Source organism: Gossypium arboreum, chromosome 8, assembly GCF_025698485.1.
Source record: "Gossypium arboreum isolate Shixiya-1 chromosome 8, ASM2569848v2, whole genome shotgun sequence".
Lineage (NCBI taxonomy): Eukaryota > Viridiplantae > Streptophyta > Magnoliopsida > Malvales > Malvaceae > Gossypium > Gossypium arboreum.
In genome coordinates, this window is record NC_069077.1 from 130,983,862 (window position 1) to 131,055,950 (window position 72,089).

The 72,089-nt window shown below is 36.2% G+C and overlaps 3 protein-coding genes and 1 long non-coding RNA gene across 9 annotated transcripts; 3 read left to right on the forward strand and 1 right to left on the reverse strand.

Moving 5' to 3' along the window:
* The first annotated feature begins 14,582 nt into the window (after positions 1-14,582).
* LOC108468641 (protein MAINTENANCE OF MERISTEMS-like) lies at positions 14,583-17,231 on the forward strand. Its single transcript, XM_017769516.1, has 5 exons — positions 14,583-14,709; positions 15,932-15,993; positions 16,097-16,516; positions 16,631-16,780; positions 17,151-17,231. Exons 1-5 carry the CDS (start codon positions 14,583-14,585, stop codon positions 17,229-17,231), a joined length of 840 nt encoding a protein of 279 aa, XP_017625005.1.
* A 1,323-nt stretch (positions 17,232-18,554) lies between these two features.
* LOC108467640 (uncharacterized) lies at positions 18,555-22,147 on the forward strand. Of its 3 annotated transcripts, XR_008287190.1 has the most exons (5): positions 18,555-19,047; positions 20,558-20,651; positions 20,735-20,787; positions 20,873-20,952; positions 21,905-22,147. XR_008287190.1 is itself a non-coding variant. In XM_017768350.2 (4 exons), the coding sequence occupies exons 1-4, from the start codon at positions 18,922-18,924 to the stop codon at positions 20,906-20,908; spliced, it is 309 nt and encodes a 102-aa protein (XP_017623839.1). In that variant the 5' UTR covers positions 18,561-18,921; the 3' UTR covers positions 20,909-22,147. The 3 variants fall into 3 exon arrangements, 2 of the variants coding, with proteins under 2 accessions (XP_017623839.1, XP_052887888.1); XM_017768350.2 differs by having other exon boundaries at positions 18,561-19,047; positions 20,873-22,147; XM_053031928.1 differs by lacking the exon at positions 21,905-22,147 and having other exon boundaries at positions 18,561-19,047; positions 20,558-20,647; positions 20,873-21,095.
* A 4,022-nt stretch (positions 22,148-26,169) lies between these two features.
* LOC108467970 (uncharacterized) lies at positions 26,170-30,522 on the reverse strand. Of its 4 annotated transcripts, none has more exons than XR_008287193.1 (4): positions 30,374-30,522; positions 30,137-30,301; positions 29,926-30,062; positions 26,170-26,604 (listed from the first exon to the last, which is right to left on the reverse strand). It is a non-coding gene; the product is annotated as an uncharacterized LOC108467970 (long non-coding RNA). The 4 variants fall into 4 exon arrangements; XR_008287192.1 differs by lacking the exon at positions 26,170-26,604 and adding an exon at positions 27,914-28,301; XR_008287194.1 differs by lacking the exon at positions 26,170-26,604 and adding an exon at positions 28,413-29,097.
* On the forward strand, positions 26,367-28,526 carry LOC108467969 (phospholipase A1-Igamma2, chloroplastic-like). Its single transcript, XM_017768807.2, has 2 exons — positions 26,367-27,658; positions 28,069-28,526. Exons 1-2 carry the CDS (start codon positions 26,367-26,369, stop codon positions 28,316-28,318), a joined length of 1,542 nt encoding a protein of 513 aa, XP_017624296.1. The 3' UTR covers positions 28,319-28,526.
* Positions 30,523-72,089: the final 41,567 nt, after the last annotated feature.

Sequence of the window (72,089 nt, forward strand, 5' to 3'; positions counted from 1 at the left end):
TAATTACATAATTTATTCAGCTTCTAATTCATCTCCCACAATTTATGGTGATTTTCCAAAGTCACGTTACTGCTGCTGCCCCAAGCAGATTTATTACCAAATCACTCTTTCACACATAACTTGCATGCATGTTATTTAAACATGTATATCACCAATCAATCATCACATATCTATGATTTTACTTAAGTATAATCTCCATTTCATCATTTTAAAGCACAACATGTTAGCCGATTTTTCCTTTAGCATCTAAGGCACATGCATGTTCATTTGTTTGGCTCAACTTCACCTATCTTCCATTTTTCATCAAAAGAACATGAAACAACAACCATTTCCTTCATTTTAATTCATGACCAAATGCTCACAATACAACCAAAACCAAATTAAGGTAGAATCAAGAAGAACTCATGAACATCAAGATAGAAGCAAACTACCATGAACTTACCTTCAATTTTCTTCCCAAGTGACCGAACATTCAAGAGCTTTCTCCTCTCCTTTCTCTTCCCTAACTTTAGGCTATGATGAACAAAGATGGACAAAACTTTGTTCTTTTCACCCCTTTTTCTTTTAATAAAATTTCATATTTCATCCATTTAATTCTTTAATACAAAAGACATGAAATTCTCATCATGGAACATTTACCTAAACCATTATCATGGAACATTTACCTAACCCATTATCATGGAATATTTACCTAATCCATTATCATGGAACATTTACCTAACCCATTATCAATTTGTATCAATTTGTACCATAAATTATGGATATCAAGTGCTCATATTGTCTACAACAACATGATGGCTAGCCACTTCATGTAAAATGGGAGGTTTGTCATGCAAATCCTCCTATTTTGCACTCCTATTTATTTGGCCACTTCAATTTAGCCTATAGCATTTTCAAACATTTTCACATAGGTTCTATTTCATAATTTCACTCACAAATGACAAAATCAAAGCATGAAATTTTGCCAACATTCACAGAATTCTCGAAAATTGGGGCGTTACAACTCTACCTCCTTAAAGAAATTTCGTCCTCGAAATTTACGATCCAACTAGTTGAGGTATTGTTGACGATAGTCTCTTCGATTCCCAAGTAGCTTCTTCCTTCCATGATTACGCCAAAGTACTTTCACTAACGGGACTGATTTCCTTCTGAGAACCGTAACATCTCGAGCCAATATTTGCACAGGCTCCTCCTCAAAGGTCAAATCATCGAACTTCAATTTACTGAATGGCGGGATATGAGCGAGGTCGACGATAATGCCTTAACATGGAGACGTGAAAAACATCGTGAATCCTGTCTAACTCTGGAGGCAATTCCAACTGATAAGCCACTGGGCCTACTTGCTTCAAAACCCGATAAGGCCCAATGAACCGCGGACTCAACTTGCCCTTCTTACCAAACCTTAATATCTTCTTCCAAGGAGAAACCTTTAAGAAGACCATATCACCTACTGAGTACTCAATCTCCTTACGCTTCAAATTTGCATACGACTTTTGCCTATCAGATGCTTCTTTTAACTAGTCCCTAATTATTCTGACCTTATCCTCAGTATCAGCTGCCAACTCTGATCCAAGAATTTGTCGCTCTCCTTGTTCAGTCCAACAACTAGGTGTACGACACCTTCGTTCATACAGTGCTTCATACGGTGCCATTCGAATACTTGCCTTGTAACTGTTATTGTACGCAAATTCTGCCAACGGCAAGTAATCCTCCCAACTAACTCGAAAGTCAATCACGCATCCCCTCAACATGTTCTCCAGAATCTGAATAACCCTCTTTGACTGACCATCAGTTTGGGGATGGAAAGCCATACTAAAGTTCAATTGCGTCCCCAACACCTCATGCAACTTTTTCCAAAACCGAGATGTGAATCTGGGATCCTAGACAGAGACAATCGAAACTGGGACTCCATGAAGTCGTACAATCTCCGTCACATACAGCTTGGCTAACTTTTGAAGCGAAAAGTCAGTACGTACAAGTATGAAATGGGCTGATTTGGTCAACCTATCAACAATCACCCACACCGAGTCTTTCTTCGATGGTGTTAAGGGCAGCCCACTCAGAAAGTCCATGGTTACCCTCTCCCACTTCCAAAGTGGTATCTTCACTGGTTGCAACAGTCCAGAAGGTAATTGATGCTCAACTTTCACTTGCTGGCATGTCAGACATTTCCCTACAAACTCCGTTACTTCTCGTTTAAGTCCAGGCCACCAGTACAATTCTCGCAAGTCGTGATACAACTTGTTCCCTCTAGGATGCATGGCACAAAGTCCTCCATAAGCTTCCTTCAATATTGTCTGCCTCAAATTAGAGTCCTTCAGAACACAAATTCTTCCACGGAAACACAGAACTCCTTCACCATTTAACCCAAACTTAGAAGTTTCCCCTTCCTTAACTTGTTGGAAACGAGCGACCAAAGACTCATCGTTCAACTGCTTTTCCTTAATCTGATCCACCCAGGTTGGCCTCACTTGCAACTCAGCCAACAGACTTCCATCATCATACAGACTCAGACGAGCAAACATTGCTTTCAGATCAAATACAGCTCTACGACTTATAGCATCGGCTACCACATTAGCCTTGCTTGGGTGATACTCGATCGAACAGTCATAATCCTTAAGCAACTCAATCCATCTCCTTTGCCTAAGGTTCAGCTCCTTCTGAGTCAACAAATACTTAAGACTCTTATGGTCAGTGTATATAATACACCTTTCTCCGTACAAGTAATGTCTCCAAATCTTAAGTGCAAATATCACTACTGCCAACTCTAAATCATGAGTCGAATAGTTTCCCTCATGAGGCTTAAGCTATCGTGATGCATATGCAACCACCTTACCCTCTTGCATTAACACGCAGTCCAAACCCACGTATGATGCGTCACTGTACACAGTAAAATCCTTCCCAGACTCCGGCTGAATTAACACAAGTGCCTCAGTCAGAACTTTCTTCAACTTCTCAAAAGCTTCCTGCTGCTTCTCAGTCCATACAAATGGTACTCCTTTCCTTATGAGTTTTGTCAGAGGTGTTGCCATCACAGAAAAACCTTCCACAAACCTTCTGTAGTATCCTGTCACCCTAGGAAACTCCGTATTTCGACCTTGACCTAGGCGGCTTCCACTCCAAAATCGCTTCAATTTTTCGAGAGTCCACCTTAATCCCTCGGCAGAGACCACATGTCCTAAGAAGGTTACCTCCTCAACCAAAATTCACACTTCTTGAACTTCGCAAAGAGTTCATTCTCCTTAATACTTACAAACACTATACGGAGATGCTCATCATGTTTCGTTTCAGTTTTAGAATATACCGGGATATCGTCAATAAAGACGACTACGAATGATCTAAAATGGTTAGAACACACGATTCATCAGATCCATAAACGCTGCAGAGCGTTAAATCCCAAATGGCATAACCGAAACTAGTAATAACCATACCGAGTCCCGAATCTTTGTCTTATGGATATCGCCTCCTTGACCCTTAATCGATGATATCCGGATCGAAGGTCGATCTTGGAAAATACAGAAGCTCCTCTAAGCTGGTCGAACAGATCATCAATCCTTGGCAGTAGATACTTATTCTTAATCGTCAGTTTGTTCAACTAGTGATAATCAATGCACATCCGCATTGTACCATCCTTCTTTTTCACGAATAGCACCGGTGCTCTCCATGGAGACACGCTTGGCCTAATAAAGCCCCTATCCGACAACTCTTGAATTTGAGCATTTAACTCTACTAAATCCTTCGGTGCCATCCTATATGGTGCGATAGACACAGGCGCCATTCCAGGCAACAAGTCTATTCCAAACTCAACTTCTCGATTCGGAGGCAATCTTGGAAGCTCCTCCGGAAAAACATCTTGGAACTCCTTTACGGTCCTAACCTTATCCACTGTCAGTCCCTCCTCTTCCGACTGACTTACAAATACTAATTAGGCCTCACAACCTTTCCGAATCCACTTTTCGGCTCTTAATGCCGACACCACATTGGACAAATAATCCCTTCTCTCACCTATCACCATAACCTCCTCATCCTTTGTAGTTCTTAACACCATTCGTTTAGCAGCACAATCCAGAGTCACCTTATGCTTAACAAGTCAATCCATTCCTAGAATAAGGTCAAACTCTCCGAACGGTAACTCCATCAGATCTCCAGGAAAAACCTTGCCTTGAGTTTCTAAGGGTACATTCCTATACAATTTGTCTACCCTAATCGAGTGACCCAAGGGACTTAGTACAGATACCCCACTCACAATCTCCTCAGAGCAGTCCAAGTCGTCGATAATTCGTTCTGTGGCCACTAACCAATATTCTGCTACATTCGGGGCTATACCAGACACGCCCTTAAAGATCTCCGTTCCGTTAGTCCCGAAGTCATTTAGAAATATATCCCTAAATTTCGTTGCCCGAACTTGCTCCTGCAACCCTTTCCAGAACACGAAGCATTGCCTGTTACAGGGCATCATCCTTGGCGGCTCTATCATATGGCCCATTCTCATCCGTCGGTGGTGGTCGTACTACTCCAGTGGGTATGTGTTCAGAAGACGAAGATCCAGCTTGAGTACTACCTCGGCCTCGACCACGGCCTCTTCCCTAAGTAGCTCTCGTACTCATATAGATTTATCTTGATTACGAATTTTTATGCATCAATTCAATATTCCAGTGTTTATTACAGATGTTTTATGAATCAGACAGTAATTCAAAGTTTGTTTTCGCAGAATCGAAGTCTAGCTACAGTTTCAGTCTCTTATCAGATTTTCCTATGGTTTCAGTATCACCCTATCTAGAGTATCCTAGCAGGATTTTAGTACAGACAGATAATTCAAAAAAATATTCAGAAGAGTTCAGAGTAATACTTACAGACTTGAGCTGGAGATTCGGAATGCCACCTTCTAAAGATCTAAATTTTGAAAATCAAGTTTTTCGCATTCTTTATAAAATTTTCGCTTTCAAAAATCTTTGTTTTTGTAAACCCATTCCACAGGCCCGAGTTGTGTAATCTAGGGCTCGATACCACTAAATGTAGCACCCCAAACCCGCCCGAAGTTATGGTAGGATCCGCATGCCACATCAAAAACGTTAAAAAAAAATTCCATTCTAAGTCTAGAAAATCGTACTTGATGTTCAAAAGATTAATTCATTAAGGGTTAAAGTGAATGGAAGTCGTGCACCGGTAGGAAACCGAAAAGAGGTGGTGAGTCCATCGGATCGCTAATACCAAGCTCCTTCGGATCCAATCCTGACATACATACCGCCATTGCCACACCTTAACGTCATGGATATTTCTAGGAAACCGATTTGATTAAGTCATTTTAGGAAAAGTGATTAATTTTGGAAAATACTTTCATTGCGGAAGCTTTGCTTGTTGTCGTGTTATTTTGAAATCAACTGTTGTTTTTGAAAACGCTACTAAAGCTATCCAATTTCAATAGTTAAAATAAGTATTACCTATCTTAGTAATACATATTAAAACCATCAAAAATAATTAAGCGGCCTTATTACATTTAAAACCCAAAACTTCAAACGTAAATAAAAGGATGTCCAGTTCACGGAAGAAAAATCAAACTTTCGAGCGGGTGGCCACTCGAATTCCCTCACGACTCCAAGCCCACTATGGTTGGGGATTTCTGCGTGGATGAAAATAAAAGGGTGAGTTTGGGGAAACTCATGTGTAAGGAAAACCCATTCAAAGCCTAAGTCACTCAAGCCTATTGGGCCTAAGCCCATTCAGATAACATGGTCTTGGGCGAGCCCTTTTGATTACAATAAACTGGGCCTTAGCCCTTATTCAGATAATAATGAAGATGGCCCATAGGCCCATTTCAAAATACATGCAACATCAATAACATATGCAAGCCCATTTGGGGAGACTACTCAACCCACCAACCACTACACTCCACCGCACCAGCCATACACTCCATGTGGGGAATAGCTCAACCCACCCAAATTTAACACTCCACATTCTTGACCTTCTTTGCTCGATTATCGATAAATTGAGGCAAAGCCTCCAAGACGTGGACAAGCCACTTTCAATACTTCCTCCGTCAATATCCCGGTCCATGCATCGATAAATAAGAACATGGCATGCATAAATAACAACAATCAAACATGCATTTAGGTCAATTTAACCCTAGGGGTATTTCGGTAATTTATCTACTAGGGGTAAAACTGTAAATTTTTCACTTTTAAAGGTATTTCAATAATTTATCTATTTTAGAGTTTTTCATGCATATTCCTACCTTTCACGTACTAACAGAATCATGTACCGAGGGTTCTTACCGAATTGGGCCCGTTGGCCCATCATTCCAATTTTGGCCCATTAAGCCCAAAAATATCGAAGGCACAGAAATCATGCACTTTGCAATCCAAACATTGCAGCTTACCAAAAACATTAATCGATTTACCTCACGAGCATTCGCACACTCGCAAATCTACAAAATACCGGTTTTCGGCATTTCGGCTTTTGCCGATCTAGACTAAGAAAGAGGGTGTTAGTTACACACCTGTTTGCGACGATATGCTGACGAGATCCACACACGAACTGCCTACAATTAGATTACTAACACATGAATCTAACTATTCAAATATGAACTACGTATTAACCCCTTACAATATTCGGCCAACCACACCTACAGATCATAGTAAGCTTATAAGAAATCAATAAGCAACTCATTAACAATTTTTTGTCAATGTTTACCACATAATCACAATTTCACTGCAAGCTGTCTTCCTGAGCAACAGTCACTAAATCATTTATAACTGGAGCTACGAAACTCCAAATCAAGTTCCGTTAATTTTCCCTGAAAATAGACTCATATATCTTCTATTCATAAAATTTTCAGAATTTTTGGTTTAGCCAATCAATACCAGATTTTTCTCAAAGTTTCCCATGTTTCACTGTTTGACTAATCTGACCACTCTTCATTACGAATCAAATTTCTCATTGTACAGAATTCAAAATATGTTCTTGTTTATTTCATTAGAAACTAGACTCAATAAGATTTAATTACATAATTTATTCAGCTTCTAATTCATCTCCCACAATTTATGGTGATTTTCCAAAGTCACGTTACTGCTGCTGCCCCAAGCAGATTTATTACCAAATCACTCTTTCACACATAACTTGCATGCATGTTATTTAAACATGTATATCACCAATCAATCATCACATATCTATGATTTTACTTAAGTATAATCTCCATTTCATCATTTTAAAGCACAACATGTTAGCCGATTTTTCCTTTAGCATCTAAGGCACATGCATGTTCATTTGTTTGGCTCAACTTCACCTATCTTCCATTTTTCATCAAAAGAACATGAAACAACAACCATTTCCTTCATTTTAATTCATGACCAAATGCTCACAATACAACCAAAAACCAAATTAAGGTAGAATCAAGAAGAACTCATGAACATCAAGATAGAAGCAAACTACCATGAACTTACCTTCAATTTTCTTCCCCAAGTGACCGAACATTCAAGAGCTTTCTCCTCTCCTTTCTCTTCCCTAACTTTAGGCTATGATGAATAAAGATGGACAAAACTTTGTTCTTTTCACCCCTTTTTCTTTTAATAAAATTTCATATTTCATCCATTTAATTCTTTAATACAAAAGACATGAAATTCTCATCATGGAACATTTACCTAAACCATTATCATGGAACATTTACCTAACCCATTATCATGGAATATTTACCTAATCCATTATCATGGAACATTTACCTAACACATTATCAATTTGTATCAATTTGTACCATAAATTATGGATATCAAGTGCTCATATTGTCTACAACAACATGATGGCTAGCCACTTCATGTAAAATGGGAGGTTTGTCATGCAAATCCTCCTATTTTGCACTCCTATTTATTTGGCCACTTCAATTTAGCCTATAGCATTTTCAAACATTTTCACATAGGTCCTATTTCATAATTTCACTCACAAATGACAAAATCAAAGCATGAAATTTTGCCAACATTTCACTCACAAATGACAAAATCAAAGCATGAAATTTTGCCAACATTCACAGAATTTCCGAAAATTGGGGCGTTACATAAATTTATATTCACTATATAATTATATATATTATTTTGTCTATATATATAAAGAATTAATTAAAAATAAAATAAAAACTTAAAAACATGTTCGTTAATTAAAAATTTGAAAATAACATATTTATTTAAAAAAAAAGCTTGAATCATTCATTAGAAAAAGAAAACAAATAAATATGAGATGGGATTTAAACCTAGAACCAAGGGTAAAATATGTAAGCATTTAACCAAAAGAAAAAAAAAATCTTTTCTAATATACACTTTTCACATATAGCGTTTATCATCCGCTTTTAATCTCTAAAATCAATTTGTTTCTCTAAATAACATAAAAACAATTTAAATTGCTAAATTATTTTGAAAGCGATATTTTCATTACTTTTCAATTAATTAAAGATAGTTGCATAAATTTTAAATTAATGAACAAGAAAAGCAAATATTGACTTAATGCTCACCATACTTAACATAACACCCCATTAACAACCCCACTATTAATATTTCATAGAAAAGAAAACTCAACCATCAAAATCCAACAAATTCTACTATTAGTCTCTATACTATGTGTAAATTATGGTTTTAGTCCTTATACTTTTATTTGATCAAATTTAGTTCATATATTTTTCAAATTAGTCAATTTTAGCTCCTGTACTTTTTTAATTTTAAAATTTTAATCCTAACTAAAATAGTAACAATTAAATTCATTTGTTAAATTCTACTATTAGTATTGTACTATGCTTAAAGTTATTGATTTAGCTTATATTCTCCATTTTGATCATTTTAATCCCTATACTTTTCAAGTTTTAGGATTTCAATCTTGTGAAATTGACATTAGTTAAATCCATTGAATGGATTTTTCGTGAGTAATATGTAAAAATAGCAAATTGACTGTCATTACACATGTAATAATATGTTTGCTATATAAAAATTTGAAAATAGCACAACTTAATAAATTTAACAACTATCATTTGGTCAATACTTGAATTTCAAAATTCAAAAAAGAATAGGAGCTAAATCCACAATTTATACATAGTATAGCAAAATTTGACCAAAAACAAGTCATAAAATTATCATACATATTTTAAATTCATCTTTAAACTTTAAAACACGTAGAATCTAGTACTTATATTTAAGCACTTTACTGAGTGTATGTCACCTTTTAGATTTGTAACACCCCAAACCCGTATTCTTAGCTAGAATAAGGTTACGAGGCATTATCGATCAATCACAACATAATTCATACATATACACATTCATAATCAGAATACATTCATATCAAACACATTGTTCCTTATAAGGCTTTACGAGGCCTTAAAACATGCTTAGAAGTGGTTCGAGACTAAACCGATAACATTTGCAAACTTTAGGAAAGTTAGAAAATTTTCAAACTTTTCAGGGTCACACGCTCGTGTGAACAGGCCATGTGTCTCACATGGCCACCAGACACGCCTGTGTCACAAGCCATGTGAAAACAGGGCATACATACTGACTTGCACCACACTACCGAGGACACACCTATGTGCCAAGCCGTGTGAAATCTAAGGGGGGTTACTGACTTGGGCCACACGGCCGACCACATACCCATGTGTCAGCCCATGTACCACACACGACCAATAGACACACCCGTGTGTCTAGGCCATGTCAAAACTACAGGGTATACTGACTTTAAATTGAAGTGTACCCTAGGGGAGACACGGCAGTGTAACATGACCGTGTGTCGCACACGGTTGAGACACACGCTCGTGTCTCTGCTTGTGTGGAGAAAAATAGGTCATTTGCAAAGCCAATTTGCCACCCTTTTTCCCATGCTCACCTAGCCATTAAAATGGTATCATTTCATCACAAAAATGGACATCCAAAACATGTCAATTCACAACATTTCATATCATTTCATAGTCAATCATTTCACTACTTAAATTCTCAACCAAATTCATAACAAAACAATATACCAAAATCATTAATCTTGCATAACCTCTAAATATATTTCATCATCACCTTATCACATATTTCATGCCAGAAAACTTACCGTTTCAATATCACATAAGCAAGCCACAACATGCCATCATTCCAATCTTACTACAATTTATATCTAACCATAATATCAACCACATACCAAATAAAAACAAGTCAACACATAAGACATTATATACAACTCATGTATCACATATTAAACCTATAACTCAAACCAACTTAAATGGCATTATTTATCAACATTTACAAGCCAAATCTCATGGCTAATATCATAACTTAAAACGTACCAACATGACACTAGTCTATACAAGCCATATACCATATTTTCAAAGCTTCAAAAGTACCAACTAGTTGATAGATAGTGTGATGATGCTACCTGACGATCCCCGAGTCCGAGCTAGCTTCGATAATCTATAAAATATAGAAAGAACACACAAAGTAAGCTTTAAAAGCTTAGTAAGCCATATACAAATAAATCTATTCCATAATCAACATCATTCTCACCAACTAAGCATATTATAACTAAACACATTTAGTTACACAAATCTTTCTCAAAGTACATCTATTCCAATTCACACATAATTTCATCAAATACTTCCTTTTCTCAGTTCTCGTATGAATCTCGTACATACCTAAATCACTTATTCAATCTCATATTCAATCTTGACTTGACTTTGCCTGTTGAACCCTTCAGAATCACTAGGGATACTCGGATATCTCGTAAAGCTCATACAATACCATATCCCAGATATGGTCTTACATGTTTTCATATACCGATGCCAACGTCTCAGACGTGGTCTTACACAAAATCATATAACGATGCTAATGTCCCAGACACGGTCTTACACGTAATCACAATATAATACCAATGTCCCAGACATGGTCTTATATATAATCTCATCTCGATAAACCTAATGTCATGACATTTGCATCCTAAGCATTCCTATGGTTCCTACGGGACTTCCGGATGTCGTAACTCTGTCGTTTCTTGCTCGCAGTTGCTCATTCATACTCATTGAAATTCAATGAAAAATAATGCATATCTAATTCAATTTAAAAGTATGTATTTGCATATGAACTTACCTCGTAGTAGGAATAGACGGACAGAATCGACTATTCGATAACTTTTGTTTTCCCCTGGTCTAAATCCGATTTGTTTTGTTCTTGATTTATATAAATTCAAAATTAAACCTTTTATTCATCAACACATTCAATTTCATCCATAAACACATATTTTGGCATTTTTGCACTTTAGCCCCAAAGTTACACATTTATTCAATTTAGTCCCTATTTCATAAATGCACAAAATTTCACAATTTCTTTCTAATTTCATGCTAGCAAAATTTCATATAGCTTCATATCAACCCATATTTTCATTTATTTCACAAATTTAAACACACATTTTACACTTTTCACAAATTAGTCCTTTTTATGAAATTTCACTAAAAATCACTTTACAAAACATGATAATCTATCAACAAATACTCATTGTCCATCATCAAACATTCAAGAACACATGAATTCATCAATGTCAACTTCCAAAATCATCAACACTTTCAAAAATTGAGGCATGGGCTAGCTAGATTACTAAGCAATGATCACAAAAAAATAAAAATCATCAAAAACCGAACAAATTTCATATCTCAAGCAAGATGAGCAATGGTCGAATGGTTAAAAGCTCAAAACCCTATTTCTTTTGCTGATTTTTGGTTGAATATGGTGATAATGAAGCCAAATTTTAGTTTTCTTTTATTAATAATAACTTTAATAACTAAATTACCAATTTAACCTTAGTTAAAACCAATTTAAAACATCAAATATAAGACCATTTATGTCCATTCCCACTATCAATGGTCTATTTACAACATAAGGACTTCACATTTAATAAGCCATATCAAATAGACACCTTTATAAAATAGAATGAAACTTTTACATTTTATACGATTAAGTCCTTTTCTCAATTTAACCACTTAAACGATAAAATTAAGACACGAAACTTTCACACATATCTAATCTCATGCCGTAAACACTTAAAATAATATTAAAATAATTTTTTGACCTCGAATTTTGTGATCTCGAAACCACTGTTCCGATTTAGCTAAAAACTGGCTTGTTACAAGATTGAACATGTGTACATTAGTATTAAAATACAAGTTCATTATCGCTCCATATTGTGAGTGTGACAAAATCTAGTATATATAAATTTAATTGTAAATATGTATATAGTTCTTGAATGGATAATTTAAATTTGATGTGTTTAAAAAATAGCACTCGTAAATTTTATTGATGCTCTTTATTTTTAACACTTTAAATTTAAATTGTTTATGTGATAAGTACACATGTATTTACAATTTGATTTAAGTACTTTAAAGATGTTTCTTGATTAATGACGGAATGTGGCATTAAATTTTGAAGTGCTTAATAAACAAATTTTAAGTAATAAACAATATTAATATTTTAAGTAAATATTAAAATTATAAACATTAAAATCTGAGGATGTTTGGAGATTATTAACCGTAGCAGTAAAGTTTATTAATAAGGTGGATAATAGAAGGCTTTTGATTAACTTTTCAAGCGTTCTCAATCAAGGCGGCTTCTTTGTTTTAAATATATATCATATTATTATTATTATTATTATTATTATTATTATTATTATTATTAAATGCATTATCTTACCTAACAAATTTATTTAGTTTTCGTTATTTTAAATTCTCATTAACTATAATAATGTTTCTATTTTTATTTTGTTATAATTAAAAGGAAAACTATTAAAAACCATGAGGTTTGATTAAAACAATTCACTTAATTCTCCTATGCTTTGATAAATACTTATTTATCCTTACAAAAATCCACTAACACTAAAGGTTTATTTATTAAATAAATTTTAAATAAAATTACAACTTTATTCTTCATTAGTTAATTATTATTTTATTTAATTTTATCTTCAATAATTTTAATTAAATTGATAAAAATATAATTAGTTATAAAAAAATTAATGATTATCAAATTAAATGGTTAATGTCTATTTTGCCGAACTTGACTACTTGTTCATTGTTGGTAACCAAATTTTTCTACCTCACTGGTATCTAAACTTGGAATTTGTTATGCACTTTGGTACCTTTCTTGCATTGCTAATATAATGTGATAACGTGGTATTGACAACCAATAAACAATGCCAACTGGCAGCCTTAAATTATAACATGTGGCAATCACTAAAGGAAAAATAAAAATTATAAAAATCTTTTAAAATAAATAAAATTATGGGAAAAATTTTAAAAATTATTTTAGGTCTAATGGAACGATATGATTTTAACTAGTGTCGAAAAATGTGATTTGAAGTCAAATACCGTAAATAGAGATAGTAAATTTATGAATACAACATTTACTTATTTAGTATGAAAATATATTATTAGAGAATCAAGTAGTTGAATTGAAAAAGAGCGGTTAATTATAGTATAGAGACTAAATTATAAGAGTTAATTATAGCATTTACTTATTCATTTCTAAGTCTAAATTCACCTTATCAATATGCGTTCTTCTTCGTTTTTGCTTCAATAAATGTGGGATTTATTTGGAAAAATTTTGGTTTCAACATGTTAATGGTTTTTGTTGAAAAAATTTTGGTTTTAATCAACTTGATGGTCAAAGGTGTTCATCGTTCCAGGTGTGGCCTGCGTTCAAGTCGCGCTAGTCGCATTTGTTGTTCGACCTTTGCCTTGTTACTGTCATTCACCAAAAAAAAAAGTATTAAAAAAAGAAGAAGAGAGAGAATTAGTGAGAATTTCTCTCAGTTTTCAATTCCATGACTTGTTTTGAGAGAAATATTTAAAACATCTTTTTAGCTGCTATTGTTATTTTATGGTTTCTAAAATTTTTTTTGAGTTTCCTGAAGTATTCATCTATTAGTAATTGGTCCATTCAATCAAATTTTATATAAAAGAAAAAAGTTTAAAACTTTTTCCAACGTTATATGAAAATTTATATTTTTATAGTTTAATTTTTCATAAATTTATATTTTAAATATCTTTTATTTAATTCTTGTCACGTGTCAGAATTTGAAGATGACACATGACATTTTGTTATGAGTTATCAATGCCACATCATCACATTCTAATGGCATTAGAAGAAAAGTATCAAAATGTGAGGGTTCCCAATTTAGGTACCAATTAAGCCCAAAAAATAGATACCAAATATGTACAAGTGGTCAATACCAAATATGTACAAGTGGTCAAGTGTAGGGGCAAAAATATACATTACCTCTAAATTAAATTATATATTGCATTGTATTATAATATAATGATATGTTAAATATAATATATTTTCAATTAATATATATAAGATTTTTTTTTGGCTTTTTACCTATATAATATAAAATAAAATAAAAATTATTAAAATGGCATGTTTAAAAAATTATGTACCAAAATGGTACATTCAAACTGGTGGAGGGTGGTGCATAGGCAGTACCACCCTAGAATTCCGATAATTCTGACTGCAAATAAAAATAAAAATAAAAAAACTGGTGAAGGCAATATAATAGGTGGCACTTAAAGAAAAGATGGGATAGCACAAGAGGTCATGCCTACTAGAGAGACGGCACCCACTGGTCATGCCTTATGCAAAGGCGGCACTCTCGATCACGCCATCTCCACAGGCAGCACCGGTTGCGGTTGTCAGGCGATGGGACGGGTCATATCTGATGCTTGTGAGTTGTGTGTTTGGGGACCATTATAAGGTCCTCAATGCCCCATTTTTGGCCGGAAGAGTGAAGAAAGTTTTTGAAGAAGAGAATAAGAAGAAGGAGAAGGAGAGGGTGGGAAGGGAAGGGAAGGGAAAAAGAAAGAAAAAAAGAGAAGCAGAATAGAGAGAGGGAAAGAGAAAGACAAGGAAAAAAAATAAATAAAAAAAGGAAAGAAGAGTGAGTTTGTTGTTTAGGGAAGATTAGGTGTTTAAGAAAATGTAATTTCTTTTATTATAAATTAATTTTAATTTGTTTTTGTTGTTATTATTGTTGATTTAATTTGGATTTAATTTTTAATTTTATTTTTGTAAGGTATTATTTGGTTAAAAGAGCTATTAAGGTATGTTTGTATTTATTTTATATTTTCATTCATTCATAATCTTTTTAATGTTTATTGAAGTAAAAAGTCTATTTATGTTATGTACAAAGAATATTTTTTTATGTAATTTATTTGTTATGTGTGTTTTATGTTGATTAAATTTATTTTTATGTAATTTATTTGGCATGTTATTTTGATTATTTTAATATAATTTTTTTTTATGTAGGTAAAAGATGAGACCATTGATATGGAATTTGTGAATGGGACCATTGAGTTGGAATTAATGAGATAACTTAGGAATAATAGTTTATATGTTCTAATTTTTAAGATTTTATAATTGACAATAAGAGTTTATGTTTTTAAAATTTATTTTATGTTTTTTATAAATATTATAAATGAAATTTATTTTGAATCCTTCTATGCAATAAAATTATATTTTTGACAATAATTAAGTTGGCATGTTATTATATATAATATATTTTTAAACCAATACATTTTACTTATTATCATTTTTAAATAATAATAAAAATATTCATATTTATTATGTTGAGATAGTTTATGTTATGTTTTTGTTATATTTTTTATTGGCATGTTATTTTTATTATTTTAATATAAATTTTTGTTTTATATAGGTAAAAGATTAAACCATTGAGATGGAATGGGACCATTGAGTTGGAGTTTGAGTTGAAATTTATAAGATATATTTATTTTGTTAACGTAGTATAGCAAGAAATATGATGTGGACAAAGCTGTTTGATATTTTTTTTTTGTAATTAAAAGCATTAAATAAAATTTAGGTATTTTGATAAATATTTAAAATGCATCAAAGTCTGAAATTAATTGCCGATATTTGTTTTGAAATTGTAGGTATCGCAATGGGTTCATTGATTAAGAACGATGATCACATATCAAACACAATTAATAATATGGTAATATATTATTATTTGTTAATCACGAGTTCCCTTAAAAAAAGTTGTACATCATTTACGGAAATAAATTATGTTATTATAACTATTTTCTGTAATTTAATAGTGTCAGGGCTCGTACCGCGCATTGAGGAGTCAGGTGAATGGTTTAGGATATTCCCCGGATGAACGACTGATGCTATACTTGGAGTTAGCTGGATTCAGGTCAGCAGCATTGATCTGGAAGTTTGATTTGCGGTACAATTTAATATCCACATTGGTCGAGCGTTGGCGCCCAGAGACCCACACTTTTCATTTGCCGTGTGGGGAGTGCACTGTCACTCTAGAGGATGTTGTATTGCAACTTGGGGCTCCCAATCGACAGGATGCCGTAATGGGCGTAAGTATGATAGTTGAGCCAACTGCCCTTTGTTATAGCCTACTAGGAGCCTCATCCAACGATGCTGAGTCCAAATTTACGGGTTTGAAATTTTCATGGCTGAAAGCCAATTTTGAACATTTATCAATTAATGCCACCGAGCAGGAGGTGATGTGCACAGTTTGAGCTTACATTATACATATTATAGGGGGAGTACTAATGTCGGATGCGAACAACAATAGGGTTCATTTGATGTATTTACCTCTGTTAGCTGATTTGCAGGATGTTCGCTCATATAGTTGGGGTTCCGCAGTTCTGGCTATGTTGTATTATGAGCTTTGTCGGACGACAAAGTTTGATGCTGTAGACATAGGCGGATGCCTTATATTGCTGCAGTTATGGACTCTTTATCGGATGTCATTTTTGGCATCGGTTAGGCACCAAGCATACGTATTTCCACTAGTGAACAGGTGATAAAATTTAACTTGTTATTGCGATTAATTGACATTTTTTTTTCTAATGATACTATTTTAACGATACTATTCTAACATGTAATTTGTTTTCATAGATAGAATTTTTATCCGAGTATTGGGAGATCATACACTGCCCCTATATATAGTCTGATGATTGAACAACATGCTAAGGAAGGGGTAAGCTATTCCAATATTCGTGACATGTAATTACTTTGTATATCTTACTCGAACTGTGTTAAATTTTAACCATGTTATTAATCGTGTAGTATTTCTACCCACATTCATTCTCACATGTTTATCAATTTTCATACAGTTGAGTGGTATTACAGGGATCTAGTACTCCGACAGTTTGGTTGCATCCAGTATATCCCCGTTCTACCAATGCAATTGGGGAGGATTCACAGGATTAATAAGAGAGGAAAACATGGAAATAATTGGGGGGTTGTGCACTAGAAATATATTGCAGTGTGGGATAATCGGATGGCGCGGAGACCTCAGATGGATATTTCTTCCAATTTGCAACCATCGTTAAAGTACATACAATGGTACTCTAGTATGGAAAAACCATATTTATTTGATGGACAGTCGACTATAGTCCCCCCCGCACATGCATTAACTTGGGGCATACGAGCCAGTGCCCGATATAGAAGCTAAGCCAGAGCCAAAGCTAGAGCTCGAGCCTGAGCCCGAGCAGTTGCATACACATTTCGCTGATAGTTCTTATCATCCAAAGTTACGGGTCAATGACTATTTCCCGAGCTCGTCAGGACACGGATATCATTCTGGGTTTGATATCTTTAGTCCAGTACCACCTCAGTACAACACTCCTCCCGGCCTGTATCCACCGCATTACTCTACTCCTCTTGGGTTGTATCTACCGTAGTACAGCCTCCCGACTCAAGTTCATCGATGGTGTTAGGGGCATATGATTTTTCTTCTATATTTTGCACACCCCCACCTACAACTGAAGAGGATGTTGATCACCGCGATCACCCACAACGTGAACGTCGACCCCCACAAAAATATGCCCCTAGGACCACACCATCAAACCATCAATTTTAGGGGTTTCTTGCAATTTAAATATTACAAAGTTTGTACTTTTTTATTCTAAAAAAATATAAACACCATTGGCATAAAACATGCCCTAAATGATCACTTCGTAAACATGCCAACTCTTACCACTTTGGCCATAAAACTATGCATCAATTTGATCTTATAAACACCAATCTTTAAACATAAAAAAAAGTACACCAACCATCAAGGCATCAAATATCATAAGTTTCACAAATTCAAAGCAATATTACATGCCGACATCATTAACTAAACATTAGACATAAGTCCACCTATACATGTCATTATAACCACGATATCAATTAGAAGTTTATTTAATAAAATAATATGCATCACAATATTTTTAAGTATTATTAAAAAACATTATATTTATTAAAGAAATAAAAACACTATTTAAATCATATTGAGTATTAGTGGAGAAATAAATCAAATGGAAACTTCTCTTCTTATTAGTTTAAAATGCCTAAGAACCATTTCAAAATTTAGGCTTCTTTTTGTTAGTTACGACATTTAGCATTACTAATCTACTAGATTCTGACTATCTTTTTAACTCTTAATATATTTGATATAGTAAATAGTATTATTTTAAAAATAAATATATTTAGACATTAAGAATATTAAAAATGAGGGTATTAAATGAAATTTTGAAAGGTAAACAACTCAATTATCACTTTATTAAATGAGTGTATTAAATAAAAATAGTTACCATTGGCAGGAGAAGAACCCCTCTGCCCGTTTTCATCAGTCTTTTCAAATCCCATCCTCTCCTTAACTTTCCCATTTCTTCACCATCTCTTTCTCTTCAAATTTTTCCTCTCTCATCCGTTTTCATCTCTTCCTTCTCAATCATTTCTATTTTTTTTTTTTTGTGATATTGAAATCACTTGCTTCATCCATAGATTTTGGGTTTTCAGCTCTATGAAATATTGCTTCGGTTCGTCTTTTCAAATCTATGGATGTCGGTGTGGTTGTTCTTGTTGGATGCTTTGGGAAAGAAAGAAACTCTAGTTCTGCAAGATTTCACCAGCAATGGCCTGTCTTTTGCAGTCAACTACTTTATTATTCATATTCTCTATTACATTGATTCTTATCCCAAATAGACACGCTATTTCCTTCATTGTATTAGACACGCTATTTCCTTCATTGTATTACACGGTAATGTTCTTATCCCAATATCTTTTCTTTTCAATTTTAATGCTCTTATGCACTTTCCCATGGCTTAAATCCATTTTTTAATGCCCTAAAACTTAAGATAGATGGGGATTAGATGCTAGTTCAACCTGATACCCATATTTCTTTTATGGATATAATGTTTAAAGTTCAACTATGACCATATAACTTCATTTCTAGTGAAATTGTTTAAGCAATTGTGCCTTTGTATAAATTGTTAAAATTCTGTTAAATGTACGGGTTAAACAGGATTAGATGCCAGTTTAACCTGTTACCTATATTTCTTTTATGGATATAATTCTTAAAGTTCAACTAGACCACATAACTTCATTTTTAGTGAAATTGTTTAAGCAATTGTGCTTTTGTATAAATTGTTAAAATTCTGTTAAATGTACGGGCTAAACATGGTTCTGCTTATCAGGGAATTCATTTGACAATAGGGTTATGCTGATAACACTTTCTGCAGAATATTGTGACTAGTCTAGCAGCCTGTGGAATCAACCAAACTGAATAAAGTAAATTAAAAACAATCATCATGTGTTTCTTCACTTTTCATTTTTCTTGAAGTATCCGTGTTCAACACATTCCCGGACGTGGATATAGCATATGACCCTCCAAATACATGAAAAGGCTGTATTACTCGGACTTGGGTGTAAGTGTTGACATAGGCATCTGACTTGAGTATTTTCAGCTTTTTCTAGGATTGCATGTATTTGGAGGACTCTTGGAGGACCATATCTCGATGCCCATGTCCGAGCACATGTTGGAGATGAATTCAGACACAGTAGTTATTTAGGAAAAAATGAAGTGTTGGGTTAATATAGTGAAAAACTTACCAAAAAAAAAGTCAAACATACCCATATAAGATGGGTGCCTCTACTCACACCCACTTGAGTCCAAGTAACATGTACTGAGTGTTGGTGCACTCATATGGTCCTCTGATTGTTTTTTTTCTCTCCAAACTATCAAACTGGATGAATTCTAATGTTTGTTAGTCAGTTGTTTCAACTTAGTTTTGCCCTTTGATTTTTATTTGATCAATAGGGTCTATGCCTAACAAGAAATCTGGAGGAACCTTCACATATTGTATCCATGTTTGGCTACTTATGGTCTTAAACTATTGCTATAATATTGTGGCTATTGCATGTCTTAGCAACAAAGTTTGTCTACAAAAAAATCCACTCTGCTATTGGGATACAAAAGGTTTGATCTATTAGCTACATAAACTTGTTATTGAAAAATTTTCTTCCAGCTTCAGAGTGAACTCTATTATGAGCTAATAAAACCTGCATGAATTGTCTATGTTTCGCCGACTCTTTCATTTTTCTTTTCTTGAAGTACTTGGGTCTGACACTTTTGTTTGACATATCACTGGACATTGTTTGGGGATATTAGCTGAGCCTTCAAATATATAGAAAAGCATATGCAAAATTAAACATATCAGCGTTGCTTACATACCCTTATTTGACATTCACACCCGTGTCATATAATGTAGTGTATTGCAATTGAAAAAAAGAAACGTTACAAAGGAGAAAAAGAAGAGGAAATCATATTATTATTTTTCCTTTTATGTGCAAAGATCCTTGTAGGTATGTTCCTTTTATTTTTCTTTGTTCAGCATTTCTAGTATTTCTGTTCTGGGTTTTATTGATTATTTTCTATCATCTTCTAGACTGCCAAAAACAGAGTGGAAGTTTGCCAACGCATATTGAAAAGTTTTATGAGGTTAGATGCTAATATGTTTTTAGTTTTCAAATGAAAAGGGTACTAGTCAACTTATCTCTTATTTTATGATGGCTCGTACATGTAGGCAATTGGTCTGAAGTGCAGAATGGATATGGTTTAATAGAAACATCACCTTGCATTGCTGGTCGACAACCTTATTATAATGTAAGACAGTTGTAGGTATTTCTATTATAATATTCAACTGAAACTATTCTCTTTCTTCCATGCTACCCTTGATAGAACATGTGATTTCTCCTAAGCAATGTGAATAATTCTTAAAAAGAGAACTAATAGTTATATATCGGTAATCTCTGTTGCTCCTGCTCTTTTTTTTTCTTGTAGTACACGCGTCTGACGCTTAGACAAACTTGGATACAGGGATATGTCCCTACAAAAATATTCCAAATGCATGGAAAAGCTTTAAAAAATTGAACACGCATAAATTGGATACATATCTGTATATAGGGCTTGCACTTGACTCCAAGTAACTAGCTAGAAATCTACTTTTTTAAATACAGGATATTGGGGAAAAATATGTTTGAGATCATTTGAAAAATAAACATGTTATGCTGGTACTATCTTTTCTTGCTAAGTTCCTTAATAGGATCAAAGGAAAGGATATATGTATGTGCCTTGGTATTAAAGTGAGTTTAAGAGAATGGGGTTTTCGGTTTTCAGGTTTACAACTCACTGTTTCGCTCTGTGTTTGAAATCTATCGATATGGGTCTGTCTGTTTCTTTTTGGTTGCTTTTTCGGAGACTGATTTCAGGTATGAATCTTTACTTGGGTTTGCGTTTTCATTTCTTTGCCTTTGTCTTTATTTTTGTCTTTTGGCTTTTCATTTCTATTTTATGGTTTTTGGTTTTCATGTTTAGACATCACTGTTTCGTTCCGTGTTTCAAATCTATTGATCTCGTTCTGTTTGTTCTTTTTGTTCGTTTCCTGTGTACTTTCGCGAGATAGAAATCCTAAGTTTTTTCCTCCGTATCTGTTTTTTATGATTTATGCAATCCCCCTAAATTTTTTTAATGGGCACATCTCTGTTTTTTAGTTTTTGATACATGCTTTTCACTTGAATTTATTTGAGTTTTTTTCTCTTTGCCAAATCTTTGTAAGGTTATCAAGCTTGAGTTGAACTTGACAATGACTGGATTGATTTGAGTTTTACTTGTAGCTGAATCCAAGTGACTTATGGGCACATGTATCTAGTTTTTACCCCTAGTATTGATGTTCATTTTTTAGATACGAGAGTTACACATTTTAATTTCAGATAAATTCTAAATGGTTGAGCCATGCATGATTAGTTGATTAAAGACTTTACTTACTCTGATGAATAAAAATAACTTTCTTTTCTGATAAGTGTTCTCTCTCATTCTATATGTTGGATTGATCTTCATGTTTAAATTATCCAGATTAAATGCTAATTATACTGCTATGACAGATCTCTAGTTAAACTTATTGTGAAGGGCATATGATTGCATTTTGGTAATCAGTATCGAAACTTTAATAGTCGGCATGTCTTTCACCATTGGCATGATACATGTACAGATAGTTTTGGAATAAATTTTTTAATGATCTTCTGTCATATGTGTTGATGTGTATGTGTGAGGCCTAACAAATTTTCATATCTCCCACATTTGCGAATTTTGAATAAATGCAGCTCGTACTCGCCAATTATAACCTTCTGTCGACTTCCAACACTTCTTAATATATAATGTCGGTTTAGACACTGCGACTTTGTAGTCCACTAATATATTCATGCTGTACCGCTTAATAGCAAATACACACTCTTCCTTACTTTTGAATCTCTGGCCTACGAACAATTTCTCAAGATTTAAATCTATGGCCAATCGCTGAGTAGGTAGTATTTTAGGGTACTCCAAGAACTTGGCTACGTGCGCCACGTAGCAGCATATGTGTCCCAGGATTATTGTGTATCACAATACGTTGAATCTGGTTTCAAACTGAAGACGCGTTAATGTTTCCATCGTTATTCACGTCTTCATCATCAATATCATCGGGGATCTCGTCCACATCAGGATCACTATCACTATCGACCTCTTGATCATAGGGATCACTACTATCGTATCCATCATCACTAACCATATCAATATTGGTGCAACATTAAGATCAATATCAATCCCGCGTATAGTCGATTCACTATCAATGTACGATATTGGAGCCACCATACACAGTTCTTAAGCTCCATGTTCTTCACCAGATGCAGTGAGATCTTCAGTTGGCTCTACACCAGCTAATTCAACAAATAATTGAATCAGTGCATTTTAGTCACTCTAATTCCCACAATAAAGAGTGATCATTGTCTCCACGTCTTCATTGTCTACAAATTTCATTTCAGTGAATTTGATAGGATCTGTCGAAACTGGAAACTTGTAGAAAAGTTTCAAGATCCTTCTTCCATAACGTCTAACAATTTTTGCACTAATCTTTTTCTTCATATCATCGAATTAGACATTTCTATTAAATCTCATTGTTATTTGTTGCCGACATTCAAATATCCATCCAATGGTTGTTAAGATGATTCTATCGAAATAAACGCATATGAAAAATTGATTGTCCATCTTCAATACTCAATCTGTTAAAAATAAACAAAATTCTCAAAACAATTTCAAACAAAGATAAAAATACTTACATAAAAAATTAATGAATAAAAGAGATTATTTCTAACAATATCAAATTTATTGACATTTTAACAATATCTATGATGAAATATTTTCAGTATTTATTTATTTTTTTTCGTTGTTGTCACTAACTAACAATTACTTTATAATAGTTACTAAAATAAAAACTTTCAAATATATTAAAAATTAAAACATAATATTCACAATAAATGCATAATTAATCTAAACACAAAACTTACTAACAAATCACAATAAACAAAATAACTTTAAAACAACACATAAAAATAACACTAAATAAACTATATATTACTAACAAAATAATTTTTCTTATCATATTAATCTATTCTATTTGAAAATAACAATAAAAATAATAATACCTTTTCTTTCTTCTCTTCTCTTTTCTTTCTTTCTTCTCTTCTCCCTCTCTTGTTTTACTTTTTTTTTTTTAACTGATACTTTAAAATTGAGCCGGATGGGGGAGCCGGAGGGACCCTTGGACAAAAGTGGTACCACCTATGCACCACTCTCCACCAATTTGAATGTATCATTTTAGTACATAATTTTTAAACAATAAATTTTTTATTTTATATTATATAGGTAAAAATCCGGTTTTTTAGATTATAAGTACAGTCACAATTACAATTACAAATGATACATCCAAATAATTATAATCAAATTAATCATTATAAATTTTAATCGAAATGATAACCGAATATATCTATACCTAAACCATAATAAATTTATACAAGATCTACATGGGGCATAAATTAGAATAAATATAATTTGAAATCTCAATCATGGTTTACACAGAGTGATAATCATGGTTTGAAAACTTAGTATCCTTAAAATTACCATTAAACTAAGGCCTCATTGGTTGAAACTATTATAAATGATAATTATATTTTATTTTTATTTTGTCTTTTACTTTTTTCCTTTTTAATAATATTTTATACATATTAAATATTTAAATTTTAATTTAATTAATTAACTTTTAAATGATTCCATTTTCTATTTTCTATTTTTCTTTTTATATTTTAATCACTTTTTCATTAAAATCTACTAAATAATGGCAACTAATTAATTTTACATTAAAAAATTTAATAAATTCATCTCATGTTTTAATATATAACTAAATTAAATATAAATTTAAAATGCTTAATTTTAACTGAAGTGAAATATAATTTTTTATGAAAGAATCCAAACATATTTAAATTTCTAGCACTTCAATGTGTAATTAATTTTTATTATTTTAAAATTAAAAATTAAATGAATAAAATTAAATAAAAATACATAAATAAATAATAAAGTATAATTGTCTTTTTATTTAAAAATTTCTTAGTAAATAGATATCAAGCCCATTTATGGGATTTTTTCAAATCTAAACGTAGGGGTGAAATTGGTTTTGTTGGTTTTTATTTTTTTAACCGTCCCTCAAATTATTGGTATTGTTTAGTTCTTAATTTTTTCATATTATTTTTTATTCTTAGATTTATTTTGAAAAATTAATTTTATTTTTATGCCTTTTAAATATTATTTGATAAAATTTTTTATAAATATTTCTAAAAATAATTTTCAAATAAGTAAAAATAATCAATAATCTTTTATGATAATTAAAAAATTATTTAAAACTTTTAACTTATTTTTACTATTTTAAATATAAAATATTTATTTTTACATAATAAAAATAAAATTAATTACAAATTAAATAAAAAATATGTATAGTTTGTTTTTTATAGAGCTCATATGAATATATATTACCTCGAAAACAAGGATATAAAGTGTTGTTTTTAACCCCCAAAACAAAAAGATATAAAGTGCTGTATGTATAATTATAGCTGACATGCATATATATATATTATCAGCCACTGATCATATCTACCGGAGATCTACATTTGGATACGATACCAAAGTTCTTGAGCTATAACATTGCTACTTGCCTCATATAATTTGGTCAATCATGCCGCAAAAACGACATAAAAAAATCAATACTATATAATGTGTATAATCTCTACCCTATTCGTTATTTAAATAAATTAAGTATAAAATTATAGTTGGTGATTTGAGTTACAATACGTTTAAGTACTTCTAGTCTTGTAGGTATCGATATTCGTCAACTAAGGTGTCCTTTTTGTGAGCCATACACGGCTCTGCATAAAGACCGGAGGCAAAACCCGACACGGAATTAATACCTTTTATTGTTGACAGTTTGAGTTAGTTGTCCAGAAAATAACACTTTAAATATAAGACTTCTCTCAGAGGAGTCAATGTTCCTGTGAACAGTATTGAAAAATAACAATGTATTTTTTTATATATAAAAAGAAGAGTAATGGTTATTCAAAAATTAAAATACTTAATATCTTATCTCTTAATCATTTGGTCGGAGGTTAAATCCTTACACAACCATTTATTTCTTTAAAAAATATTTACGACGAGAAAATTAATTATAGTTATTCATAGCGGATACTCTTGTTGCAACAACAAAAAAGAAATAAACATTTTTTTTTCTGTTACAAAATAAAGAATCTTTTTTAAAAAGATCTTAATTATTTTGCAGTAATTTTTCTAGTTTAAGGCGTACGTTTAATTTGGGAAGTATTTAAAATTACATCGTCAGATGCAGATCACATTGTCTCCCATAGAAGTACGACAACTCAACTCCAGCCGTGCATTATTTAAAAGATATATGTCTCTTCTTTATTTGTAAAGAATTAACTATAGGATGATGCCATTGCCAAGAACTTCTAGGAAACGTGAAAACATTGACTAATTTGAGGATTAGGATTCCTCATGAATCACATGCATAACAAAAAAAAAAAAATCTGTTCATATTACAATATAATAAAATACCAACTCAGTCATTGGGGATTTGGGGTCTTTGTAATATATTAAACCTCTCTTCCTACAGTGTATACACTATCTTTTTTTGTTTTGTTTCAATGGCCATTTCTCTATCCCAAACTTTTCTTTCTATCAATCGCCGGCTCCATGATGATCATCGAGTTTTGCCATATGAAAAATGTACTTCAATTGCGTCGTTGTTGGATCAGAAATCTTGCATTGGACGTAACAAAAGCTTGGAGTTTTCGACAAGATCACCTAGGATTCCTCGAGCTTTGTCCAAAACAAGTGAGCCATTGTCCTCCATCAACCATGACTTCGAAAAGGAAATTGAGCCTGTTAAACAAGAAGAAAGATGTTTAGCCGATGTATGGAGAGAAATCCAGGGCCAAGATGATTGGGTTGGGATGTTGGATCCAATGGACCCTCTCTTACGCTCCGAGCTGATTCGCTACGGCGAGATGGCACAAGCCGCTTACGACGCTTTCGATTTCGACCCCTTTTCCAAGTACTGTGGGAGTTGCAGGTTCACGCGTCGGCAGTTCTTTGATGCTCTAGGCATGGCACACCATGGCTACCACATCTCTAGGTACCTCTTCGCCACATCCAACATTAACCTTCCGAATTTTTTCAAGAAATCACGCTGGCCCAAAGTGTGGAGTAAGAATGCGAATTGGATCGGATATGTTGCGGTGTCTGATGACAAAATGTCAAAGCGTTTAGGCCGTCGGGACATCACCATTGCTTGGAGGGGCACGGTGACACGCCTAGAGTGGATTGCAGATTTGATGGATTTTCTCAAACCGATTTCTTCCAACAAAATTCCATGCCCCGATCCAATGGTGAAAGTAGAATCGGGTTTCCTTGATCTCTACACTGAGAAGGATGTGAATTGCCGGTTCTGCAAGTTTTCAGCCAGGGAACAAATTCTAACTGAAGTGAAGAAGTTGCTTGAACTGTACCAAGATGAAGAGATAAGCATTACCATAACTGGTCACAGTCTAGGCAGTGCCCTGGCGATTCTCAGCGCCTATGATATCGTTGAAACAGGTCTAAATTTGTTAAATGATTGCAGAGCTGTGCCTGTTAGCGTGTTCTCGTTTTCGGGTCCTAGGGTTGGAAACGTGAGGTTCAAGGAACGGATGGAATCGCTGGGAGTTAAGGTGTTGAGGGTGGTGAATGTGCATGATATAGTCCCTAAATCTCCAGGACTGTTTTTCAATGAAAACGTGTCGCCTGTGTTGATGAAGCTGGCTGAGGGATTGCCTTGGAGTTACTCCCACGTCGGAGTTGAACTGTCCTTAGATCATACACACTCGCCATTTTTGAAGCAGACTGGGGATCTGACCTGTGCTCATAACCTGGAAGCTCACTTGCACTTACTTGACGGGTTAGTTTCTTATATTCATAACCTCCTTTTTCATCACCTCATCAGTTGGTCATTTTCTTATTAGCAACCATCCGCTGATAATGATGTTGAATATGGTGCTTTCTAGGACCCAATATGATGTTCAGTGTTAAAAATAATTATAAATACTCTTATATTTGACATTACCCACTTTCAGTGGTTTAAACCAAAGTTGCAATAAATAATTATAATCACATGGATATATTCATCATTAATGGTGGTCATGATTACGGTAGCTGATGGTGGAATTGGAAAGTATTATATAAGATTTGAATGAGATAAGTTCGGAAGCAACTTGATGATGATTGTAGTGAAGATTTATATAATAGGAAATAGATAATCATCAAATTAATTGGATTTTCATTTGATGTGGTAATTTGTATGTGTGGCAGATACCATGGGAAAGGCCGTAGATTTGTACTGGCAAGCGGGAGGGACCCTGCTTTGGTGAACAAGGCCAGTGACTTTTTGAAAGACCATTACTTGGTCCCCCCATATTGGAGGCAAGATGAGAACAAGGGCATGGTGAGGAACAATGACGGTCGTTGGATGCAACAGGAACGGCCTATACTTGATCATCACCATGAAGATACCCACCACCATCTCAAGCAATTAGGTCAGGCAACTGAGCATTATAGTTAAAAGATCAAATCATTAGCCAGTTTGCATTATCATACTGCTAATATAAGTGATGCAATAGGTAGACCAAAGCATCTATTATGGCATCATAGCAAACTGTATAAAACATAGAAGTTTCATAGATGATAGATGATGTATGGTTCTTCTTGTATGAACAAATACATAGGTTGTACAGTGTCTCTCTGTTTCCTTGAACTATTATTTTATTCGACTCATCCGCCACCAACTAAGCTAATGTGCAAGGTAATGGAGATTGAACAATCAGCATCAAGCCATCTAGAATAGTCTACAGTTAACTTGCCCACCATGATAGGCCCCCATTGATTATTTGATATTTTAACTCTTGGGAAACGTGGGTCAAACAAGCCAGCTATTAATGAATGCCAAAGTCATCTTCCAGAAAACAAACAAGGATATTCTTTCTCTCCCCCAAAAAAATTAATGTAAATGACTGAAGTTGATGAAAAGGAAAATTAAAAACTACGGCCATCATTTAAAAAAAGAGAAAATATAGGGGTTGGATTATTTAGTGCAAAATTGAGAGATTCTTGGATGGGGATCCTATGTTAAGGTTCTCAGAACAAATTCACAGTACAATCTTGTGTTTACGAATCTCCTTCTGTAGCTTGCTTTAATGAGTGGCACCCCAAAGGATAGCTTTGCTCCATATGATCATTCATTCAACAAGTCAAAATCTGAGTTCCATCAACCATAAACAAGATGGACAGACACCAGTTGTCCCAACAAATTGCTTGAGATGATTGCACAACTTGAAGGGTTCACTTAAGGGGCGAAAAACCAGAGAAGGAATAAGCAAAGCAGGAATAATGCTTGCAGCAAGAACACAAGGGTAATTTCACTTGATTTTAAAGTTGAACAAATAATTTATGCGGTTAAGCTTCTTTTTGCATACAGAGACCATATTTACTTCAAACACAAAAGTTTGTCTCTAAGATTCTAAGTGAATCAGTATATCCAATGACCAACACCCCCCCCCCCAAAAAAAAAAACCCCGGAAAAAAAAAGAATCAATTTGATCAGCAGGAACTCTGAAATTATCTAGGATTTGGTACATGTTATAAGAACTCAAAACAACACCCGCAAAGCAAAAATTCATTCTCTATTAGTCACAAGAACAGCATACCAATTCTTTGCACCTTAAAAGTAACTCCCAAAATGTACTGCCAGTCAATCTAAACCCCTGTCGTAGCGTTTGCCTCACTCTTTCCACGTGTCATTAAATAGAGTAACAGCACTCAGTGGGAGCAATGGTGATGAAATTGGAATAACATTACTGGTTGCATTAAAAAAATATATCATTGTAAATGGTTCAAAACACGGATTGCAAAAATATAAACTCAAAGCAAATAAACCATTTGAACATTCAAGTTTGTCTAAGTCAAAAAGTAACAAAAACCAGCAGCTTGGAAATCAGTTGGTTAAATAGCAGCAAGGAAATTAGGTAACTATTGCTGAAAAACAATTTCTCTTGTATGGCAAAGGCATTGCCAGTTTCTCAGTAACCTTGTTGACTTCAGTGATTTTCTAAAAGATTAGAGGTAATTAAACATATTAGACAACAAGTTTCGATGCAGAAGGTTGAGACAAACCTCAGACTCAAGGCTCTGTCGTATTTTCCTAGTAGGAGTACGCATTGTGACAAACTCCTTAGCTGCTGGAGGATGAATACCTAGCGTGGCATCAAATCTGCTTTTGTCAGCCCAGCTTTTATAGCAACTGCATATCCCTGGCAAACAACTCTCGTCAGAGAAAACTGCAGAACGTGAAATGGAAAGCACTAATTTAGGTAAAGGCTTGAACCTGCAGAATTTCGGCAGAATCTTCTCCACACATGTGCAGACCAAGAACTTTGTTTGTCTTTGCACAGGCTATAAGTTTCATGAAAACCCACCCAATCAGGAAGCCCAGATAGAGTGGCCTGAAGTTTGCAGAGTAGACATCAATATCACCCTATTCTTTTATAGCCTGTAAAACCGTTGAATTGTGAGCAAAATAAACCAATTTCAGCTGTTATTAATGTACCAAACAGTTCCTCACCAGTTCTTCAGTAAGACCAACTTGTCCAATTTGTGGCTGGGAAAAAACGGCAGAGGGTACAGCCCTACTCAAAATGCATGCGAAGAAAAGTCAAAAGGCAATTGAATGCGAACTAAAATCCATTTCTTTCTATCCCAGAAGCACCAAAAAATTTGAATATGATACTATATTCTGTGGGTCCAAGGTCATAATCTAGGGACATTAATGACACTTGACAAGAAGCAAAATTGGAATCTAGCTTCCATCAACTATATCTCTACCAGGATAAATTCCAAGGCACTACTAGATGAGTGCCACATCTTTTGTTATAACCAACTTAGACTATACTGTTTATTTTTTTCCTTTCTCATTTGTCTTGTGAGTTCTTTAGAAATTTTGTCCAACCAAATATTTGATCCTTTTAAGCACCCCAGTCCACCCCCCCTCCCTCCCCTTTCATCATCAAATCGCCAAATAAATCCAAAAACAACCTCAGCCACCCCTACATAAAATCAAATAAATCTAAATAGAGGTACAAAAAAGTAAAGAACTCTGGAGTGGGAACACAGGGTTACCATCATGATTGTGCAGAGTGAAAGGCTTGGAAAGATTTTTTTTTCTTCTTTTGGGAAAAATGAAAAATAGGGATAGTGTAAAAAGAAGCCTGGCAATTGCGAAATCAACAAGAGAGATAAGGAAGACAGACACCTGGAATGAAGTTCTGTTGAAATAGAAGAAAAATTAAACCAAAATAATGAAAGGGAACAAATAATCTAAACTTTATAAATTCCTCTAAACCTTATAAATTGTAATATGTTACATGTAAAGTATCTAAGGTTACAGTGAAAATAGCTAGACGGTAGCCTGAAACTAGACATGACTTTTCCGAGCGGAAGTGCATGCAACTACCTCAACTGGTACTTAGAGGCAAAAGAGAACTATTAGCCCTCTCTAATTTTAAACCCCCGTTAAACAATCATATCTTTCACATTTAAAATTCGTTTTACAATCTGATTTCAATCGCAGCCTTATACAGTCCTCTAATATTTATATTTACAAAAATTTCTTGCTAATTTTAAATTATTTTTATTTTATTTTCTATACTCAAAACTAACAAATTTTACATTACAAATTAGTCCCTAATCACATCTAAACTTACAACTAAACCATTTAATACCAAAAGCTTCAAAAATAATCAATAAAAACATTTCAAAACTTTAACAATTTTACAATCTAATCCCCATATGAACTAAATCAAGCTACAATAGTCTCAAAAACATAAAATTTACCAAAAATGAGCTTTGAAATCACTTAGATGAGAGCTTGGCCAAATTTTTTCCATCTATAACAATAGGATAGAAAGATGAAGAAAAATGGTCACTTACTTTGTTTTTATGTTTTAATATATTTTAACTATAATTTAACATAATTATAACATATAATTTAATAATTTAACAAGCACCAACCCTTTATGTCAAAGCAGTAGGGTCTAATTGTCACAAAAACCCTTGAAAAATTTCTATTCAAGCCTTTTAACTAATAGAAATCAATAACGTTTAACTTTTACAGTTTTTACGATTTAATCATGATATCTTCATTACTCGATCATCGAAAAATGAGATTCTAAAATCACCGTTTTTGACACCACTAAAAACGGGCTGTTACAAGTTGACTAGGTTTTTGCTTTGTCTTTTGCGTGATTAAATTAAAAGTTGCACGAATATGCCTCTAAGAAAGGTAAAACCAACTCGATCCCAACCGACACCAACATCATCATCAAAACATGACTAAAGAAAATTCATATATAAAAAGACTGAAATTTTTTTTCTCATGCTTCGTGGACAACCATTTAATAATAACTGCGATTTTGACCCTTCCTCTTCTTCGACGTTGAAGTTTAGGATATTGTTGGATTTTGTTGAAGCTGGTCTCCATGCAGCACAAGCAGTCATGAAGCACATGTAGTCGAGCCATGCATGCAACAGTTGAAGTTCAATGTTGCTGTCCAATTTCAACTTGTGTTTTTGTTATGTTTTGTAATCTAGTTAAATTTGAACTAAGTTGATGATGTATTTGATGTATTTTTTTGTTGACATTTGAGCTAACAAAACAACTTTTCCAAGTGTGCAAGCATAGTCTTTCATTTTCAATGTAATTAGTGGAGTTAGGTAGTGTTTAGATGATGTTTGCCTTACCTTGATCAGAAAATATTTTGATATTTGTATTGGCTTTATGCCATTGTTCAAATTAATGAAAAATTTATTGGAATTATTCATTCAAAATACTCTCCACATTCTTTGTTTTTCAATTCCTCATTTCATTTCTGTTTTGTTTCATCAGCAAGCATCGAGCCTTGCTGCACAAGTTTTAGTTCAAACTTGTTTACTCTTTACTCTAAACACCAACAATTGGTATATAGAGCTGTAATCTCAGTGGACTTATTTTCTTTTCAACTTTGAAATCGATGGCTTTATCAAGCTTCTCACCAGCTGCACCACCAGTCTTCAATGGAGAAGGCTATCACACATGGGTGGTCAAAATGAGGACCTATCTGCAGGCATTTGATCTATGGGAAGTGGTCAACTCAGATGCTGAACCTGTACCACTCAGAGCCAATCCCACAATAGCTCAGATCAGGCAACATGCTGATGAAAGGACCAAGAGGCACAAAGCCATGTCCTGCATTCGGAACTGTGTGTCAGATGTGATCTTCACAAAAATCATGGCTATGAGACACTAAAGTAGGCTTGGGACAGATTGAAGGAAAAGTTTCAAGGGACTGAGAGAACAAGGCAACTGCAGCTTCTGAACTTGAGAAGGAATTTCGAAAACTTGAAGATGAAGGAGGAGGAAACTGTCAAACAATACTCAGACAGGATAATGGTTGTGGTAAACAACATAAGACTCCTTGGAGAGCAGTTTAATGAAGCAAGGATAGTGGAGAATGTGCTTTCGACCTTACCTGATAGGTATGAAGCAAAAATATATCCCTCGAAGACTCAAGGGACCTGACCAGCATCACTTTAATTGAGCTGATCAATGCTCTCTATGCACAAGAGCAAAAAAGAGCCAGCAGACAAAAGGAACACCAGGAGGGTGCTTTCCAAGCCAAAACCAAGGCTACCTCGAGCACCATTTCCTATAAAGGCAAGAAGACTTGGAGAGACAAGCCAAAGTTAGATTCTCCAAGAAAATGGGATAGACCCTATAGGCATTGGAAAAGGCCTGGTCATCTAGAGACCAAATGCTGGTTTAGGCCAGATGTGTAGTGCCAAAACTGCAAAAAGATGGGGCATGTTGAAAGAGTTTGCAAAGACAAAGGAAACCAAGACAAAATCAACCCCGCAACAAAATATTGAGGCTCGGGTAGTAAAAGAGGACAGTGACCAGAAGGAGCAAGTTTTTGCTGTGTTATGCTCAGCAGCTCAAAAGAAAGTCTCAAATAGATGGCTTCTAGACAATGGTTGCAACAATCACATGACACTAGATGCTGCCATCTTCAAGACATTAGACAGAAGCTGTAAAACAAAAGTGAAGATAGGAAATGGTCACTTTATTAAGGCAGAAGGCAAGGGTGATGTCTTAATAAGTACTCCAGCAGGTAATAAACTAGTCTCAAATGTGCTGTTGGTACCTGAAATCGATAGAAATTTTCTTAGCATAGCTCAGTTGCTTGAGAAGGGCTATACTGTTGTGTTCAAAGGCAATGAGTGCCAAATCAGTGATCTAAAAGGATCCATACATATGACAGTAGCTATGATAGATAAGAATTTTGTTGTAGACTGGAACAAAGGCCTAGATAGTGCCTATACTGCTTCTTCAGATGAATCCAAGCTTTGGCATCAAAGGCTTGGTTATGCCAATTATAGATCTATGGACCAACTAAGCAAGGAGGATCTGGTTGAAAACTTTATCAAATCAGTTGAAGAGGAGGATGTTTGTGAGACATGTCAACTTGGAAAGCAAGTTAGGCAGCAATTTCCTTCAAACAAGGCCTAGAGTACCTCTAAAAGGTTACAGCTCGTGCACACTGATGTGTATGGCTCCATAAAGACTCAGTCACTGAATGAAAATAAGTATTTCATTCTGTTTATTGATGATTGCTCAAGATACTGCTGGATTTACTTTTTGAAGCATAAATCAGAAGTGGTCTCTGTGGTTTGGAAGTTTAAGGCTGCTTCTGAAATAGAAACAGGTTGCAAGCTCAAGACCCTAAGGTCTGATAATGGAACTGAGTATACCTCAGCTCAATTTCAAGCCTTTTGTGATGAACAAGGCATCAAACATCAGCTTACTAATACTTACACACCTCAACAAAATGGTGTAAGTGAAAGAAAGAATAGAAGTCTAATGGATATGGCCAGGTGCTTATTGTTTGAGAAAAATCTGCCCAAGAACTTGTGGGCTGAGGCAGTCAACACAACAATGTACATTTAGAACAAGCTTCCAACCAAGGCTTTGGCTCACAAAACACCATTTGAAGCCTGGTTCGGGTTCAAAACATCACTGGCTCACCTGAGGGTCTTTGGTTGCCTGTGTTATGCACAAGTACCAGCTGAAAAAAGAGGCAAGCTGGATAAAAAAACCCAAGCAAGCAATCTGATTGGCTACAGCTTAGTCAAAAAGGGCTATAGGATCTTGGATCCTTCAACAAACAAAGTGCTAGTAAGCAGAGATGTAGTGTTCAATGAGAAAACAAGCTGGAATTGAGAGAAGAATGAGCCAGAGACAGTTTCAGAAGAACTTGTGGCTGATCAGACTGAGGCTGATTAAAATGGTCTTGAAATGGACATTAATGATGAACCTGTTAGGGGTACAAGGATAATAGTTGACATTTATGAAAGGGCTCAAGTAGCTCAGGTAGAACTAAGCTGTTTTGAAGATGCTGAAGCTTATGAAGGCTGGAAACAAGCAATGAATGATGAAATTTCCATGATTGAAAAGAACCAGACATAGGAGTTAGTTGCAAAACCAGCCAACAGACATGTCATTGGGGTTAAATGGATTTATCGAGCCAAGCAGAATGCAGATGGGAGCTTGAACAAACTCAAAGCTAGGCTAGTTGTGGGGTTCAGTCAGAGTTATGGCTTGGACTACATGGAGACATTTGCACCAGTGGCCAGGTTAGACACCATCAGGTTGCTGGTTACTTTAGCTATACAAATGAAATGGAAGATCCATCAGCTCGATGTAAAGTCTGCATTTCTATATGGCTTCCTTGAAGAAGAAATCTACATTGATCAACCTCAAGGATTTGTTGTGTCTGGAAAAGAACACATGGCATACAGGCTTAAAAAGGCCTTGTATGGTCTGAAACAAGCTCCTAGAGCTTGGTATAGCAAGATCGACAGCTACTTGGTCAGTTTGGGGTTTGAAAGGAGCTTTAGTGAGCCAACATTGTATATCAAGAAGGAGCAAGCTGAAATACAGCTCATTGTGTCCCTGTATGTTGATGATCTTTTGGTCACAAGAGGAGATCAAGCAATGTTGGCTGATTTTAAAGCCAAAATAGAGCAGTAGTTTGAGATGTCTGATCTGGGAATGATGACCCACTTTCTTGGTATGGAGTTGTCACAAACTGAAAATGGAATATTCCTAAGGCAGAAAACCTTTGCCTCAAAAATTCTGACCAAGTTCACCATGCAAAACAGTAAAGCAACAAGCACTCCTGTTGTTATGGGAGAAAAACTATCGAGCCAAGTCATTTCTGAGCAAGTTGATGAGACTGTCTATAGGAGTCTAGTTGGTTGTTTACTATACCTGACTGCCACTAGGCCAGACATTATGTTTGATGTAAGCTTACTCTCGAGGTTCATGCATTGCTGCAATCAGAAACATTTTCAAGCAGCAAAAAGGGTTCTCAGGTACATCAAAGGTACCCTGAGCTATGGAATGCTATATAGCAAGGCTGAGAGCCTTAGATTGGTTGGCTATACTGACAGTGACTGGGCTGGTTTGATGGATGACATGAAGAGCACCTCAGGGTATGTTTTCACCCTTAGCTCAGCCATTTTTTGTTGGAGCTCGAAGAAACAAAATGTAGTTGCTCAGTCAACTGCTGAGGCAGAGTATGTAGCAACAGCTGAAGCTGTTAACCAAGCTGTGTGGCTAAGAAAAGTCTTGACTGATTTAAACCTATATCAAGAGGGAGCGACAGAGATAATGTGTGACAAAAAATTTGCTGCTGCAATTGCAAAGAATTCAGTTTTTCATGGAAGAACAAAGCACTTCAATATCAAGCTTCATATTGTTAGAGAGATGGAACTAGCTAGAGAAGTGGAACTGGTTTATTGCAGTTCTAAAGAGCAACTTGCTGACATTTTAACTAAACCTCTTAATGTGTCAAGGTTTATTGAATTAAGAAAGCAAATGGGAGTTTGCAACATGGAGACCAAGGAGGAGTGTTGAAGCTGGTCTCCATGTAGCACAAGCAGTCATGAAGCACATGCAGTCGAGTCATGCATACAGCAGCCGAAGTTCAATCTCGCTGTCCAATTTCAACTTGTGTTTTTGTTATGTTTCGTAATCTAGTTAAATTTGAACTAAGTTGATGATGTATTTTATGTATTTTTTTGTTGACATTTGAGCTGATAAAACAACTTTTCCAAGTGTGCAAGTATAGTCTTTCATTTTCAATGTAATTAGTGGAGTTAGGTAGTGTTTAGGTGATGTTTGCCTTACCTTGATAAAAAATGTTTTGATATTTGTATTGGCTTTATGCCATTGTTTATTCATTCAAAATACTCTCCACATTCTTTGTTTTTCAATTCCTCCTTTCATTTCTGTTTTGTTTCATCAGCAAGCATCGAGCCTTGCTGCACAAGTTTTAGTTCAAACTTGTTTACTCTTTACTCCAAACACCAACAGATTTCATGGATGTTGTTAGAATTAAGTGACCCAAATTCTTATTTAAATAAAATATGATAGAAAATAAAATAAAAGTAAAATCCATATAGAACTAGGCTTCTTTTATTTTATTTTAGAATAAGGTTTTTTAAACCTTATTAAACTCCATCTATTTTATATTGATTAGATAAGGTGTTTCAATCCTACTAGAATATGGCTTTACAAGTCTATAAATAGACATAGTCTATTCCTCTTGTATTGATTCAAATTTTCGACATAGTGAATTTTCTTCTCCTTTGCCCGTGGTTTTTTCCCGAAAAGATTTCCACGTAAAATTTGTGTGTTCTTTATTTTTATTTTATTTTATTTTATTTTTCACAAATTGGTATTAGAGCTTCCGGGTTGATCATCTCAATCACAGTAATGGCGTCTTTGAAGTATAAAATTCCGCTGTTGGATCGCAACACCAGATTTGCATTGTAGCAGATTAAGATGCAAGCAGTTCTTGCGCAGATAGATCTAGAGGATGCCCTACTAGGGATAGATAAGATGCCTTCGACATTAACAGATGAAGAGAAGAAACGTAAGGATCGAAAGGCGTTAACACAATTACATCTGCATTTGTCCAACGAAATTTTGCAGGATGTGATGAAAGAGAAGCCCGCCGCTGCAGTATGGAAGAGGCTAGAACAATTATGTATGTCGAAAACTCTAACAAGCAAGTTGCATATGAAGCAACGTCTTTATGCTCATCGTTTAGAGGAAGGTGCGTCTGTACACGAACACTTAACAGTGTTTAAAGAAATTCTCTCAAACTTGGAGGCTATGGAGGTTCAGTATGATAAGGAATATCTAGGGTTGATTCTACTTTGTTCGTTACCTCCGTCTTATTCAACCTTTAGAGACACGATTTTATATAGCCGTTAGTCTCTCACAGTTCATGAGATTTATGATTCTTTAACCTCATATGATAAGATGAAGAATCTTGTGGTTAAACCCGACTCTCAAGGAGAGGGTCTCATTGTTCATGGGAGACAAGATCGGAATGCTGATGATGATCGTGGTAGGACACAAAAACAGAATCCTCGTGGTAAATCTAAGGGTAGATCGAAGTCTTCAAACAAAGGTAAAACTTGTAACTTCTATAAGAATAAAGGGCACATTAAATCTGAGTGTTATAAGCTACAGAAATAGATTAAAAGAGAGGCTGCGAATCAAAAGGGAAAACAACCAGAAAATTCTGGTGAAACTGATGTTGTAGAAGATTACAACGATGGTGAACTTCTAGTTGCTTCTATCAATGATTCTAAAGTAAGAGAGAAATGGATACTTGATTCAAGCTGCACCTTCCACATGAGTCCCAGTCGGGATTGGTTTACAACTTACGAAACAGTGTCGGAAGGTGTTGTTTTAATGAGAAACAATGCTTCGTGTAAAATCGCAGGTGTTGGAACAATTAAAGTTAAGATGTTTGATGGAGTTGTCAGAACACTTAGTGACGTACGGCATGTTCCAGAATTGAAAAGAAATTTAATTTTGTTGAGTACTCTTAATTCAAAAGGGTACAGATACACAGCTGAAAGTGAGGTTTTAAAGATTTCCAAAGGGTCCCTTGTTGTGATGAAAGGGCAGAGAAAGATTGCCAAGTTATATGTTTTGTAGGGTTCTACTGTTACTGGTGATGCAGCTGTCACTTACTCTTCCTTGTCGATGATGATATTACTAAACTTTGGCATATGCGCCTTAGGCATATGAGCGAGAATAGCATGGCAGAATTGAGCAAAAGAGGACTTCTTGATGGGCAAAGAATTTGCAAACTGAATTTCTGTGAGCACTGTGTTTTTGGGAAGCAAAAGAGAGTTCGATTCACTAGAGGAATCCATAACACGAAGGGAACGTTGTAGTATATTCATTCTGATCTATGGGGGCCATCCAGAGTGCCTTCGAGAGGTGGAGCTAATTATATGCTAACCTTTATTGATGATTTTTCCAGAAAAGTTTGGGCATTCTTCCTGAAGCAAAAAAGTGATGTGTTTTCTGCATATAAATCTTGGAAAATTATGATTGAAAAACAGACGGGAAAACATATAAAATACCTTCGCACAGACAATGGATTAGAGTCCTGTTCTGATGAGTTTAATAGATTGTGCAAGTCAAAATAGATCATGAGACACTTGACAGTTCGTCATACTCCACAGCAAAACGGTGTTACAGAACGAATGAACAGAACGATCATGGAGAAGGTTCGATGTATGTTGTCAAATGCCAACTTACCGAAGTAATTTTGGGCAGAAGCAGCCTCTACTTCATGTTTTTTGATCAACCGATCTCCATCCGTTGCCATTGAGAAAAAGACTCCACAAGAGGTATGGTCTGGTAATCCTGCTAATTATTCTGATTTAAAGATTTTTGGGTGTCCTGCGTATGCTCATGTTGATAATAGAAAATTTGAACCGAGATCCATTAAATGCATTTTTCTTGGTTATAAAGCTGGTGTAAAAGGGTATAAGTTATGGTGTCCTGAAAATAGAAAAGTTGTGATCAGCAGAGATGTCATTTTTGATGAAACTGCTATGCTACCTAACTTATCTCTTAAAGACTCTTCCAATAAAGAAAATCAAAAGCGGTGGAGCATCGAGTTAATCTGAGTCAACTCCTCAAGCCGAACAAAAATTGAGAATAGAGTTACTTCTTCACCATAATACTCTATCACCAAAAATAGAACTAGAAGAGAAATTAAACCTCCAAAGAAGTATCCCGAGGCTGATCTAGTTGCTTATGCTTTAAATGTGGCTGAAGATATAGATGCGAATCAAGAGCCATCTAATTATTCTGAGGCGGTTAGCTGTGAAGACTCAGAAAAGAAGATGTTTGCTATGCAGAAAGAGATGGAATCACTCTACAAAAACAGAACATGGGACTTTATGAAACTTCCTAAAGGTAAAAGATTGTTCATTGTAAATGGGTGTTTAAAAAGAAAGAAGGGACTCTAGGAGTTGAAGAACCCAGATATAAAGTAAGGCTTGTTGCAAAGGGTTACAGTCAAATTCCAAGAGTGGACTTCACAGATGTGTTCTCCCCAGTTGTTAAGCATAGTTCGATTCGAGCTTTGCTTGGTATTGTGGCCATGCATAATTTGGAGCTTAAGCCGTTAGATGTAAAAACTGTATTTCTGCATGGAGAATTTGAGGAGGATATTTACATGCAACAACTAGAGGGTTTTATAGTCTCAGAAAAAGAGGACTATGTTTGCTTGCTGAAAAAATCCCTTTACGGTTTGAAACAGTCACTAAGACAGTGGTACAAGAGGTTTGATTCCTTTATGACTTCTCATGATTTTAAAAAATGTAGTTTTGACAGTTGTGTTTACTTTAAGAAAAACAGTGATGGTTCTTTTGTTTATCTACTTCTTTAAGTTGATGATATGTTGATAGCAGTAAAAGATAAAGGAGAGATAAGAAAGGTCAAAACCCAACTAAGTAAAAAATTTGAGATGAAAGATTTAGGACCAGCAAAGAAGATACTTGGAATGGAGATTCTCAGAGATAGAAAAACAAGTAAATTGTACCTAAGTCAGAAGGGGTACATTGAGAAAGTTCTTTGCAGGTTCAATATGCAGAGTGCTAAGCCTGTTAGTACTCCTTTAGTAGCCCATTTCAGGCTTTCATCGGTTTTGTCTCCACAATCAGATGATGAGATTGAGTACATGTTACATGTTCCATACTCTAATACAGTGGGATCTCTCATGTATGCTATGGTTTGTTCACGTCCAGATCTATCATATGCAGTTAGTGCAGTTAGCAGATACATGGCGAATCATGGTAAAGAATACTGGAAAGTAGTTCAGTGGATTCTAAGATACTTACGAGGTACTACTGATGTTTTCTTACAGTTTAGAAGAACTAGAGATGGAGTCATTGGGTATGTTGATGCTGATTTTGCTGGAGACCTTGATAAAAGAAGATCTCTCACTGGTTATATCATTACAATCGGAGGTTGTGCAATCAGTTGGAAAGCCACTTTGCAATCTACAATCGCTTTGTCTACCACTGAAGCTGAGTACATGGCGATTATTGAGGCTTGTAAAGAAGCTTTTTGGTTGAAGAGACTCTTTAGTGAACTCAATAAAGACCTTCAAATCAGCACAGTATTTTGTGATAGTCAGAGTACCATCTTTCTTACAAAAGATCAAATGTTTCATGAGAGAACAAAACACATTGATGTTCTGTATCATTTTGTTCGTGATATTATTGCTCGTGGTGATATTGTTGTGAGCAAAATTAGTACTCATGAAAATCCTACAGATATGATGACTAAATCACTTCCTATAATCAAGTTTGAGCATTGCTTAGACTTGGTTGGTATTCATTGTTAAAGTTAAACCCTTAAGGGGTTTTATGGAAGAGGTGGAGAACTTGTTTATTGAAAGTTCGCGATGAAGAACTTGTTCATTGAGAATTTGTGTCAATGTGGAGATTGTTAGAATTAAGTGACCCAAATTCTTATTTAAATAAAATACGATGGAAGATAAAATAAATGTAAAATCCATATAGAACTAAACTTCTTTTACTTTATTTTAGAATAAGGTTTTTTAAACCTTATTAAACTCCATCTATTTTATATTGATTAGGATAAGGTGTTTCAATCCTACTAGAATATGGCTTTACAAGCCTATAAATAGACATAGTCTATTCCTCTTGTATTGATTCAAATTTTCGACATAGTGAATTTTCTTCTCCTCTGCCCATGGTTTTTTCCCGAAAGGGTTTCCACGTAAAATTTGTGTGTTCTTTATTTTTATTTTATTTTTCACAGTTGGTAAGACTTTTGTCTCTCACCTAAGGCTCTTATAGTTATACCTATGATTTTAAAGTTTTACTTGAATTTGAAAGTGGCTGAAAGTTTCCAGGTGTATATTAGGAACTGGGTCGTAGACATCCCTTGCGAAAATTTGTGCATATTATGGTGTCTCATTCTATGGAAATGATGACATCAAATTTCTTGACTTCCAAAAGTCATCGCGACATAGATATGGATGCCATAATGAGCTATCTAACGGAAGGTAGAGAAGAATAACAACGAAAAATAATAACAAGATTACCCTATTCATTTAGTCATACATTAATATTCTTGATAGTGAAACTATGGATGTAAATTATCTATACTCGGGTTAGCCCAACATTTAACGCTAAAGCAGTTAATGTCTTTAGAGCTATTTTGTTTACCTCCATTTTGGCAAAGAAAGTGTATATGTTTGGGGACCTAGATTTATCAACATATGCGATGTTGTGTGATGGGAGGTGGGGATGGAATTTATTTCCCACATTTGGTCACGGACCTAAGCCGTTGAGTAGGTTTGAGTATGGATTCTATCAAACCGTACCATAACCCCCTTATATACATGATTGATGATTCAATGCTCTAGGAGTTCCAGAAGTTACAACAAAAAAAATTCAGGAGTGGGTTCATTCTCTAAAAATGAGGGGGAGGTGTCACGTATGCTTCTGAAAAAGTCTCGCTTATAGAGAATTCTCAGTGGCATTCAGAAGCAACTTAAAGAACTAGGAGACACACTATGGCCTGTGAAGTCAACTTTTGCATCTGTTGAAAAGGGAAGTGGAATGAATGACAAAGGATGTAAGGAAGATAAAAAGGGGGTAGCTTTTCGCAGCCCGAACGGAGAGGAGTCATATCACTGAGCAATGCGTTAGTCCCACAAAAGGTCAGTCATGAAGGGAAAAGTAAAAGAGAGGGCGAAACCAGAGCAAGCCTCTGTTAACTATGATTAGTGCATGGCTTTACATATTTTTCCTTTATTTTATTTTTATGTGGCATGTAACTATAAACTATTGAACTTATTTTTGGGATAGATTTGGACTTGCTTGTTTTAATTTTTATTATATTTAATTATTTACTTTTGATTTTTTTGTGTCTGTGCTTGTTTGTTTGTTTTGTGCAGCCACCCTTTTCGGTGACTACACTATAATATTAAACTGAAACGAGGAGGTGGACAACTTTAGTCCTTTCTGACGCACCTTAACACTTTTAGGGAAGTCCAATAAGCTCATTAACTCTTGTTTTAGGTACACATTAGGGACATTGTCTTGTTTAAGTGTGGGGGGATGTATATCATTTTAGTTTTCTTTGTTCTTGTGTGTTTAATTGCATGTTTTTAACTTTAATGTTATTTTTTCAAAAAAATTCAAATATTGCCAAAAATATTTTTATTGTTGTTTCTTTGATTTTCTTGTGTTTGCATGGTGCTTGACTTATAATTGGACAATAGATCACTAGCTGTAGATTTTGAGTAAGTGTTTTGGACTGTTGAGCATGTAAATTTTGACTGATATTAGATAATTTGGTATTATTAGAAATAGACTAATTAGTTCAATAAGTTAATTTGCTTAATAGACTGGGGACAAACACTTGTAATGAAAAATGTGTAAATTGTGTCATAGAATAAATGGATTGTTTGGATACTTGTAAATAAATAAAGCTTGAATTGAGTGTTGTCCATTCAAATAAATGTATGCATGATAGCAAGCATGTCTTGTGAAATGTTTCGGGAATGACCTAAGGCATTTTTTGCGTAGCCTAATGCCCAAAAGACTCACCTTTATTCTATTGACCATTAGTTCCCATAATTTGAGCCTCGAATAATCCTTTCTTCATGAGCCTCATATTTAAAGCCTTGGGACTAAACAAGTTGAAAACTTCAACCTTCTCCATCACTGGCACTAAAAAAAAGGCATTATATAATGGATATCGATCCATGGACATTGAGGGTTAGGCAAAGACATTATCGTGGCTTCATGTGTGTTTGAGAGAAAAACAAGAGATTGTATGATGTGGTACGTATAGATTCTTGCTAAGTAAAAGTAGTACGAAAAAGAAAAATATGTATGAGTGAAATAAAACAAGGTAAGGGTTAAAAGCATTATGAGTGAAAAGGTGCAAAAATCATAAAAAAAATCTCAAATGAAAAATCAAATTCAAGCTTAAACAAAAAACTTTCAATTCATAATGTGTAATACTTGCTTGCTTATTGTACATACCAATACCATTTAGTATCTTTTAAAATTTTGAAGAGATAAGGAAAATGAGAGAAAAAGAAATAATGAGGTGAGCTTTACGATTAATTAAGGATGAATAGGGAACAATGTCGTGTGCTTTATTGTTTCTAATGCTTGAAATTGTTTTGGGCTACCTTTTTGTTTGAACTCCAAACTGTCGTAAACCTTAGAACGTTACAAGCCTAGAAGACATTTGTGACTCGAATATTTCATTCACACAATTCTCTTGACTTGTTTGCATTTACTCAGATGAACACATTCAATTCACTTTAAGTGTCTATAATGTATCTACATAGTCTATTTTGATGGATAACACAATTGTCCATACATTCATTTGGATTGCCCCTAGAATTTTTAGCCATTTAATTTGTTAAACTAATTTTGTTTGCTTTAAGAATAGTCAATTTTGTTTCCAAACCCACCCTTAAGTTGTACGTAAGATGGTCCTTATACAAGTTCATTATTATACCGCCATGTTGCCTTTTTGTTCAATGTAGTCCAAAGGTTGTTTTTTTGTGCATATTTTGTGTGTTTCCTTGAGGACAAGCAAAAATTTAAGTATGGGGGAGTTTGATCTACAATGATTTGATATGTAAAATTAGGCTCCCTATTACACTTACAGAGCTAGTTTCCAAGCAGTTTACATGTTTTTGTTATGTTTCTATTTAATTTTCATTCTTGGTGTTAATAAGTAAACTAGTGTATTTTATATTACTTTTGAGACTCGAAATGGCCAAATTTGCTATCAATGACCTAATTATTGGTTGAGTGTTATAGGGAGTCATCGAAGGCCCAAACACGAGCAAAATCATCACCTATAAGAGGGTATCATGATATCGAAGCCTAAAAATCGTGATACCCCCGATAGTGCTAAATTGAAGAAGATCGAGGCTTTGTGTAACGACCCGATAGTCAGGAGTCTCAAAAGGTGTATTTCTAGGACTCCATTTCTTTAAACTAGACTCGTAAATATCTTGATTAAATATTTACGGAGTAATATTAGAGACGAATTAAATTTTGGATATGTAATTTGTATGAATTAAGAGCTATTAAGGAATAGGGACTAAATCGCATAAGGGTTAAAAGTTAGACTATAAATTTAAATAAATTAAAGGGGCTAAAATGGTAAATATACATTTATTGTTGTTGAAGTGGACGGATTAATGATGAATATATATTTTTATTGTAACATCCTGATTTTCGGGTTTATTCGCAATTTTCAATATTTTGTAAAGATTTTTAAAATTTTGTATTTGGATATGGAATTAGTATTTTGAGTAGGTAAATGGGCTTATAGAAGGCCCATGAGTTGGCCAAAACCCAGTTGAATTTTTGGAATTTTAGACTTAGGAGTTAGGGGTTCTAGCTAAGTGGCCTTAAGTGGAGTGATGGGTAAATTGCATCACAAATGAGCCTTTGGTAAAGTGGCTAAGTGACGCCACTAGGGAGCTATGAAGGTGGCGTGTAAGTGTTGGGGAAGACACAGGTTCGATTCCTTTGTTGGCAAATAGATGCATTTATTTTTTAGTGCGGGAGGGTAAGTGTTGGAGTTCGGTGGATTCGCTAGAGGAGAGTTGGATCGGTTTAAATGCTTGTATTAAGGAGTGATAAGGGAGAGATTTAAGGGATTGGGATGAGGCTAGGAGTTAGCCGAATGAGGGAATTGAAGAGGGAAAATCGGCGGGGATTATGAGGGTAGTATTTGGCACTTAGGGTATTGTTGGTGCCGTTTTCTCGCTTTTACACCTTAGGATTGTTCTTTTCTCTCTTTTCCTCTTTAATTAAACTACCACCTCCCTACTCTTCTTCTTTTATTTTTCTTCTTCAAACTATTCATCATACCTACTATTCATCAACACTTTTGTCGAATCCATAAAAGCCGAAATCGTGATCTTTGCTTGTGCCGATTTCTTCAAAGCCGTGTTCTCCTATATTCTTTTGCTTTTATTAATTTACAAATTATCTTTTCTTAATCTGGATTGTTGATCGCAATTCTACTTCAAGGTTGTAGCCCGCATTATCATCTCCTTCATCACACAAAAGCCGAAAAACCATAGAATTGGGGCTTATAGCGAAACTTCAGAACTCCGGAGTCGAGTTTTTACCATCGTTTAAAGATAAATCTGCACAGTTGCGTGGAGATCAAAAGGAGTAAGGGTAAGTGTTCATCATCTCAGATCTGGTTATATTTTACAAAGTTAGGAAAAGCAAGTCCCTAAAATATAGAGAGGTGTCGATTTGGGCATGTGGCTCTAAGGGTTTTAACGGTTGTTTTCTTTCATTGGTTAGTGCCTTCTTAAGTGTGGGATTGAAAGCGTGAATCCTTTGGAGCAATCGGATTCGAGCTAGTCATCGATTTTGGCGACAAAGGTAAGGTACCCAAGGGCCATTGTGGATGGTGGCGAATGTGTAAGTGATGATAATAGGTAGTTTCGATTTGGTTTAATACAACATGGTCTAATCTATAAGTGGTTGATTATAGGGAAATCGCATAGGAGATCTCGTCAAAGAATATCGCAAATCGTGGTTGTCTGAACACCCTTCTTTAGTTCAATTAAGAAAGGCGAAATGCTGAAATTCGGCATTTCATGGTCATGTGGGTATGCGAATGCTCTCAAGTCATAGGATAATTGTTAGATCTGCACCGCAAGGTGGTAAGCACGTTCAGCGTGATGTTTTAGCGTATTTGGAAAAAGGGGCTCGATGGGCCAAAAGCGGGCCCAATGGGCTTACGGACCAATATGGGTAAGAGATGGGCAAATTAGCTCGTTAGGTAGATGGTGGAATCAAATTGCATAAAGCGATAAAATTACTGAATTAGCTTGTGCGATGAGCGTAGATCACGAAATTACCCTAAAGAGAAAAATTACGAAATTACCCCTAAAGAGCAAAATTACCGATATACCCCTAGGGTTTTAAATTGGTGAATCGCTTGATTGATTACTACTGTATTTTGCATGATATGCATTTATTAATATCTCATTGCATGGGATTGGGGTATTAATGGAGGAAGTCTTGAAAGTGGTTCATCCACGCATTAGAGGCTTTGCCTCAATCGACTGAATTTGAGTGCGTGCTTCGCAACTGTGGTGTGTGAAATTTGGGTGGGTTGAGATATTCCCACATGGTGTGTAGGGTTGGTGCAGGCGGTGTAGCGGTTGGTGGGTTGAGTAGTCTCCTAGATGGGCTTGCATTCATTATTCTTGTTGTTACTCATGTTCTTGAAGCGGGCCTATGGGCCACACTGTTATGTAAAAGGGCTAAGGCCTTGCTACTTGTATTCGAAAAGGGCTTGGTCTCTCGTGTAATCGTTATCTGAATAGGGCTTAGGCCCAATGGGCTCGAGCTGATTTGGGCTTTAGATGGGTTTCAGATATATCTGAGTTTTCCCAAACTCACCCCTTCCTCTTCCATCCTTGCGGTGAGCCTAGAATTGGTGGACTTGGAGTGGGCGAGATTCAGAGTGGCCATGAAGATTGATTGCCGATTTTAAATAAGTTTAGCATTTATTTTGGATCATTTTATTATGCTTAAAGTTGTAATAAGGTCGCTCTTTTTAATTACTTATATTTTGGGGATTATTAAAGCTGCTAGCACTAGGGTTCGTTTTATAAAATCTACTTGTTTTTAAAAGATCACGATGACGCGCAAAGTTTCCATAAAATAAATGTTTTCCCAAGAAAATAAATATTTTAAGCAAACGATTTGCAACCTTAATCATTTTCTTAAGCTGGTCACAATCAACGGTTTCTCAAAATTATACGAGATGTTAGAGTGTGGCAATGGCGGTGTGCATGTCTAGGATTGGATCCAAGAGAGCTTGGTACTTAAGCGATCCGACGGACTCACCTCCTCTTCTTCCGGTTTCCTACCAGTGCGCACTTCCATTCACTTTAACTTGCCTTTAAAAGTGTCTTTTACAACACCAACTCGACTTTTCCAAACTAAGTGTTTTGAACGCATCAATGTGGCGCATCAGATCCGGTCATAACATCCAGGCCGGGTTTGGGGTGTTACATTTATATTTGTTAACTTATTATATATATAAGTTATAATAAATTAATAAGGTGAAAACTTAATGTATGTATATATATTATATAATAATAATGAAAAAAATAATAAGAAAGCTGAAAGAGAGAAATGCATGCAAAATTAAAAAGAAAAGAAAAAAAGAGGAAAAGAAGCTTGGACGGCACCTTAGGGGTTCTTAAGCCTTCCAACTTCAATTGGTTAGTTAATTTAGTCCATTTTCTTATAAACTTTACGTTTTTGGAATCTTGGTACCTAGGGCTAGCAAATTCATGTTGCAATTTTTAATATTGTTCAAGATTGATAATGTTACCATTTTTGATTAGTTGGAGTTGTAGAGATTAAATTGATAGATTTTTAAGTTAGAAATGGTAAAGGACTAAATTGTGGAATTAATTGTAAATTTTGAGTAATAGGGACTAAATTGAGAACAATTCAAAATTAAGGGGTAGAATTGAAAATAGGAAGCTAAATTTAGCTTAGAGTGAAATTAATATAAAAATTTGAGGTTAAATATGGATATTAAATTTAGTCTCGATTTAGGGATTAAATTGAAGATTAAGCAAAATATAGTAGAAAACTTGAAATTCTTGTGAATTGAGTGGTATGTTATTAATTAATTATAATTATTTTATTCCGTAGCAAATGTCATTCCAAAATCCTCGAGTAAGAAGGGGAAAGACAAGGTCGACGTTGAGTAGCTCGAAATATACTGTTTGTGTTTCTATAATCTGAATTAAGCTATAAACTATTACATATTGCATTGTTATGTATGGTGAGCATTTGAGGTGAGTACTTTTGTACTTTGAGATTGAATTGAATTCATAGTTGATTTGAAATAGACTAATTATGTGAATATTGAATTGACTATATATGATAATGTAAATATATATGAAATCGAGACATTTGTTGTAATGAAAAGTGAAATGAAACCTTATTAACTATTTCGGGCTGAGTCGAATATACATGGCATGCCATAGGATAGGAAGAGTTCAGGGATTTCTTTGACCTCAAGTCGATGAGGACTGGGTGCTAATTTGTTTCGGTTTAACGATGAGACATTGGGTGTCAACTTATATAGTGCTGGGTGTAGTTATTACTTTGGATCAATCCGATGAGGCATTGGGTGCCAAACAGGTATGTTGGTTGGATCCATGTATCCATTTGAATCTGAGTCGTGTTAATAGAGAAAATAAACGATAAAATTGATGTGTTCGATATTGAAATGACATGGTTGAGAAATGGAAATAAGATGTGAAATGAAATATGAAATGGTAGATTATTGTGAATATGGATTGAACTATAAGTAATGAAATCATAAATTGAAAATAGAGATGAAATATGCCATTTAATGAATTGGTTTCTCAAATGCCATATGAAATACTATTGCGATATACTAAAATTTGTGAACTCTATTGAATGTGAATAAAGAATGAGTAATTTGGCATTATTGATTTGATACATATGTTCATAACAGTACCTTTTGCATTCTTACATTTTAATTTATATCAAGTTAAATTATTCGGATTATAGAACTACTACTGAGTTTTACTCAACATGCAGTTTTATTTTTTGTGCACAAGTTAGGTACTTTTCAGCTTACCATAGATTCAACATCTAACAACGATCTCAAGCTCAAGTATGGTGATGTTCTAAATTGTAATGGCATGTACCTAAGAAGTCTTTGGTTGATAGTTAGTTTGTTAATGTGATGTTATTTTGGTTTGAAATGAAATAATGATTACTTGTATATATGGTTGTGGTAGAAGCTAAGTTTTGGTATGTGTTTTTAACTTAAAGCTTGATAGCCTAAGTATCTAAGTGTTAGTTCAATATTGATAAAATTAGTATGGATGAAAGTCTTGAATGGATGATTCCTTGTCGATGTGTTTGAAGATAAAAAATGTGGTACCAATGAGGGTACATTGGTTAGACACTTAAGATGGTTGTTTTGGCATGATTTGAACATGTTTAATTGTCTTTTGGATAAGTTAAATGACTATTGAATTGATTGCTTAGTGTCCAAGTAATCACCATTTGGTAAACTTGAGTTCTAAGGTACATTTAGATACACACAGCCTAGGACACGGTCTGTCACACGGGCGTGTACCCTAAATGTGTTGAAAAACAGTATAAGTGTAGTTTCCAGACAGGCTGACACACGGCCTACAACACGACTGTATAACCCAAGTTAGTGTGAGTTACACAGGCAGAGACACAGGCTGGGGCACGGCCGTATGTCTCAACTTCAAAAGTCATACGGTTTGGGCCGTTTCACATGGCCGGCTACACGACCATGTGTCCCCTATTTTTGAGTATTTTTTATATTACCCTAAAACTTTCAGAATTGATCCAAATTAATCTTGTTTGTTCATAGACTATTTTTTTGGGATATATAGTCTCAAATTAAGGCTTGTAAGAATATTTTTACTTTGAATTGGAATGAAATAGTATGATACATTATTTGGTTATATAAGACACTATTATGAAAGTAATTGATTGGCATGACCTGCTATAACGCCCCAAAAGTTATATTTTTGTTTTTGTGAATTTATGTCACAATTGAGTATCTACTTCAGTGGTTAAGTGTTCTGGGTGTATGTGAGAGGTCCCAAGTTCAATTCCTGACTTAGGTAAATTTTGATATTTTTCTAAATAAAGCCTTAACTTTGTTCAATAGTCTTATACTTAAGTATTTGTAAAACCATATTAGAATGAGCCTGCTGGTCTGGTGGTTAAGTGGGGTGTTAATATGCTGAAGGTCCTGTGTTCTTATCTTGGCGTAGGTATTTTTTTTGCTCGTCTGTCCAGGAGAGTTTGAGATGGACTAAAAGTCTGAGAAGTGGATTAGTGGGAGAAACGTAAGGGATTTGGGAGTTAATCTTGCAAAATAATTTTGTTTTCAAAATTATTCTTTCTTTTCCCAAAATTTTTCCCCCTTCTCTAAAAACAATTGACGTCAGTTTCTCTTCTCTCGTTTTCCTAAAGTTCGTTCTATTTTTCCAATTCTGTCAATTTTTTTGTGGAATTCCTGCGATTTTGAGTTTTTCACTATCCATAGTTCGAATAGTAAGTTTTTTTGGTGCTTTGTAATCTTGATTTTAAGATATTAATTGGAGACCTCTATGTACTGTTTTGACAGCGGAAGATTGGGTGTAAGGGGCTGTCTAGTGCTGAGTTGTAGTAGGAAGCGTCTGAGGTTTTCGAGGTAAGTGTTAATTCTATGTTCCAACCTTTGTTAGGAAGGTGGTTTCGGATTAATCGTGGTTTTAGACTGATTTTTGGGCATTGTAATGTCGTGTGTAGGTTTGGGAGTGCTCGTTGTTGTTTTAGCAGCATAAACAATACAGGTGTATACCCGAAAACACAGAAAACGAGAATCGACGAAAGTCGAAAAATAAAACTGTCGACGTTACATGGGCACGGAAGGCCGTGTGGCAGCACACGAGAGTGTGATAAACGAGCTAGGCTGTGCGTGTATGACACGGTTGTGTGATGGCCGGTGAGGTCATGTGCGATATACGAGCTCTACCTATTGGCCCGTGTAGGCCACACCAGCGTGTATAATTCTGGGCTAAGCCGTGTGATCCACACGGGCTTGTGGGCCCACACAGGCAGGCCACATGGGTGTGTGAGCCCAATTTTTTGAAAAACTCTAAAAGGTTGCTCGGGTCACCCAAGTCGACTGGGACCTTCTATAGGGTCGGTAAGAGTTATTTGACCCCTGATTACGTGATCTGATATATGTGCTCTAGCATGTTACCCTTAGCATGTAGACTGATTTGTATGTGTGATATGTTAATCGCATATTTGTATGACATGTATTGTATGCTGCATTGCATCAGGGTTGGGTTGTTATATGCAGAGGAAGTATTCTGAAAGGCTCCTAAGTCTGATATCTGGCAGCATAACTACAATTACCTGATTATGTGCCGTATTTAGGCACAGCATGGTGTATAAGGATGGGGGGTCGATTTTATCCCAACATGGTGTGTAGGGTTGGACGGAGATGGTGTGTAGAGGCTAGTGGGTAGGACTTTATTATTATTTTTTGTTATTCATGATATATCTGAGATGGGCTAAGGCCCATTTGCTTCTGATTCTGTATTTGAGTGGATTAAGGTTTACACCGGTTCTGTAAAGGGTTCAGGCTCGAGTTATCTGACATTTGGATGTATGCTTGATTTTTGCTTTGTGTATATATTCTGAGGGGATTACACACTGAGTTTGCGAAAACTCACCTTTTTCTATTTAATATGTGTAGGTAATCCCCATACTTGACGGTTCGGTGCAGTGGAGGACTCGACGGTGGCCACACATATTTAGACTATTTTAAATTCAGTCCCGATATTCCTTTTTTTTAATTATATTCTGGGTTGGTTGATGTAATTTGGGACTTTATGGACTTTTTTGAGATTTTTAAACTGTTTATAAGATTTCAGACTAAACTCGGTTTTCCTAAAAGCTAATGTTTTCGTACATGAAATTGTTCCCCAAAAGTTATTGGTTTTTCAAAAGCTTCCGCGCAAAAGAAATGTTTTAAATCAAATCAATTAAAACACGTTTTCTCGAACTAAATAAAATTAATAATTAGGACGATTTTAAGGTCAATGCATTTTCAAACACTCTCACGTGACATCGTTAGATTCTGCCATAATGTCCAGACAGAGTTTAAGGTGTTACATTTAGTGATATCAGAGCCAGGTTACAAAACTTGACTGTGAATTTAGGTTTTAAAGATTGATTTTAAAGAGATGATTTGTAAATAATTTGAAATATTTTTGGAATAAGTATGTGGCACATCGAGTCTCCGGACCGATCTTATAAGTTTTCTAAAACTCTATTTAGAATTGTCTGAAAATATGATTAGAATATTTTGAAACTACTTTAGGTAGTATACTATACTGAAAACACTCTAGGAAGTGTAAACTGAAACCAGTAGTGAGACTATGATTCGCGATAACAGACTCTAAACTTCTGATACTGTATTGCATAAAATATCTGTTAATAAAATATCAGAACTGTTAACTAATCCATAAAATTTGTAATACAGATAAATTCAATTAGACAATGAGTGCACAAGGTATCCACGAACGTGGTACTAGAGGCCGTAGAGGGGCTCGAGTTGAGTTTTCTTCTATGGATAATATACCAAATTTGGATATGAGTGAGACGTCAGTGTCGCCTGCTACTAAGACTGGGTCTCGTGATCGCATGGTCGGGGACAACGTATTGTCCCAGGCTATGCTCAGGATTTTGGAGAGGGTCGCTGGTCCCAATACTGGATCTAGGGGCCGAGGGTCAGTTACGGAATAACTCCAGTCCAATGGGGTTGAGTTATTCAGTGGTGTCGCTAGAGTCGCCCCTAATATGGCCGAGTTTTAGATAAAGGCCACGGAGAAAATTATGGACGACCTGGATTTTACTGCTAAGTAGAAGCTTTAGAGGATGTATCTCTGCTTCGTGATGAGGCGTACCAGTGGTGGTTAACTATTAAGAAGGGCACTCAGCCCGACTGATTGACCTGAGATTATTTTAAGACTACGTTGCAGGGTAAGTATGTAGGGGCCAGCTACATTGATGCCAGGAGGCATGAGTTCCTTAATCTTACCCAGGGAGATCGTTCAGTAGCTGAGTATAAGGCCGAGTTCTTGAGGTTGAGTCGTTATGAGCGAGGCATGGTAGGGATTGAGTATGAGCTCTATGTCCGATTTGAAGATGGTTTCAAAGATAGTTTGCGAGTTCTGATAGCTCTGCAAAGAGAGCTTGATTTCTTTGTTCTAGTGGAGAAGGCTAATATCACCGAGGAGGTTAAGCGCGTTAAGCACCAAAACTGAGAGAAAGGAAAGAATAAGAGGGAATTAGAGCCCTTGAGAGCTGCGATGAGGCCTAAGAAAAAGGCCAAATCTGATAGGCCAGCGAGAGTGAGGCCTCTTGCTATACCTTATAGGGTGGCGCTTTGTAGATACTGTGGTAGACGCTATCCAGGTAAGTGTTGGAGGACTACTGGGGCATGCTTGAAGTGTAGGTCGGCTGAGCACCGTGTGCGGGATTGTCCATTAAGGACCGAGTAGATGCAAGCTATGGGTACTGGTATTGCGTAGCCACAGAGGGTAGTTCAGTAGTCACCAAGCGGCTGAAGTCAGGCCAGGGGTGGTAATGGTATTAGTCGAGGTCAGAGGGCATCGGGCAGAGGTGCTGGACCAACTGAGGTCAGACAGCCTGCACTAGTTTATGCTGCACGTCGCCGTGAGGATCGAGATGCTCCGGATGTTATCATGGGTACATTTTTAATTTTTGATGTATCTTATCTTGCATTGATACACATAGGCTCTGCACACTTCTATGTAGCTAGCACTGTGTCTGAAACTTTAGGGATTTTGGTTGAGGATATTTCTAGTAAGGTGATTGTTGTGAGTCCTTTGGGGCAATCCATTCAAGTTAGTAAAATGTATAGAGACGTTCTGTTAGAGGTTTAAGGGACAGTATTTTAGGCTGATCTGATAGAGCTTCTGTTTGGGGAGTTCGATTTGATATTGGGGATGGATTGGTTGGTAAAGCACCAAGTAAGTCTGAATTGTGCGACAAAAAGGGGTTGTGTTGAGAGCCAATGAGGACAACGAGGTAATTGTGATTGGGGAACATCAATGTAACACCCCAAGCCCGGCCTAGACGTTATGGTCGAATCTGGTGTGTCACATCAAACCATTTTCCAAGTTCGAACTTTCCGGTGAAAATCCATTGCTGAATCCAAATTCTTTTATTATTCTTAACTAAAGTTCTCATCAAAAAGTTTACCAACTTGTTTGTCTTTGGTTTGTTACCTCGTTTAAAATCGCGGAAGCATTTTAAAAACTTTATTGTTAGGAGCTCGTGATCCTTAGGAAAATCATGCCTTTTTTTGAAATCTCGAGTTTTCCTAAACTAGCAGTTTAGTATAAGAAATCACAAACCAAATTAAAACTTAAAACCTACCAACGGCCTTATTACATAAATTAAAAAAAAACTAAACAAAATCTAATTGCAACTAAAGAAATAGAAATAGTAGTATGACCGTCTCTGAGTCCCTCGCAGCTCCAAATCAACAAAGCTTAGGGATTACTTGCACAGTAAGAAACGGGGTGAGTTTACGAAAACTCAGTGTGTAATCCCAAACAAACAATCAGTAGCTAGCACAAGATCGAAGATCAGGCTAAAGCCCGATTCGAGAATGATGCGATGCGGGCCTTAGCCCTTAAACAGTAGCAATGTGGGCCCAAGCCCAATACAGTATCAGTATAAATGCAAAATGCAACTCATCTCTTACCAGCCAACACACCACCCGTACCAACCAACACACCTGTGGGGATATCAATCAACCCACCCAACCGGCACACCAATACCGCAGCAAAACTGCCAGTAATAATAATATCATAGCACAGCTACCAACAACAGTATGTGTGGTAAACAACCAGTAATAATCGTCGTGACATAGTCACCACTACAGTACTTCCTCCATGTCATATACCCAACCCATGCAGTATGTTATGTCATAATTATTAAGTGTATGCAGTATGCTGTAACCACAACCAGTCACATAAATATCAACACACATCAGTTAACCAATTGCTAGGACATAGTAATCATCTCTTCAGCTAGGGGTAAAATCGTAATTCTTACCCTCAAAGGGGTATTTCAGTCATTTAACTAATCTTAGGGTCTCGATACCATTAACGACCTCCCAGAGGGTCTACAATCATCTCGAATAACTCAAATAGTCTATATGGCCAAAACAGTGTTAGTGGGCCGGGCCCTATTACTCGGCCCAAGTGGGTTCACCCGCTCGCGTGGCCCAACTAGCTTCTTTTCCCGATCGCGACTAGACAATTTAACAACCCAAACCATATCCTGGCACTTACCGCACATGTTATCCATGTGGGCCCGCGAACCCTTCGGCCCACAGGACTCACCTCGGCCCTTACGAGGCCCAAAGTAATCCAAGTCTATAAGTTTGCCAAGGTGACTTCTTCGATGGTCACCCATAGTACATGGCTCGATTTACCCATGAGCATTTGCATGCTCGTGAAACCGTTCATGCCACAGTTTTAGCTTTTGATCGATATTTTAAAGGGTGCAGTTACACACCTGTTAACGAAACCACCCAAGTTCTTCAATTATCCAACCTTGTCCTAAGATATGCGATCAATAACACCTAGACCACCGATTAAAGATGATCGCACAACTCCTGCTGATTTACTGCATTAATAGCTGACTTTATTAACAATAAATATAACATCCAAGGTATGATATCTATAGTTCAAAACAATCCCCAAACTAAAGTTAAAAAGATTTGCCATCTTCTTACCCCAGTGATTAGATCGAACTCTAAAGAGGGATTTGAACACCTTTGAGTGCTGTAGGATGCCTTTATCCCTTCGAGAGTTAGAAACCAGAGATCCCAAACATACGAAAAGGAGTAGAAAGTAAGCATCCATAAACTAACATACCACTAGAGAAGGAAACGAAAGGCTAACAGGCACAATAAGGAACACTTACCCCAAAAACCAAACGATAGACAAGGAAAGATGTTGGAACCACGTACGATTGATAGAATTTGTTGCTCAAAAGAAACGAGTGCACAGGGACAAGCGGTATAACATTCGGCCTAAGAAGGGGAAACTGGAGGAAGAAGTAGATGAACAGAGAAGAAAGCAAGAGTGGTTCAGCTAAAGAAAATCGAAAAGAGAAAGTGACGAGGGGAAGGAGATCAAGTCGGCAAATGGTAACAAAGTATGAAAAAAGAACTGAGGGGAAATGAGAGAATCGGCCACCACAGAGAATAAGGGAAGTTGTGCTTATCAAAACGGAATAAGACCCAAAAGAGAGAGGAGACTTGCTTCACTAACACAAAAAGATACCACCGAGAGAAAAAGAGAAGAGAAATATGCCAACAAAAGAGCCACCACACAGCAGAGTATCGAAATTGAAGAATTCTGCCACTCCACACTACACAAAAAAAACGTCCCAATCCTTCCCCAAACCTAAACCAAGGGACTTTAGTGTTCCATTCGGCCACAACCTCCCACTAACACCACATCCCTTGATTTTCTCCATAATTCTTTCCCCCTATCTCTCTATAACTATACCAACTTCCCATTCAAATTCAAATCGGATTTCCCTTATGACTAAGTCTCCAACGACCTCTTGTAGAATTTGAGTCAAACCCCACCTTTCACGCCACCAAAACATAAAATAAAGCCCCCCATTGCGTTAACTGGGATTCGAACCCATGACCACATGCACACACTTAACGCCTCCTTGCCATCTGACCACGTGCTTTATTTGTGTCACCCATCAACCACGAATATTTATAAAGCCTAAGTGCAAGCGTTTAGGCTCTTTTAAGGGCAAAACAAAGATGCTGCAAAAGTCAAAACTTGAACCCAAGACTACCCAGATACCCTTAAACACACTTAAATCAACTAACCAGACAAGCAAGCATGGAATATATGCTAAAACACGTAAAATTACAAACCCCATAGTTTTGTGGCGTTACAATTCTACCCTCCAAAAAGAAATTTCGACCTCGAAATTTACCTGGTCAAAATAAATGAGGGTATTGATGTCGCATCGCCTCTTCTGATTCCCAAGTGGCATCTTCAACGCCGTGATTGTGCCAAAGCATCTTGACCAGTGGCACAGACTTTTTCCTCAATATCTTAACATCACGCTCCAATATCTGCACTGGTTCTTCCTCGATGGTTAGATCAGACCTAACTTCAATTTCCTCGACTGGTACGACATGCGAGGGATCAGAACAATACCGCCTAAGCATTGAAACGTAAAACATGTAGTGAATTTTCTCCAGCTCCGGGGGCAACTCAAGTGGATACGCAATCATCCGATAAGGCCCAATAAATCTAGGGCTCAGCTTGCCTTTCCGTCCAAACCTCATGATTTTCTTCCACGACGACACCTTAAAGAAGACATAATCCCCCACAGAGTACTCAATCCCTTTATATTTTAAATCTGCATAAGACTTCTGCCTATCGAATGCCTCTTTCAACCGCTCTCGAATTAGCTTTACCTTGTCTTCTGTATCAGCAATTAACTCCGGCCCCAGAATTCGACGCTCACCCTGTTCAGTCCAGCAAGTAGGGGTACAACACCTATGACCATATAGAGCTTCGTACGGTGCCATTCGAATACTGGACTGGTAGCTGTTGTTATACGCAAATTCTGCTGACGGCAAATAATCCTCCCAACTACCCCTGAAATCCAATACACAACTTCTTAACATATCTTCCAATATCTAAATTACCCTCTCAGACTGTCCATCCATCTGCGGATGAAACACAGTACTGAAATTCAGTCGTGTACCCAAAGCCTTGTGTAACATTTTCCAAAACCGAGATGTGAACCTAGGATCTCTGTCCGATACGATAGACACAGGTACCCCATGCAGTCTTACAATCTCAGCCACATACAACTTGGCCAACTTCTGTAACAAATAATCAGTGTGAACCGGTATAAAATGAGCGGACTTAGTCAGTTGGTCCACAATTACCCAAACTGAATCCTTCTTAGAAGGCGTTAAGGGTGACCCACTCACAAAATCCATGGTCACCCTTTCCCACTTCTGGAGTGGAATCTTAATTTGCTTCAGCAATCCAGAAGGTACTTGATGTTCCGCCTTAACCTACTGACACGTCAGACACTTACTCACATAATCAGTAACTTCACGTTTTAACCCAGGCCACCAATACAACTCACGAAGATCTCGGTATAGCTTACTCGCACCAGGATGAATGACATAAGGACTACCATGCGCCTCTCGCAAGATAGCCTGCCTCAAATCGGAATCCTTCGGTATACACACCTTTCCATGGAAACATAACACCCCTTTTCCATTCAATTTAAAATCTGAAGTCTCACCTTTTTCCACTCGCTGAAAATGAGGAATTAACGACTTATCCAACCACTGTTTTTCCTTAACTTGATCAATCCAATTTGGCCTCACTTGCAATTCAGCTAGCAAGCTACCATCTTCGTTCAAGCTAAGGCGAGCGAACATTGCTCTTAAATCAGAGACCACTCTACGGCTCAGTGCGTTAGCTACCACGTTAGCTTTACCTGGATGGTACTCAATTGAACAATCATAGTCTTTAAGCAACTCAATCCATCTTCGTTGCCTAAGGTTCAGCTCTTTCTGAGTAAAGAGGTATTTGAGGCTTTTATAGTCCGTAAAGATAACCGTTCTTTCCTCATATAAATAATGCCTCCAGATTTTTAGTACAAACACCACCGCTGCCAACTCCAAATCATGAGTGGGGTAATTTTCCTCGTAGGGTTTAAGCTATCGTGATGCATAAACAACTACCCTTACTTCCTGCATTAACACACAGCCTAGTCCAATGTGTGACGCATCACTATAAACAGCAAATTCCTTTCCAGGCTCTGGCTGAATCAAAACAAGGCCCTCAGTCAGAACTTTCTTCAATTTATTAAAACTCTCTTGTTGTTTATTGGACCAAACAAACAGCACCCCTTTTCCCAACAACTTAGTCAACGGTGCAGCTATCACTGAAAATCCTTCTACAAAACATCTATAATAACTCGCTAAACCCAAAAAACTTCGAATCTCAGATACTGTCCTTGGTGGTCTCCATCCTAACACGGCTTTAATTTTCTGAGGGTCGACCCTAATCCCCTCGACAGACACCACGTGACCCAGAATGTTACCTCTTGCAACCAAAACTCGCACTTACTGAAATTTGCATACAACTACTTCTGTCTCAGAATTTGAAGAACAATCCACAAATGTTAATCATGCTCTTCCTCAGTTTTCGAATACACCAAAATATCATCTATGAATACTACCACGAACTGATCCAGATAAGGTTGAAATACGCGGTTCATCATGTCCATGAAAGCAGCTGGTGCATTTGTTAACCCAAACGGCATCACTAGGAACTCGTAATGACCATAACGAGTCCTAAACGCTGTCTTATACACATCAGCTTCCTTAACCTTTAGCTGATGATACCCAGATCGAAGATCTATTTTGGAGAACACAGCGGCTCCACGCAACTGATCAAATAGATCATCAATCCTTGGCAAAGGGCACTTGTTCTTGACAGTCAGCTTCTTCAGTTGTCGATAGTCAATGCACATGCGCATGGACCCATCCTTCTTCTTCATGAACAACACTGGTGCTCCCCACAGAGACACACTAGGTCGAATGAATCCTCAGTCTAACAGCTCTTGAATTTGAGCCTTTAACTCCACTAGTTCCTTTGGTGCCATCCTATACAGGGCGATAGACACCGGAGCTATTCCAGGTAGGAGCTCAATTCTGAATTCGACCTCACGGTTTGGAGGTAAGCCTAGAAGCTCTTCAGGAAAAACATCCGTAAACTCTTTAACAGTTCTAACATCTTCAACAGTGAGACTTTTAGTCTCAGAATTGCTAACATATGCCAGAAAAGCTTCACAACCTTTGCGAACTAGCTTCTCGGCGCTTAATGCGAATATCACATTAGACAAATAATCCCTTCGCTCCCCTATTACGGCCACCTCCTCATCCTCTAAAGATCTCAACACCAACCACTTAGCAGCGCAATCCAACTTCGCATGATGCTTTACTAGCCAATCCATGCCTGAAATAATATCAAATTCCCTGAATAGAAGCTCCATCAAATTCGCAGGAAATACAACCCCTTGAACTTCTAAGGGCACATTCTTGAACAATTTATCCACCCTGACCGATTGCCCTAGCGGGCTCAACATCATCATTTTACTAGCAGTGCTCTCAGATGGAATACCCAACATCCTAGATACAGTGCACGCAACATACAAATGCGTGGATCCAATATCAATTAAGGCAACATAAGGTAAATTATAAATAAAAAATGTACCGGTTATGACATCAGGGGCGTCACCCTCCTCCCGGTGACGAACAGCATAAACCAAGGCTGGTTGCCTCACCTTAATATTACCTGTGCCCCTGCCCGGTGCTCCACGTCCTCGTCCAAACCCATTTCCACCTCTGGACTGACCCCGACCTCTCAGTGGCTGACCACCTCTCACCGACTGAACATGACCCTGTCCTACAGCTTGCGTCTGAGTAGGCTTCTGAGGACAATTTCTGACTTGATGCTCTGTGGACCCACAACTAAAACACCCTTCAATATTTTTCCAACACTCACCCAAGTGAGATCTCCCACATTCAGCACAGGGCTGCGATCTTGCAGAAACAACAGAATCTCCAACTAGAACTGGCCCATCAAACTTGGCCCTCTTATTAGGCCTACTCACTGAACCTGAGAACCCAGAATCCCTTTTTCCTCTGCCCCTATCTTTCTCCTGATTCTGGCACTCAGAGCGCTTCATATCCTCAGTAATCTTTGTTTTTTCAATAAGGGCGGCAAAATCCCGCTCCCTCTGCGGAGTTATCAAAACTCTCAACTCATCCCGAAGGTCATCCTCAAAACGCACACAGCGTTCGTACTCCGTCGCTACTATCCCACGAGCATAACGACTCAATCGCAGAAACTCTGCCTCATATATCGCCACAGTCCTACTCCCTTGGGTCAAGTTCAGAAATTCCTTCCTTCAGGCGTCCACATAACTTGCGCCCACATACTTCCCCTGAAAGGAAGCCTTAAAGAAATCCTATGTCAGACGGTCAGCTTGTGTACCTTCCCTCACAGTGAGCCACCATTGGTAAGCCTTATCTCGCAGCAATGGCACTGCCCCCTTTAATTTCTGCTCCACAGTACAGTCTAGATCATCCATTATCCGTTCTGTAGCCTCAAACCAATATTCTGCCACGTTCAGGACTATTCCAGAAACACTCCTAAAACTCTCCGCCCCATTAGACCGAAGTCGCTCAGAAATTAACCCCCGGGCCACTGACCCCGTACTTGCTCTAGTAACCCTTTCGAGAATCCGCAGCATCGCCTGAGACAGAGCGCCATCTCCAACCACTCGATCATAAGACCTGGTCTCAGTTACTGGTGAAGCCGGTGTCTCTCCCGCAGGCATGTGACCCGATGCTGAAGACCAAGCCTTAGCGCTCCCTCGGCCTCTACCACGGCCTCGTGTACCATTTCCACTAGTACCTCTAGCGCTTATAATGAAATACGCTTTGTCTGTAATTAAAAGTTTTATGCTATCAGTTTATAATTCTGATTTATTATTAAAAGATATTTTACGATAAACAATATTCAGAGTTTTGTTCTCAAAGATCGAAATTTCGCTACCAATACCAGTCTTCTACAGTCTCAGTTTGCTCTAACCAAAGATTTAATTCTATCAACTATAACAGTTTTTCAGTATCACTCTTACAACATTAAATACTAGCAGAGAACTTACAGATTTGGCGCCGGAGACTCAGTGTGCCACACTTTCCTAAACCATATATCAAAACACCTTACATACTTTGAAAACAGTCTTATTATCTACCAAAATTTTGAAACCCAATCCACAGCTGAGTTTTATAACCTGGCTCTGATACCACTAAATGTAACACACCAAACTCGGCCTAGACGTTATGGCCGAATCTGGTGCGTCACATCAAACCATTTTTCAAGTTCGAACTTTTTGGTAAAAATCCATTACTGAATCCAAATTCTTTTATTATTCTTAACTAAAGTTCTCATCAAAATGTTTACCAACTTGTTTTTCTTTAGTGTGTTACCTCATTTAAAACCGCGGAAGCATTTTAAAAACTTTATTGTTGGGAGCTCGTGCTCCTTAAGAAAATCATGCTTTTTTTTGAAATCTCGAGTTTTCCTAGACTAGCAGTTTAGTATAAGAAATCACAAACCAAACTAAAACTTAAAACCCACCAACGGCCTTACTACATAAATTAAAAAAAAACCCAAAACGAAATCTAGTTGCAACTAAAGAAACAGAAACAGTAGCGTTGCCGTCTCTGAGTCCCTCACAGCTCTAAATCAACAAAGCTTAGGGATTACCTGCACAGTAAGAAACGGGGTGAGTTTACAAAAACTCAGTGTGTAATCCCAAACAAACAATCGATGGCTAGCGATGTCGATCAAGACACCGGGCCAAAGCTCATTTAATAAGGTCAGATTTGGGCCTTAGCCCTTAAACAGTAACAATGTGGGCCCAAGCCCAATACAGTATCAGTATAAATGCAAAAGGCAACCCATCTCTTACCAGCCAACACACCATTCGTACCAACCAACACACCTATGGGGATATCAATCAACCCACCCAACCAAAGACACCAATATCGCAAAGAAAGTCGCCAATAATAATAATATCGCAAAGATAGGCGCCAAGAATAAAGATGTGTGATAAACCACCAGTAATAATCATCGTGACATAGTCACCAGTACAGTACTTTCTCCATGTCATATACCCAACCCATGCAGTATGTCATGTTATAATTATTAAGTGCATGTAGTATACTGTAACCACAACTAGTCACATAAATATCAACACACATCAGTTAACCAATTGCTAGGACATAGTAATCATCTCTTCAGCTAGAGGTAAAATCGTAATTCTTACCCTCACAGAGGTATTTCACTCATTTAACCAATCTTAGGGTGTCGATACCATTAACGACCTCTCGGAGGGTCTACAGTCATCTCGAATAACTCAAATAGTCCATATGGCCAAAACAGTGTTGTGGGCCAGGGCATATTAATCGGCCCAAGTGGGTCCACCCGCTCACGTGGCCCAACTAGCACCTTTTCCCGATCGCGATGAGACAATTTTACAACCCAAACCATATCCTGGCACTTATCGCACATGTTATCCGTGTGGGCCCGCGAACCCTTCGGCCCACACGACTCGCCTCGACTTTTACGAAGCCCAAAGTAATCCAAGTCCACAAGTTTACAATGGTGACCTCTTCGATGGTCACCCATAGTACATGGCTCAGTCTACCCATGAGTATTCGTATGCTCGTAAAACTGTTCATGCCACAGTTTCAGCTTTAGATCGATATTTTAAAGGGTGCGGTTACACACCTATTAACGAAACCACCCAAGTTCTTCAACTATCCAACCTTGTCCCAATGTATGCGATCAATAACACCTAGACCACTGATTGAAGACGATCGCACAACTCCTGCTGATTTACTGCATTAATAGCCGACTTTATTAACAATAAATATAACATCCAAGGCATGATATCTATAGTTCAAAATAATCCCCAAACTAAAGTTAGAAAGATTTGCCATATTCTTACCCCAGTGATTAGATCGAACGCCAAAGAGGGATTTGAACACCTTTGAGTGCTGTAGGATCCCTTTATCCCTTCGAGAGTTAGAAACCAAAGATCCCAAACATACAAATAGGAGTAGTGAGTAGGCATCCACAAACGAACATACCACTAGAGAAGGAAATGAAAGGCTAACAGGCACAATAAGGAACATTTACCCCAAAAACCAAATGATAGCCAAAGAAAGATACTGGAACCACGTACGATTGACAGAGATTACTGCTCAAAAGAAATGAGTGCACAGGGACAAGCGGTACAACATTCGATCTAAGAGGGGGAAACTGTAGGAAGAAGTAGATGAACAGAGAAGAAAGTAAGAGTGGTTCGGCTAGCAAGAGTGGTTCAGCTAAAGAAAATCGAAAAGAGAAAGTGACTAGAAAAGGAGATCAAGTCGGCAAATGGTAACGGAGTATGAGAAAAGAACCGAGGGAAAAGGAGAGAATCGGCCACCGTAAAAAATAAGGGAAGTAGTGCTTCTCAAAACGGAATAAGACTCAAAAGAGAGAGGAGACTTGCTTCACTAACACAAAAAGATACCAACGAGAGAAAAAGAGAAGAGAAATATGCCAACAAAAGAGCCACCACACAGCAGAGTACCAAAATTAAAGAATTCGGCCACTCCACACTACACAAAATAACGTTCCAATCCTTCCCCAAACCAAAACTAAGGGACCTTAGTGTTCCATTCGGCCACAACCTCCCACTAATACCATATCCCTTGATTTTCTCCACAATTCTCTCCCCCTATCTCTCCATAACCATACCAACCTCCCATTCAAATTCAAACCGGATTCCCCTTATGACCAAGTCTCCAACCACCTCTTGTAGAATTTGAGTCAAACCCCACCTCTCGCGCCACCAAAACATAAAATAAAGCCCCCCATTGCGTTCTGGGATTCGAACCCATGACCACATGCACACACTTAACGCCTCCTTGCCACCTAACCACGTGCTTCATTTGTGTCACCCATCAACCACGAATATTTATAAAGCCTAAGTACCAGCGTTTAGGCTCTTTTAAGGGCGAAAAAAAGATGCTGTAAAAGTCAAAACTTGAACCCAAGACTACCCAGACACCCCCAAACACACTTAAATCAACTAACCACACAAGCAAGCATGGAATATATGCTAAAACGCGTAAAATTACAGACCCCATACTTTTTAGGCGTCACAATCGTGACTACCTGACTAATGCGATATCAACTTTGGTGGCAAAAAAGTTGGTTTAAAAAGGGTGTGAGGCATTCTTGGCCTACATCAGTATTTCTAATTCTAGGGACTCTTCGGTTAAAGACATCAGAACAGTGAGGGATTTTCTAGATGTGTTTTCTGAGGAGTTATCGGGGTTACTTCCAAACCGTGAGGTGGAGTTTGGTATTGGGTTATTTCTTAGCACAGATCCAGTGGCTATCGCCCTTTACTGAATGACACTGAAAGAACTGACAAAACTTAAGGCTCAGATTTAGGAGTTGTTAGACCGTGGGTTTATTCATCCTGGTGTGTCTCCATGGGGAGCACCTGTTCTATTTGTAAAGAAGAAAGATGGGACGATGAGGATGTGCATCGATTATCGACAGTTAAACAAGCTAACGATTAAGAATAAGTACCCACTTCCAAGGATAGACGACTTATTCGACCAGTTTAGAGTGGCTTTTGTGTTGTCTAAGATTAATTTGCGTTCGGGCTACCATCAGCTGAGAGTTAAGGAGGCCGATGTGCATAAGAAGGCATTTAGGACTCGATATAGACATTACGAGTTCCTAGTTATGGCCTTTGGCTTGACTAATGCACCGACAGCATTTATGAATTTAATGAACCGAGTATTTTAGCCCTACCTGGTTTAGTTTGTGGTGGTTCTCATCGGCGACATTTTGGTGTATTCTAAGACAGAGGATCAGCACGATGAGCATCTCAAAGTGGTTCTAAGAAGGAGGCTGATGTGCATAAAAAGGCATTTAGGACTCGCTATGGACATTACGAGTTCCTAGTTATGCCCTTTGGTTTGGTTAATGCACCGACAGCATTTATGAATTTAATGAACCGAGTATTTCAGCCCTACTTGGATTAGTTTGTGGTGGTGCTCATCGACGACATTTTGGTGTATTCTAAGACAGAAGATCAGCACGATGAGCATCTCAGATTGGTTTTACAGATTCTTCGTGAGAAACAGTTATTTGCGAAGCTTAGTAAGTGTGAATTCTAGCTCTGAGAAGTGAACTTTTTAGGACATGTGGTTTCGGTTGAGGGGATTTGTAACGGCCCGAATTTTAAGGATATCAGAAAAATATATTTTCGGTCTTTATTTTTGAAAATGGATTAGAAAATATTTATAAAAAAATAATTACAAAGTTAATTGAGTAGTTAATTAGCGTTTAATTAAGAGAATTTAGCTTAAATAAAGATAATTAAATAAAAGGATTAAATTGAATAAAGTGTGAAAGTTTAATTATAGATTAAAAGAAAATGAAAAGGACCAAAATGGCAATTATGCCATTTTTCCTAAGTGAATGACAAATGCATAAAAATATTTGATTTTTATGCATAAATATGTATAATAAATTTTTATTATAGTTTTATAATTTATATTTATTAATATTATATTATGAAATAAATTAAATAAAGACATGTGTATGGTAATGATTTGATACAAGTGTATAAATAAAAATACATATATTTGTAATACATGTATTTAATTATTAAAAGATATTTATTATTTATAAAAGATATTTATTAATTAAATAATTATATTATGAGATTTTTATGTAATAAATATATTAAATTATGACAAATGTATGGTAAAATTTGTGATATGTGTAATAATAATATACACATGTATAAATAATAAATAAGTAATAATATAATGTTATTATATTATATATATATATATATATCTATATATATATATATATATAAAACAAGTAAATAAAAGAAAGAAAAGAAACAGAATAGGTAAACGTGAAACAGGGGAGAAAGAAGGAGAAAAAGAAAGGAAAGAAAGAAAAGGGAAATTTGAAGGTTTGAAGCTTTAAAGTTTAATTGGTAAGTCAATATAACCCTTTTCACTTAATTTTGATATTTTAGAAGTCTTAAAACAAGGTTTTGATGAAATTAATTTGATAGTTTGAAAGTTTATAAGCTTTTAAATATTGTTCATGTTGAATAAAAAGTTGAATTAGGGGTTAGATTGATAGGAAATCAAGTTAGAAATGAAATAAGGATTGAATTGTAAAGTAATTCATAAGTTTTATGTTGTAGGGACTAAATTGATGAAATTTCGAAATTAGGAAAATATGCTGAAAATTTAATAATTAAGTATGAGTTTGGACAAAAACAAAAACAAAAAAACAAAAACAGAACTAAGTTATCCGGATGAAATATGAAGCTCCTGTTGAAACTAGAGCAATAAAGTAATATATCCGGATGAAATATGAAGTTCTTGTTGAAGCCAGAATAACAAAGTAATAATTTCAGATGAAGAATGAAGAAAATTTGGGAGTTGCAACCAAACAAACATTAGGCATAAATTGAGTAGAAATTTAATTAATTATTTAAAATAATGCTGTAATTAATAATGTAAATTGTTATTATTTTTAGCTAACAAGGAAAACGAGGCATCGACATCTAAAGGAAAAGAAAAGATCGTTGATGAGTTAGCTCGAGAAAATACGGTTTGTATTTCTATAATCCGAACTTAGTCATTATTTGTTATATTTATATACATATGGCAATTGTTAGTGATTGAATTATGATGTTTTACAATTGAAATAGATTGATTTAGTATGCAATGAATTTATTGAATTTATATTGATTGAAATTATTTTGATTGAATTATATAATATATATGATTTATGTAAAAAATTTGAATATTGAATGAATGTTATGTTGAAAAATATATTGATTGGAAATATGAGGAAATTGATATGGATATATGAGATTGTGATATTTGAATATTTGATATTGAAAAGTGAACTGAATTGTATTGAATCATGAATTAATGTGAATAATTGAAATATATTTGTTGAATTGAATGAAAATGTATGAAATTGTGAAAATGTGTGAATATATGTGATTATCAGAATGGTATATTGATGAAAGAATTATTAAATTGAGAAAGTGAATGAAATACCCTATTAACTAGTCGGGCTGAGTCGGATATAATTGGCATGCCATAGGATCTAGAAGTGTACGGGATTTGCCGACTTTACCGATCAGGCACTTTATGTGTCGTATTTTAGGCACCTCGTGTGTCGTATCAGGCACCTCGTGTGTCATTTTAGGCACTTTCTATGTCTTATACTGATCAGGTACTATGTACCGTTTTAGGCACAATGTGCCGTACTGGTGTGTTTGGGTTGGAATCCGTGTATCCGTCAAAATCCGGGTTTATTAATAGGGGTAAATAAGTGAAATGATAAATCGAATAAATTTGATTGATCAAGCTATTGAAATGAAACGAGAAATTGAATTGAGAATTGAAAATTTAAACATGAGATTGAAAATATGAACCAAAGGTTCATGAAATTATTGGACTTCGAATTGATGATATATGATGCCACTTGATGAATTGAAATGTGATTTGAGATATATGAATCATATGTATATAGTGAAAGCTATCAGAGATAGTAAGTTGATATGATATAAATGAAATTGGCTATTATTGAAATGAATTAAAATGGAATATAATTGATAAATGCATAGTTGAATATAGTTTATTGATATTGAATTGTGAATAAATTAAGGAAAGCTATATCGAATGGTAAGAGAAGAATGGAGTAAATAATAATAGATTTATTTAAGAATTGAACAATTATGTTATTGTGTTTATTATATGATTTGTATAAAATTTATATGGTAAGTAGTTGAAATTTATCTATGAAATAAATAATTGAATAATTGTAATTGTTATTATGATCTTAAATATTTGTTTTATTGTTAAATGTTTGGATTATAGAAATACCACTAAGTATACCCATACTCGTGTACGGTTTGTTTCCGTGCATAGGTTAAGTAAAGATAGAACGTTGAATCAGCATCTCAGGCCGATCCCAATTCATTAAGGTAAAGTGTGTTAATTATTGGTAATGGCATGTACCTAGGGTGTCTTATGTGTGTGTCATTTTGAAATTGTAAATGTAAGAATGAAATAATTAGATTTAGGTTTGGTTATGATATATAATAGAATTTGGTTAATTTAGCATGTAATTGATTTATTTGATGATATTTGATATTTAAATACAATTAAATATTGGATAATATGTAAATATTTAAATTTGGCAAATTATGAGTGTATCTGGTTGTGTTGGTATTTATGTGTATATTTAATGTATATGTCTGACAGGTCGGGTAATACTCAGTTACTCTGTTTCGAGGACGGTTTAGGGTCAGGGGCTGTTACAGGATTTGTGTTAATCCTCATAAGATTAAAGCTGTGTTGAGTCGGAAACAACAGAAGAATGTGTCTGAAATCTGCAAATTTCTGGGGCTGGTAGGATATTATCGACGTTTCATAGAAGGGTTCTCCTTAATCGCAGCTCCGATGACTAAGCTTCTTTGTAAGGGAGTTCCTTTTATTTGGACTGATGCACAGCAGGAGACCTTTGATAAGCTTAAGACGGTTTTAACTTAGGCTCCTATTCTGATATAGCCTAAGCCTGGTAAAGACTTCGTGGTATACAATGATGCGTCGCATGTGGGTCTAGGTTGTATTCTGATGCAAGACGGGAAGGTAGTTGCTTATGCGTCTCGTCAGCTCAACACTCATGAGGCGAACTATCTGACGCACAACTTAGAGTTGGTCGCAGTGGTATTCGCATTGAAAATTTGGAGGCATTACTTGTATGGTGAGAAGTGTATCATCTACACTAATTACAAGAGCCTTAAGTATCTCCTCACTCAGAAGGAGTTAAACCTTAGGCAGCGTAGATGGGTTGAAATGCTTAAGGATTACAATTGCACTATCGAGTACCATCTTGGTAAGGCCAATATGGTGGCTGATGCGTTAAGTCATAGGGCTATGACTGATCTGAGAGCGATGTTCGCTCAACTTAGTCTCTTCAACGATAAGAGCCTGTTGGCAGAACTTCAGGTTAGACTGACATGGATTGATCAGATCAGAGATAAACAGTTGGGGGATAAGTCTATGGAGTTGCGTTTCCGTACTGAGAGTGGTACTACTATGAAATTTGGGATTAATAAAGATGGGGTATTGTGTTTCCGCGTCAAATTTGTGTACCGAATGATGAGGACTTAAGATAGTTGATTCTGAGGGAGGCGCATAGTAGCCCTTATGCTATGCATCCCAGTGAGAATAAAATGTACCAAGATCTGCGAGAGGTGTACTGGTGGCCAGGGTTAAAGCGTAAGGTTACCGGCTTCGTTGCTTGCTGTTTGACTTGTTAGCAGGTTAAGGCTGAGCATCAGTTAGCTTCGGGTCAACTGGTTAAGATACCGATATAGAAATGTGAGCAAGTAACGATGGATTTCATTAGTGGGTTACCTCTAACACCTGCTAAGAAGGATTCTGTCTGGGTCATCGTGGATCGATTGATCAAGTTCACACACTTCATCCCGGTCAGGACAGACATTTCTATGCAAAAATTGGCCAAGCTCTATATTTCTGAAATAGTAAGGTTGTATGGGGTACCTGTCTCGATCATCTCTAATAAAGATCTTCGTTTCACGTCTCGGTTCTGGAAGAAGCTGCATGAGGCTCTGGGTTTAATGTTAGACTTCAGTAATGCTTTCCATCCTCAGACAGATGGTCAGTCAGAGAGGGTGATTCAGATATTGGAGGACATGTTGAGGGGCTGTATTATTGATTTCTGAGGTAGTTGGGAGGAGTACTTGCCATTAGCAGAGTTCGCTTACAATAACAGCTTCTAGTCTAGCATCCAGATGGTACCTTACGAGGCACTATATGGTCGTAAGTGTCGCACTCCCTTATGCTGGACTGAGTTGGGTGAGCAACGTATTCTGGGTCCGGAGTTGGTTTCTAAGGCTAAAGACAAGGTCCGTTTGATTCGAGATCGTCTAAAAACGGCTTTCGATAGGCGGAAGTCTTATACAGATCTGAAACAATGAGAGATAAAGTATTCGATGGGAGACTTCGTTTTTCTTAAGGTCTCGCCATGGAACAAGGTATTGATGTTTGGTCGCAAAGGTAAGCTAAGCCCTCAGTTTATTGGGTCGTATCGGATTTTGAGATGAGTGGGACCAGTCGTATATCAGTTGGAACTACCTTCAGAGTTAGATCACATTCATGTTGTGTTCCACGTCTCGATGTTAGGGCGCTACCACTCTGATCCTACGCACATTTTTCCTGTAGAAGAGGTTAAGGTTAGGCTAGATATAATGTTTGAAGAGGAGCCAATTCAGATTCTAGATCGTGACATTAAGGTTCTACGAAGAAGGTCTATTCCTTTAGTTATGGTGTTATGGAAGAATCATAGTACTGAGGAGGCTACGTGAGAGCCTGAGGATGAGATACGTCAGTAGTATCATCATCTGTTCTGATTAGGTAAATTTCAAGGCCAAAATTTTCTTTTAGGGGG

What these genes read in the sequence shown, in the direction of transcription:
- LOC108467640 (XM_017768350.2), top strand. Translation starts at nt 18,922, where the DNA reads ATGGCCTGTCTTTTGCAGTCAACTACTTTATTATTCATATTCTCTATT. An exon ending in TTCCTTCATTGTATTACACG is followed by an intron (nt 19,048 to 20,557) that starts GTAATGTTCTTA and finishes CATATAATGTAG; the next exon opens with TGTATTGCAATTGAAAAAAA. An exon ending in ATGTGCAAAGATCCTTGTAG is followed by an intron (nt 20,652 to 20,734) that starts GTATGTTCCTTT and finishes ATCATCTTCTAG; the next exon opens with ACTGCCAAAAACAGAGTGGA.
- LOC108467969 (XM_017768807.2), top strand. Translation starts at nt 26,367, where the DNA reads ATGGCCATTTCTCTATCCCAAACTTTTCTTTCTATCAATCGCCGGCTC. An exon ending in CACTTGCACTTACTTGACGG is followed by an intron (nt 27,659 to 28,068) that starts GTTAGTTTCTTA and finishes TATGTGTGGCAG; the next exon opens with ATACCATGGGAAAGGCCGTA.
- LOC108468641 (XM_017769516.1), top strand. Translation starts at nt 14,583, where the DNA reads ATGCCTACTAGAGAGACGGCACCCACTGGTCATGCCTTATGCAAAGGC. An exon ending in ACGGGTCATATCTGATGCTT is followed by an intron (nt 14,710 to 15,931) that starts GTGAGTTGTGTG and finishes TTGAAATTGTAG; the next exon opens with GTATCGCAATGGGTTCATTG. An exon ending in TTAATGCCACCGAGCAGGAG is followed by an intron (nt 16,517 to 16,630) that starts GTGATGTGCACA and finishes GCTGATTTGCAG; the next exon opens with GATGTTCGCTCATATAGTTG.